This window comes from Triticum urartu, chromosome 2 (genome assembly GCF_003073215.2).
Source record: "Triticum urartu cultivar G1812 chromosome 2, Tu2.1, whole genome shotgun sequence".
Taxonomy (NCBI): domain Eukaryota; kingdom Viridiplantae; phylum Streptophyta; class Magnoliopsida; order Poales; family Poaceae; genus Triticum; species Triticum urartu.
In genome coordinates, this window is record NC_053023.1 from 45,717,317 (window position 1) to 45,786,059 (window position 68,743).

The following is a 68,743-nucleotide window of genomic DNA, read 5'->3' on the forward strand; positions in this document are numbered from 1 at the left end:
TTGAAAACTCTGAAGAAGCATCGTGCTGCTATTGGATATACTCTTGATGATCTTAAGGGCATTAGTCCCACTCTATGTCAACATAAAATAAATTTGGAAGCAGATGCCAAACCAGTTCGTGATCCTCAACGACGTCTGAATCCTAAAATGAAAGAAGTGGTAAGAAAAGAAATACTCAAGCTTCTGGAGGCAGGTATAATCTATCCCGTTGCTGATAGTTAGTGGGTAAGTCCTGTCCATTGTGTCCCTAAGAAGGGAGGTATTACTGTTGTTCCTAATGATAAAGATGAATTGATTCCACAAAGAATTATCACATGTTATAGGATGGTAATTGATTTCCGCAAATTAAATAAAGCTACTAAGAAAGATCATTACCCCTTACCCTTTATTGATCAAATGCTAGAAAGATTATGCAAACATACACACTATTGCTTTCTAGATGGTTATTCTGGTTTCTCTCAAATACCTGTGTCGGCTAGAGATCAATCAAAGACTACTTTTACATGCCCTTTTGGTACTTTTGCTTATAGACGTATGCCTTTTGGTTTATGTAATGCACCTGCTACCTTTCAAAGATGCATGATGGCTATATTCTTTGACTTTTGTGAAAAGATTTGTGAGGTTTTCATGGACGATTTTTCCGTCTATGGTTCCTCTTTTGATGATTGCTTGAGCAATCTTGATCAAGTTTTGCAGATATGTGAAGAAACTAATCTTGTCTTGAATTGGGAAGAGTGCCACTTTATGGTTAATGAAGGTATTGTCTTGGGGCACAAAGTTTCTGAAAGAGGTATTGAAGTTGATAAAGCCAAGGTTGATGCTATTGAAAAGATGCCATGTCCCAAGGACATCAAAGGTATAAGAAGTTTCCTTGGACACGCCGGATTTTATAGGAGGTTCATTAAGGACTTCTCAAAAATTTCTCGGCCTCTGACTAATTTATTGCAAAAAGATATACCATTTGTCTTTGATGATGATTGTGTAGAAGCATTTGAAATACTTAAGAAAGCATTAGTCTCTGCACCTGTTGTTCAGCCACCTGATTGGAATTTACCCTTTGAAATTATGTGTGATGCTAGTGATTATGCTCTAGGTGCTGTTCTAGGGCAAAGAGTTGATAAGAAATTAAATGTTATTCATTATGCTAGTAAGACTCTAGACAATGCTCAAAGAAATTATGCTACTACTGAAAATGAGCTTTTAGCAGTTGTATTTGCTTGTGATAAGTTCAGACCTTATATTGTTGATTCTAAAGTAACTATTCAAACTGATCATGCTGCTATTAAATACCTTATGGAAAATAAAGATGCTAAACCTAGACTTATTAGATGGGTTCTCTTGCTACAAGAATTTGATTTGCATATTGTTGATAGAAAGGGAGCTGAGAACCCCGTTGTAGACAACTTGTCTAGGTTAGAGAATGTTCTTGATGACCCACTACCTATTAATGATAGCTTTCCTGATGAACAATTAAATGTTATAAGTACTTCTCGTAGTACTCCATGGTATGCTGATTATGCGAATTATATTGTTGCTAAGTTTATACCACCTAGCTTCACATACCAGCAAAAGAAAAAGTTTTTCTATGACTTGAGACATTACTTTTGGGATGACCCACATCTTTATAAAGGAGTAGATGGTGTTATTAGACGTTGTGTACCTAAGCATGAACAGGAACAGATACTACGCAAGTGTCATTCTGAGGCTTATGGAGGACACCACGCTGGAGATAGAACTGCACATAAGGTATTGCAATCTGGTTTTTATTGGCCTACTCTCTTCAAGGATGCCCGTAAGTTTGTCTTGTCTTGTGATGAATGTCAAGAAATTGGTAATATTAGTAGACGTCAAGAAATGCCTATGAATTATTCACTTGTTATTGAACCATTTGATGTTTGGGGCTTTGATTATATGGGACCTTTTCCTGCCTCTAATGGATACACGCATATTTTAGTTGCTGTTGATTACGTTACTAAGTGGGTAGAAGCTATTCCAACTAGTAGTGCTGATCATAACACTTCTATTAAAATGCTTAAAGAAGTTATTTTTCCGAGGTTTGAGTCCCTAGATATTTAATGACTAATGGTGGTTCACACTTTATTCATGGTGCTTTCCGTAAAATGCTTGCTAAATATGATGTTAATCATAGAATTACATCTCCTTATCACCCACAGTCTAGTGGTCAAGTAGAGTTGAGCAATAGAGAGCTCAAATTAATTTTGCAAAAGACTGTTAATAGGTCTAGAAAGAATTGGTCCAAGAAACTTGATGATGCATTATGGGCTTATAGAACTGCATTAAAATCCTATGGGTATGTCTCCGTATAAAATGGTTTATGGAAAAGCATGTCACTTACCTCTCGAACTAGAACATAAGGCATATTGGGCTATTAAAGAGCTCAACTATGATTTCAAACTTGCCGGTGAAAAGAGGTTATTTGATATTAGCTCACTTGATGAATGGAGAACCCAAGCTTATGAAAATGCCAAGTTGTTTAAAGAAAAAGTTAAAAGATGGCATGACAAAAGGATACAAAAGCGTGAGTTTAATGTAGGTGATTATGTATTGCTATACAACTCTAGTTTAAGATTTTTTGCAGGAAAACCTCTCTCTAAATGGGAAGGCCCCTATGTTATCGAAGAGGTCTATCGTTCCGGTGCCATAAAAATCAACAACTTCGAGGGCACAAATCCGAAGGTGGTAAACGGTCAAAGAATCAAACATTATATCTCAGGTAATCCCATAAATATTGAAACCAATATTATTGAAACCGTAACCCTGGAGGAATACATAAGGGACACTTTCCGGAATGTTTCAGACTCTGAAAAGGAATAGGTATGTGGTACGGTAAGTAAACCGACTCCAAAACAATTTTTAAGGCAATATTTCTCCGTTTTGGAATATTTAGAAAAATAGAAAAATAAGTAGCAGTTCGGGAAGGACACGAGGGCCCCACGAGGGTGGTGGGCGCGCCCCCTACCTCGTGAGCACCTCGTGTGCCTTCCGGACTCCGTTTTCTTGCACGTTACGTATTTTGGTTGGTAAAAATTCATTATATAACCTCCCGAAGGTTTTGACTCCCGTATCACGCAAACCTCCTTTGTTCTTGTTTCGAGCTGTTTTTCTGACAGATCTAGGTTATCATGACGGCCCCAAGCGCCTCCAAGGACAAGTTCTTCGAGAAGGTCATCAACCCTTACCTCGTGGAGGTGCTGCGACACCCTCAAACCATTGAGTTGCGTGATGGGTTGCTGCACATCCGCGATGAAGAGGGACCAAAGGGGACCGGAAGCATGGAGACGAGGCTCGAAGCAGTGGAGCAACAAGTTTTCAAGTGCCAAGGGATGGTAGAACGTGGACTCAACTCTAACCACATGATGATCGCGGAGTTCACTAGCAACCACAAGTTGGACGCTGACAACATCGGGGAGACTATCTTCAAGCTTCATGAGAAGATCGAGCACCTCCAAGCCCAAATCTATGACCTGCAAAACCAAAACTATGAGTATGAATATAGATTCAAAAGGATGAGTTTGGCTGCAGATTCAAGGATCCCGGAGACTCGATCATCTTTCTATGATGGAGAACCTATGCCTTGGAAGATGGACGCAAGGCCCGCATCATCTACAACACCTCCACCTTCTTCACCGACAAAGGAGATATAATCACATGGGTATGGGCACTCCCCTTGGCAACTGCCAAGCTTGGGGGAGGTGCCCCGGTATCGTATCACCATCACAACTCCTATCATTACCATTTTTCTTAGTTCGATCCTATTAGTAGTATCTTGATCTAGTAGAATAAAGTTTATGGCATGATCTAGTTTTGAGTTTGCTTTATGATCTCTCTTTGTAATCGAGTCCGTGAGCTATATATAATAAAGATTAGTGTTGAGTCAAGGGCTTGATTATTTTGCCATGATCTTGGGTGAATAAAAGAAAAGAGAAAAAGAATAAAAAGAAACAAAAAGTTCATATTGATCTTATTGAGAGTAATGACTTCACATAGAAAGAGTATGATGATTAAAAGTTGTTGGGAGTTGGCAGACATAGCTTTGGTCATTGTTGTAATTAATAGGAAGTAATAAGGAAAGAGAGGTTTTCACATATAGATATATTATCATTGACATCTTTTATGATTGGGAGCATTCATTAAAATATGACATGCTAAAGGGTTGGTGTTGGACAAGGAAGACAACGCAATGAGTTATGTCTTTCTTATATCTGAGATAAAGTATGTTGGCATGGATCCTCTAACTTGTTGAGCTTGCCTTTCCCCCTCATGCTAGCCAAATTCTCAGCACCAAGTAGAAATACTACTTGTGCTTCCAAATACCCTTAAACCAGTTTTGCCATGAGAGTCCACCATATCTACCTATGGATTGAGTAAGATCCTTCAAGTAAGTTGTCATCGGTGCAAAGCAATAAAAATTGCTCTAAATATGTGTAGGATCGAAAGTATTTCTAGAGGGGGGTGATTAGACTACTTGACCAAATAAAAACTTAACCTTTTCCCAATTTTAGTTCTTGGCAAATTTTAGCTAATTTAGGACAAGTCAAGCAATCATCACATAATTCAAGCAAGCATGCAAAGAGTATATAGGCAGCGGAAAGTAAAGCATGCAACTTGCAAGAATGTAAAGGGAAGGGTTTGGAGAATTCAAACGCAATTGGAGACACGGATGTTTTTCCCGTGGTTCGGATAGGTGGTGCTATCCTACATCCACGTAGATGGAGACTTCAACCCACGAAGGGTAACGGTTGCGCGAGTCCACACAGGGCTCCACCCAAGGGTAACGGTTGCGTGAGTCCACACAGGGCTCCACCCACGAAGAGTCCACGAAGAAGCAACCACCCACAAAGGGTCCACGAAGAAGCAACCTTGTCTATCCCACCATGGCCATCGCCCACACAGGACTAGCCTCACTAGCGGTAGATCTTCACGAAGTAGGCAATCTCCTTGCCCTTACAAACTCCTTGGTTCAACTCCACAATCTTGTCAGAGGCTCCCAAGTGACACCTAGCCAATCTAGGAGACACCACTCTCCAAGAAGTAACAAATGGTGTGTAGGTAATGAACTCCTTGCTCTTGTGCTTCAAATGATAGTCTCCCCAACACTCAACTCTCTCTCATAGGATTTGGATTTAGTGGAAAGAAGATTTGAGTGGAAAGCAACTTGGGAAGGCTAGAGATCAAGATTCATATGGTAGGAATGGAATGTCTTGGTCTCAACACATGAGTAGGTGGTTCTCTCTCAGAACATATGAGTTGGAATGGTGTGTGTGTTCTGATGGCTCTCTCCTCGAATGAGAAGGAGGTGGAGGGGTATATATGGCCTCCACACAAAATCCAACCGTTACACAGTTTTCCAATCTTGGTGGGACCGAATCAATAAACTCGGTCGGACCGAAAATGTAAACCTAGTGACCGTTAGAGATTTTCGGTGGGACTGACATGCAACTCGGTAGGACCGATATGGTTAGGGTTTGGGCATAACGTAATCTCGGTGAGACCGATTACACAAACTCGGTGAGACCGAATTTGGTAATTAGCTAACCAGAGAGTTGGTCAGGCAAACTCGGTGGGACCGATTTGCTCTTTCGGTGAGACCGAGTGGAACTCGGTGAGACCGAAAAGTTACAAAGGGGAAACACTGAGTTTACATTGCAATCTCGGTGGGACCGATTCGCTCTTTCGGTGAGACCGAAAAGTTACGAAAGGGAAACAGAGAGTTTGCAACCCCATCTCGGTGAGACCGAGATCCCTATCGGTAGGACCATATTGCTAGGGTTTGGCAGTGGCTAATGACAAGTGAAACTCGGTGGCGCCGGATAGGAAGAATCGGTAGGACCGAGTTTGGCTTAGGGTTTAGGTCATATGTGGATATGGGAAAGTAGTTGAGGGTTTTGGAGCATATCACTAAGCACATGAAGCAAGAGGCTCATTAAGCAACACCTCATCCCTCCTTGATAGTATTGGCTTTTCCTAAAGACTCAATGTGATCTTGTATCACTAAAATATAAAATGAAGAGTCTTGAGCTTTTGAGCTTGAGCCAATCCTTTGTCCTTAGCATTTTGAGGGTTCCATTTTCACATCCATGCCATGCCAATCATTGAGCTTTCCTGAAATAATCATCTTGGAATAGCATTAGCTCAATGAGCTATATGTTGTTATGAATTACCAAAACCACCTAGGGATAGTTGCACTTTCAATATGTATGATTGATTGGTGTGGGAGAAATAAGCTTTATATGATCTTGTGATGTGGAAGTAATAAAAGCGACGGACTGCATAATAAAGGTTCATATCACAAGGGGCAATATAAAGTGACGTTCTTTCGCATTGAGATTTTATGCATCCAACCATAAAAGCGCATGGCAACCTCTGCTTCCCTCTGCGAAGGGCCTATCCTTTATTATTATCTTCTACCTTATGCAAGAGTCATGGTGATCTTCACCTTTTCTTTTTCATTTTATCCTTTGGCAAGCTCGGCATGTTGGAAAGAACATGATATATATATATATATATAATTGGATGTAGGGGAGCACGAACCATTATTGTTGACATTACCCTTGAGGTAAAAGGTTGTGGGGCAAAACTATAAGCCCCTATCTTTCTCTGTGTCCGATTAAAACTCCGTAACCACAAGTATTGCGTGAGTGTTAGCAATTATGGAGGACTAAATGATAGTTGAGTATGTGGACTTGCTTTTTAGCTCTGACATAGACTCTTTCCGATGTTATGATAAATTGCAATTGCTTCAATGACTGAGATTATAGTTTGTCGGAGCCCAATAAGGTTTATGATTTATACTTTTGCATTGTGAATAGATCATCACTTGAACATAAGTAATCATATGACAAAATCTATATATGTTTCTATTATGAGAATAATCATGATGCCTTCATGTCCGTATTTTTTTATCGACGCTTCTACCTCTAAACATGAGGACATATTTATTGTTATCGGCTTTTCGCTTGAGGACAAGCAAGGTCTAAGCTTAGGGGAGTTGATACGTCCATTTTGCATCATGCTTTTATATCGATATTTATTGCATTATGGACTGTTATTTCACTTTATGTCACAATACTTATGGCTATTCTCTCTTATTCTACAAGGTTTACATAAGGAGGGAGAATGCCGAGAGCTGGAATTCTGGGCTGGAAAAAGAGCAAATATTAGAGACCTATTCTGCGCAACTCCAAAAGTCCTGAAACTCCACGGAACATCTTAAAATAAATAAAGAAAACTCCTCGCCAAAGATGAAGGCCAGGGGGCCCACACCCTGCTCACAAGGGTGGGGGGCGCCCCCCCTAGGGCGCGCCCCCTACCTCGTGGGCCCCCTGGTGGCTCTCCGACGTCCATCTTCTCCTATATGAAGTCTTTCGATGAGAAAAAAATCAGAAGGAACTTTTCGGGACAAGACTCCGCCGCCACGAGGCGGAACCAATCTAGAGCTCCGGCAGAGCTGTTCTGCCGGGGATACTTCCCTCCGGGAGGGGGAAATCATCACCATCGTCATCACTAACGCTCCTCTCATCGGGAGAGGGCAATCTCCATCAACATCTTCACCAACACCATCTCATCTCCAAACCCTAGTTCATCCCTTGTATCCAATTCTTGTCTCAAAGTCCGGGATTGGTATTAGTAGGCTGCTAGTAGTGTTGATTACTCCTTGTAGTTGATGCTAGTTGGTTTATTTGGTGGAAGATCATATGTTCAGATCCTATATGCATATTATTACCCCTCTGATTATGAACATGAATATGCTTTGTGAGTAATTACGTTTGTTCCTGAGGACAAGGGAGAAGTCTTACTATTGGTAGTCATGTGAATTTGGTATTCATTTGATATTTTGATAAGATGTATGTTGTCTAGCCTCTAGTGGAGTTATGTGCACGTCGACTACATAACACTTCACCATTATTTGGGCCTAGAGGAAGGCATTAGGAAGTAATAAGTAGATGATGGGTTGCTAGAGTGACAGAAGCTTAAACCCTAGTTTATGTGTTGCTTCGTAAGGGGCTGATTTGGATCCATATGTTTCATGCTATGGTTAGGTTTACCTTAATACTTTTGTTGTAGTTGCGGATGCTTGCAATAGAGGTTAATCATAAGTGGGATGCTTGTTCTAGTAAGAACAGCACCCAAGCACCGGTCCACCCACATATCAAATTATCAAACGCGAATCATATGAACGTGATGAAAACTAGCTTGACGATATTCCCATGTGTCCTTGGGAGCGCTTTTCCTATTATAAGAGTTTGTTCCAGCTTGTCCTTTGCTACAAAAAGGATTAGGCCACCTTGCTACACTTTATTTACTTTTGTTACTTGTTGCTCGTTACAATTTATCTTATCACAAAACTATCTGTTACCACTTATTTCAGTACTTGCAGAGAATACCTTGCTGAAAACCGCTTATCATTTCCTTCTGCTCCTCGTTGGGTTCGACACTCTTACTTATCGAAAGGACTACGATAGATCCCCTATACTTGTGGGTCATCACTGGCTGGCCAGGGAGAGGGGCGCACCAGCCCCCTATGGGCTGGTCTGTTCCCTCCTTGGCCCATTAAGCCCATACACCTACCGGGGGGTGTCCGGAACCCCTTCCGGTGACCCGATCACTACCCGGTGCATCCCAAAAATCTTCTGGTGTCCAAATACCATCGTCCTATATATCAATCTTTATTTCTTGACCATTTCGATGACTCATCGTCATGTCCGTGATCTCATCCGGGACTCCGAACAACATTCCGTCACCAAATCATATAACTCATATAACGCTAGCTATATCATCAACGAACGTTAAGCGTGCAGACCCTACGGGTTTGAGAACTATGTAAACATGACCGAGACACCTCTCCGGTCAATAACCAATAGCGGAACCTAGATGACAATATTGGCTCCTACATATTCTATGAAGATCTTTATCGGTCGAACCGTTATGACAACATACGTAATTCCCTTTGTCCATCGGTATGTTACTTGTCCGAGATTCGATCGTCGGTATCTTCATACCTAGTTCAATCCTCGTTACCGGCAAGTCTCTTTACTCGTTCTGTAATACATCATCTCGTAACTAACTCATTAGTCACTTTGCTTGCAAGGCTTCTTATGATGTGTATTACCGAGAGGGCCTAGAGACACTTCTCCGATACTCAGAGTGACAAAACCTAATCTTGATCTATGCCAACTCAGCAAACACCTTCGGAGATACCTGTAGAGCATCTTTATGATCACCCAGTTACGTTGTGACGTTTGATAGCATACAAGGTATTCCTCCGGCATCCGGGTGCATAATCTCATAGTCGAAGGAATATGTATTTGACATGAAGAAAGCAATAGCAATAAAATGAACAATCAATATGCTAAGCTAATGGATGGGTCTTGTCCATCACATCATTCTTCTAATGATGTGATCCCGTTATCAAATGACAACACATGTCCATGATTAGGAAACCTTAACCTAATTCCATGCCCCTAAATAACCACCCCCAAATCGATGCAAAACATTTTGCATTCATAAGAGGAAGCAAAAAATCCACAATTGAAGAAAATGATCCGCAATCTCAGGATATAAGTGACAGAGGCCCTGACTCACCCCTGGTGCTGGGCCGGGGGTGTTCGCCGGCAGGACGCATGGCCGAGCCCCACGTCGCGGAGACGGGCCGCGCGGACGTGAGGAGCGAGAGGGCGGCAGGCGACGACGACGCGGGGCTCGCGACAGCGAGGAGCGGGGCGTGGCGTGGCGCACGAGCTCGAAGAGGGAGACCGCCTAGGTGGCGGGGCAGGTGGAGGGGTAGGGGCACGGGAGGCGCGAGGCCCTGGTGGCTCTCAGACCAAGCATGGCTGGCTGGCTGGCCGGCTAACTGTCGTTGTCGTCTTCACCGCGACCGAAGAGGAAGGGGCGGGGAATATGCGGGAGCGACCAGGATAGAAAAGGGACGACTTTTTGTGGATTTTTTTTAGAAAAAACTCAACGTGGGCCCTTGGATTGGAGTTGGATGGCACAGATCTTGGTGGAGGAATCTCCCAGGGCTGCTTGGATTCAATTTTTAAATAGATGCCGGAGAACATGAGTTTTGGCGTAGAAAATAAAAATCATGTTGTTTTGCTAGTTTTGTTAGGCTCAAGTATGAACCATTGATTAATTAATGTTGTTTCGCTTGCAAAGTTCTATAGCTTTTGTTCTTTTGTTTTGTTGTCAACAGGTGAAGTATCTTGTAGTAATACTACTCACAAGCGTTTAGTTGAGAGATTGGCGCTCAAAATGTAGTTACTGAGGATCAAGAATAAAAACTCCAGATTTGAAATCACTGTGCTCTTTGGTCTAGGTATCCCCACATCATAAGGGCATGTTCTTAAAAATGACAATATCTTTTTATACCCAAATCGCCACAACTATCATCATTTCTTTGTGCCTTATTAGGTGCTAACTGCAAAGTGCCCGACCAATAAGACTCGGATACAAAATTTCCCATCAACATTCGAGCTACCTATATATCAACATAAAGTCATAGAAGATGCCTTCAAACAGGAGAAACATCGTGAGGGTGAGCAATCCTACCTTGAAATCACTCATAACAACAATTTTCCACGCATATTAACAAGTTGGGTATGCTAGAGGTGAAACCCATGAGTTCTCGTGACCAACTCATGATTTTAGCACATGGATAGCAAGCTTCCACGCAGCCCTATCCATGGTTAGTTCTTTGGTCATTTGACACCACAACCGGGTTCCGATGTGATGCGTCGCTGGGAGGGTTACACCTCAACGAAGATTTTTGGGTTTCATCTCCATAAGAGTGGCTGGGTTTTTACGTTGGCCCGACAAGCCTATCACAAGTTTCACCACCCTCCTCCTTTATCCGGGCTTGGGATCGGCTTTCCCACACATCTTATTTGATAGAAAATTTGGTCATCAGAATAACTTATGCATCACACTTCCAAGTTAACATCTAGATTCGTCATACAATCCATCACAACTATCGTTCTAGATAAAAATCTGAACAAATGGAAAAAAACATGACTACGATTGGAATCATCTTCAACTTCGTTAATGTCTGAAAATAAAATTAACAATAAACAAAACACTTACTCAAAATATTGTAAACCAAAACTGAAAGAAGCCTATAAATTGATAAACAAGATTTCAAGATGCAACAGGAATTCATCCTTCAATGGATAATGGACCAATCCAGCATTTGACTAGCGCCTCAGCGCCCTACCCCATGGCAGAAAGGCGACGAGGTCCTGGACCTCGCCCCCGTGTCGACCACACCCACAACCGGTAATCGAATCCGCAAGCTCTAATCTCCCTAGCGCGTGACAGAAAGAGAGCATTCAAAAACTAGAAAAATGAGAGTCCCAATACTGATCTGAGAGTCCCAGTATAGAACAATGCAAGCATAAAGACTGAGAAACAGAAATATTGTAGGCTTATAGAGCTAGCTCCGAGCACTGAACTGAAGAAGCAGGACATGGTTACTAAAGATCAAAAAACCACATCAGCTATGTCATCTCCACTTATACTTTCAAAAAAAGCAAAACATATAGCTTGCTCAGATTATAAATGTAACCAAGCAGATGGTCCACAAGTTGGACACCCATTCTGTTTTGCATACTTATTCTTCATATTAGCTAGATCTAACTACGGAAGGAGAAAAACTCTGCAAAACAACTAGATCTGAAAATTGAACTGAAGAAGTACAGAACATGGTGCTGAAATCAAAACCAAACAAAGGGAACTGCCTGCCAATCCATTGTGCGTCCCTCCACACAAATTTTAGCAGTGTACAATCCATAAGCATAGATGCAGGAATGCTGAAATCATTGCAGCATGCAGCGTGCAGAGCTACAGGGGTAAAAAATCCTCACTGCCCGTCGGCGACGTAACTCAGATGGCAAAAACAGGAAAACAGAAATCTGATGGACAAAAAATTCGAGTGAGCAATAAATCAAAACCAGTCGACTGAAATTTAGCAGAAATGAAGGCCAAAGACAGGGACAGATATACCAAAGAGCCAAGACTAAAACTTGACAAAAGTAGTACTGCAATCTGTTCATGTCTGAGATACACGGGCGGCCGAATTATAGCAAAACAAATTACAGCACCAAGGAGGTTATACACGGGCGGCCAACACACATGCTGACAGATGTCTTTCAGCCCCCGGAATGAACTATTCAAATATGCAGGCTTGTAATTGTATATATGTAACCGTTCAAAAAAAATTGTATATATGTATAGCTGCCAAAGCAGATCATCACTGTATAGTATACTTAAACAAGCCACATGTGCATTCTGAAAGAACAATCATGCACACTTTCATGCTTATCTATCACAAATGTCAGCACTTACCTTCTACTTCAGCAAAGAAACAATACGTTTCCTATACTTCCAACATGCAGTTGAATGAAAAAAACATGCAAACTCCCTGCTATTATTATCCAAATCCAGCAACATACAAGATTGCATGTTACAGTAGAGTACATACTGCAAGTTCATCCAAATCCCTCAACTTTTACATTTGATTTGACGCATCTTATTGTGTGGAGAAGTACATGAGAAATTATCCTCTATATTCTATACAACTCAAAAAGATCAAAGGAAAAGGAAGTGTGGCACTAGTACATGATAAATATGAGAAAATGCATAATTTGTGCAAAAATATGATCCTTGTATATTGTAATTAGGATAAATCGGAAAAAAACACTGCACTCATGTTTGGTAATATAAGTACAATCTTGTCTTTTTGTATGGTGCATGATGATATTTTTGGACAAGTCTACTTTTATTTCTCATATTTTGGCATACACATACCATAAAACTTCTTGAAAAACTTGTTCCAGTGTACGAGCAGAGTGCTAAAACACGCACAAAGAGGTGTAGATCAACACAGGACCATCGCCTACCAAACTAAATAATCATTACATATAACTATAGAAGTATAGATAAAGGAAGCTACAACCTATTCGTTGAAAGCCAAGTTCATCTTTCTAAGATTGGGTGTAATCCACACGGGAGCCGGGCAGTCGGAGCAAAGCCGGGGAGACACAAGTTCCTCCCTGCTGTTATTACCCAGGTCGAGAATCCCCATGTCACGGGGATTGTTCCTGAACCCCTTTGTCCAAAGCACATTGTCGTCGGTAAAGTAGGCATGGTTTCCCCTGAGAGCCGGATAGTCTTGAGCAGCAAGACAAAGTGTTTGATTGTGCCCGAGAAACAGCGCATGATCGCGCAAGCAACTGAGTTTCCTAATTCTCTCTCCCGACGAAGCGTCGACTTCGTATATTACAAGCTCTCCGGTGTTCCAGAACACAGACGCCCCAGGCTCGGGCTCTAAATCGCAGTGCTCGTACAGTCTCCACACCTGAAGAAGACTGCCCCATGGAGCCTGCACAATGTAGGCATTCAGAAACCGGTCCTCGAGACCGGGCTCCCATGTGATCATCCTCATCGTAGGAACAGGGCTGCTTAGATTGAAAGCGTGGATGTCTCCGAATGAGGTGACCGCATACAGCAGGCCGTTCCTGTAAACGCAGTCGTCAAAGTGGGTGTGGGGTGGCAGCCATGTCCACCCATCGTCCCCTGCCCTTGCAAACGAGAGCTGGCAAAACGGGTTGTGTATGTGCACCACGACGCATCCGTTGCACGTATCGTCGGAAAAAAACACAAAGGCTTTATGGTGAAGCTCGTTCCTCAGCTCTTCCAGAGCCGAGATCGACGGCGGACTGTAAACCCTTTCTGCGGTGTGGGATGAGAACTCGTACTTGTGAAGAGCGCCGGAGTTCACTTGCTCGATGGTGGTCACCGGAGGGAGATGGGTCTGCTCGCCGGTGATGGGGTTGACGAGGTGCATCTCGGACCCGATCACATGCGTAGTGCTGATGGGTGGCCCTGGGAGAGTCAGCTTGTACGTCCGCTTCTCCGCGAGGCTGTAGAGGCACGCGACGCTCTCGCCGGCGGTTGCGGATGTGTAGAGGAGGCACGGCGTCTGCGGGCGCGTGTAGTGCCCAGGGAGGAGCAGCCTGGAGTAGGCGGAGCGCCAGGAGGAGCAGACGGAGCCGGCACGGACGAGGTCGGGGATCTCGAGGGTGGCAAATATGTCCATCAAGATGTCCTGAGGGAGATCACGCGATGCGCCCTCCATAGTCTTGATCAGTGGAGGATGCGTGCAGAATTTCTTCAGTGAACTTGGGAGTTCTTGGGTAACTTACTTTTAGATCACAAACGTAACTTATATGTAGATCACAAACGGAGGACACACCTGATTCGAATACGCGAAGAAGTGGATTGGATTGGGCACTCGGGGACTCTTTTCTCCTGTTTTTTGGCTGATGAAGGGACGGACTTGATTCGAGGAGTCCCACTCGGTTTCCTTCGCAGAATCCTCCTAATATTTCTCTACCAACGTTTCCGTTTACAGATTTGCTATAATTCTATTTCACATCTACTTCCTCCGTTCCAAAATAGATGACTCAACTTTGTGCAAAATTAGTACAAAGTGAAATAGCTATATCACATTCACATGTAACTTGCCTGCCCTTGGATTTTCACAGGCTAAGATTCGTGTTTCTGGTCGATCGCCTGGCTTGTCGCTTGTGGCGGTGCGTTCTGGTTCGCGATGTTTATTAGTAGCGAGGCCCAGCAGGAATTGTTAGATGGGCCGGTTGTGTTTTGTTTGTCTTTTCCCTTTTGACTCATGCGACTGTTGATCCTTACAAAAAAAGACTCACAACGGCTGTACGAGGATTTGTCACGAGAGTGCCACGAATCCATGTGTCGCAATTCTTTTGTGGCTAACTCAAAACACATGAATGGATTGACTCTCTAATCTCCCATTTCTGTTACATTTTTAAGCACCATGCAGTCGCACTATCTCCTTGTACCAACATTTCATTTTATATTCAGGTTAAAAAACATTTCATTTATTTAATTTCATTTGTCTTTTTCTATCGCCCAAATAATATCCTAAGCGAGACCACGTGATCAAATTTCCGCGCATACTAGATGTTGTTTGTTGGATTTTATTGTTTTAATTTTTCCGCAAACTCTTGATCTCATGTTGGCGGCCGATGTATTCCTATGTCACCTTGTTTTGTTTGTTCACTTGTCAGGTCTTTTTTTTTTGCTTACGCCCCATTTCTTCTGACATGTGTCATAAAAATGGATGTGACATGCTCTATTGCTTGTCGCTGTGTATTTCTATTTCCTTTCAAGTTCGTTGTTGAAGAGACAAGCTCCGTGGAGAGATAGGCTTTGGCTTGCACTTGATACGTAACTTGGCTTGATCAGTTTTTGTCCTCTGTGCAAGTCTATTCTTGACACGCAATTCGTGGACCGGGTTGTTTTTTGTTTTTGTTTTCCCATTTTTCCATTTTTAAAATTCATGATTTTTGTTTTTTGTTTCACATCTATTTTAGATATCTCTATTTTTATTTTTTCGGATTAGCTAATTCTCATCTAGATGTTTTTTTAGCTATGTCACATGCTCACCACGCAATTAAACATGTATGTTTTGTGCAAAATTATATTTGTTCACATGCATGTGCCTTGTCTCGTGCTGATGTTTGCGCTGTCGGACCAGTTTTTGGCATCGCTCTGGTGGCTGTTATTCTCGTTGTCTCCCATGCTTGCGCGGGTGTTAGTATATGGGCCTCTATTATTTCACAAAAGTTGTTACTCACCGAAATGAGATTTGGCAATGTCTTATCTAATTTTCAAACGTCCGATTTCGTAGACTGTTTCATCCCAGTTGCAAGTCGACACTTGACTCGCAACTGAGCACATGATATCGTAGTTGTCCCGGTTGTAAGTCAGTCGTTGACTCGCAAGTGGGCTCATAGTTATCTGAGTTGCAAGTCCGCCATCGACTTGCAACTGGAGCCTATGTTTTTGTTTTTCATCCCAGCTGCAAGTCCATCCTCCACTCGCAACTGTGCTATGTTTTGTTTCATCCCAACTGCAAGCTCATTGTTGACTTGCAACTCCACATGTATTTTCACTTTCATCGCAGTTGCAGGTTCACCCTTAACTCGCAACTGGCCCATAGATTGTTTCATCCCAGTTGCAAGTCAACCACCGACTCGCAACTGGGTTCATAGTTTTTCGAGTTGCAAGCCCACCCTTGACTTGCAATGAAGCCTATGTTTTTATTGTCCCAGTTACAAGTCCACCCTTGACTCGCAACGGTTGTTTTATTTTTCATCCCAGTTGCAAGTCCGCGCTCGACTCGCAATTGGGCTCGTATTTTCTTGTTGTCCAGTTACGAGTCCACTCTTGACTCGCAAATAGTATCGTACTTTTTGTGTAGTTGTCCTTGTTACAAGTTTTCCCTCACAACTAAGCCTGCAACTAAACCCATAGTTTGTTTTTCATCCCCAGTTACAAGTCCACCCTTGACTTGCAACTGGTCTCGTAGTTTCATAGTTGTCCCAGCTGCAAGTTCGCCTTCGACTCGCAACTAGGCACATAGATTTGTCGTTGCCCTAGTTGCAAGTTCACCCTCGACTCGCAACTCCTAGCGTAGTTTTGTGTAGTTGTCCTAGCTGCAAGTCCACTCTTGACTCGCAACTGGGCTATAATCAATTTTTCGTCCCAGTTAAAAGTCCATCATTGACATGCAACTAGGCCATTGACCCTTTTATTTGCCCCAGTTGCAAGTCCATCCTTGACTCGCAACTGGCCCCGACATTTTCTTAACCCAATTTCAAGTCCACCATCAACTCGCAACTAGGTTCGACCATTTTTTTGTCCCAATGTACATTTTTAAAATTCATGACCTTTTTTTTCTATTCGTGAACATTTATTTTATTCATGAATATTTTTAGAAAATAAAAAAATAACAAATTCATGAACATCATTTTATATCACGAATATATTTTTCTAATTTGTGACCTTTTTTGAATTGATGAACACTTTTTGAGCTACCACTGTTTTTATTTCAAATTCTTAAAAAAAACACAAACTTTTTTCATGTTTTGCGGATGGGGTAAATTGACCTAAAAGACGTCAACCTAGGGACAAGCTGGAGGGCACTTTGCAAAAAAAACCTAAAGGATACGGGCGTTATCAACAATAGGGCTGCTTCTCATTGCATGCAGACTTGTACAGTATCAATCAAGTCAAGGCCAGCGAGGGGAGCCGAGCTAGCTAGCGCTGGCCAGGCAGCCCGTATGTGTTCAACCTGACAGCAAATAAAAGCGGAAAAGGCTCAAAAACAAGGGAAACGTCTTCAGTAATTGACACGCGTCACGTGGGCCTTTACTCCACCGATATCCTTATCACGAGCGAAACACCTCCACGTTTTTCTCGCCCATAGCCAAAACTCAATGTGAGTTAACAACTTGGCCAGCGTCGTTCGCCCGCGCGCGCTTCGCCGGCGAGCCGCACCCCTTATCGCTGCTCGGCGTCCCTCCGCATGCGGCTAACCCATGCGTCGTGGTTGCCGCTAGAGGAGCACATCAAGAAAAGCAGCAGCTCGTTCAGGCTTGTCTGCGACGAGGACTGTTCGGCGGCGGCGTTGAGGAAGATGGCCAAGGAGCAGTCCCTGGTGACGCAGCTGCTTGTTGTCTTGCTTCCGGCGATCCAGCTAGCCGGTGGCGAGCTCGCCGAGGTCGTCGCCAAGATGTTTGAGAGCATACTGGACTGCTCGTCCAAGGCCAAACCGTGCAGAAGCTTTTCGGCTCAATCTGCTGACACAAAGCTTCTTCCACAACATCATCTTGGCTGCATTTTTTTTTGGCAACAAAGATCTTGTTGCAGGAATACAGAGAAAAGGACGGAGATGTTGTTGAAATTTTTGCAACAAGGGTCTTGTTGTAGGAATACAAAGAAGAGGTCGGAGATGGTCTTGCAACAAAGGTTATCTTGAAATGCAAGTTTTGCAACATGGGTCTTGTTGCAGGAATACAGAGAAGAGGCCGGAGATGTTGAAATTTTTGCAACAAGGGTCTTGTTGTAGGAATACAAAGAAGAGGTCGGAGATGGTCTTGCAACAAAGGTTATCTTGAAATGCAAGTTTTGCAACATGGGTCTTGTTGCAGGAACATGGGCGGGTTGGGGTGGCACCCGTGCTAGGCGCAGCTCTATCAAGGCTGGGGCAAGGTTGTTTGTTTCTGCAACAACACACTTGTTGCGAGAATTAATGAGGGGGCATGCGAGGTGCGGGCACTACATCGAACGGCTAACAGCGCGGGGATCCAACGGCCATCGATGCGGCGGATATTTTAGAATCATCGGCCGGCGGACATGTAGCAACGCCCAAAAAACAAACGAACAACAAAAAAGTCAAGCAGGAAGGATTACAAAACACATGACATCATACTTAGATGTAAGATATTATGTCACATCTAGATTTAAGACGGACTTCCGTTTATCGTCTCGTCTAAATGAGTGAGGCACTCTAACCAGTAAACCACGAGGTTAAGCTCAACTTTTACGTTAATTAATCCTAAAGATACGTGCACCATCAGCCCCATGATCAGTCGCACCATACTCTACATACATACTCTTGTCTGGTCTGAAGGCAAGGCAGCAGGACGTGGCCAAGAGCGAGCGACGCTACCAGCTAATACGGGCTACCAGGGCACCGAGGAGGCCCTCCACGGACCCCCGGGAGCCCCTCGCCGCCACGATCACGGCCCCCGCCGGCGTCGTGCCCCGGCCGGGCACCGACGCACCGGGGCAAGAACCTGGGCTGCTCGTGGAACCGGTGCTGCCGCGCCTCCCGCTGCAGCCAGTGCGGCTTCCGCTTCCGCTTCTTGTGCTGCTTCTGCCCGGCCTCCTCCTCTTCCGGCGGCAGCTCCTGACGCCGCCGCTGCGGGCTCCAGGCAGGCGGGGAGGAGGAGGAGGAAGAGCCGACCGGCACCGACAGGCTCTGCCGCTTGCGCGCGTACCCGTGCAGCAGCTGGGTGATCTCCGCCTTGATGCCGGTGCGGTGCGCGACGTCGACGTGCTCGTCCACCGCCCTCCACGACAGTATCAGGGCGTTCACCTGCCTCGCCATGGCCTGGTTCTGCCCATCCAAGGCAAAACCCCAAGGAGCCAAATCAGTTGAAAGCTTATAGCGAAATGATATGATGTACTATTAGTATTTGCAGCATATATGTAAATCAAAAAAAAAGCTGTGCAATTGTTTTTCTAATCCTGTGAAAGTAGATATATCCAGATTTTGATTCAAAATTCACGATCTAACTCTACTCACATTCATATGAGCTTGACTAGTATAAAGATGTTCAGTTTGGAAAAATCACTCTCATGCAAGACAAGATATTCTTATTGAGGAAGATATGCGAAGGACAAACCAGAGAGTCCCGTGAATCGCCTTCCCTGCTCAATATCTCCTGAGCAGTCTTCTTAGCTTTGCCAACATAATCATTCATGAGGGAAAGTGGAGGATATTTGTCGGTCAGATTCAAATCACACGCCAGTTTTATAGCATCAAGTGGCTTCCCATTCTCAATCAGATGGCTGATAGCATCAACTGGCTGCCCATTCTCAATCAGATGGTCGGCCGAGTCTGCAGAAGAATGAATCAGCAACTCAACATAGCGCGTGCAACAGGCAAAGTGGAAGTGTTAATTTTTTTCGAAAAGAAGATAACATGGCCCAACTTTTTTTCTGTGGCCGTGCATCACATGATGCAGAGGCCGGGGTTATCTCCTTTTTGAAAAAAAAATTGTAATAACATTTTCTTGATACAGGTATTAACTGCAAAAGATATGTATAAATGAGACACTGGGAGAACATCAAGCAGTAAAAGACTGTCATCGCCCGCTGCTACAATTTGCATGCATGCATGATGACAACAGTATATATATTTCAGCTTGAAATTAGCAAAGTAGCCGCTTGTCCACTTGCCATAAGTTATGCATCAGCAGCTGGCGATATTGTATAATAGTATTCCGTATGACTCGGAACCAGTACCAAACAAATGCATGAGCATGAATAACTGTCAGTTTCGCCACTGCATCAACAAAATAACATGGAGAAATATGTATATTCCTCACCTAACAAAAGACATTATTACTTGTTTGGAATATGAGTATACAAGAGAATGGTTGGAAAATCTGCAAAGAACTTGTTTGGAATGCAATTTTGTTTTCCAATTCTTGCAGGGTTTGCAAGGTCCAAACATGCCTGCAGTAAGATTTTAACATGTACAGCTACAGGTTGGGAATATCTGAACAATAGTACTCCCTCTGTAAACAAATGCAAGACATTTACATTTGTTTACAGAGGGAGTATATTATATATTGTACAGCTACAGAGAGAGTGCATGGAACACTAAGGTGCAATATTATAGGACCATGACTTAGCACTTAAATGTTGAGCTAAATGTGAAGAGCAAACAATATCATCCGTGGCAACCCCTGTGCAAGCATGTTGAGCTGTTGACTCTATTCATATCCGAAGAACAAGCAACATCGAGCACCACTTCAGGGGCATACCACTGAAAGTATCTCAATAGGCCACATGATAATGATGATCCATGTAAGCGAGAAACCAAAAGTACTGTATATGCTAAGTGGATTGGAGAACACACTGACTATCTGCATTCGGCCACAGCAGTTCATGAAACTATGATTCAGCAGTGAGAGGCGTCCTAGCATACCAGCCATGGCGTGGATCAGCCCGAGACCATTGCGGAGCTCGATGCAGCTCTGCTTTTTGTTGCGCGGGACGTCGGCGAGGAGATGGTTTATCCCATCGGCGTCCAGCTCCAAGGTGATTTTGTACGAGGCAAGAAACTGCAGAAGGCCCCATACGGCGAGCCGGCCGAGGTCCCTGCAAGTTTCAGGCCTGCCGATGACCATCTCCCTCCAGTCCTCGGCCAGCCGTCTGGCCCGCTCCAGCGTGGCCGCCGACGGCTCGGCCCTGAGGCTGGGGACGCAGCAGAGGAGCGAGGCGCAGTTCTCCCAGTTCTTGTCGCTCTTGGGCTCGGCCCTGGCCAGGAAGTCCCTGACGGCGCCGACGACCAGCGCGTGGGGCTCCGCGGCGCACAGCAGCGCCGGGAGGAACTGCCGCCGGGCGCGCAGGCTCCTCTTGTTGCCCCAGTACAGCATGTCCGCCAGCAGCGAGGCGTCCCTGTCGGCGCGCGCCGCCGCGAGGTTCCACCTCACGGCCTCCCCCGCGCCGCCTGCGTGGTCCGGCGTCCGCCAGCTGCTCGGCGCCTTCCCCGTCGTCTCCCCGTGGCGATGGCTTGGGTACGCCCCTTGGATGGTCTCCTCCTCCCGCTCCTCTTCCTCTTCCTCCTCTGGTTCAAGGCCAGGAGACGCCTCCCAGTCTTCAACGGCGTCGTCTTGGCCGGGAGACCCCTCGATTGCCATCTCCGCCCTCCCCTGCTCCCCCTCCTCCTCGTCAGTGAGGTCCGAAGGTGCCCGCTTGGCCCGCCCCCCATCTTCTTCGTCCTCCTCCTCTGGTTCAAGGTCAGGAGACGCCTCCCCCTCCTCGACGGCGTCGTACTGGCCGGCAGACCCCTCGATTGCCACCTCCACCCTCCCCTGCTCCCCCTCCTCTCCGGCATTGAGGTCCGAAGGCGCCCGCTTGGCCCGCCCCCTATCCTCCTCCTCCTCCTCCTCCTCTGGTTCAAGGCCAAGAAACGCCTCCCCCTCCTCCGGTTCAAGGCCAGGAGACGCCTCCCCTTCCTCAACGGCGTCGTACTGGCCGGGAGACGCCTCGATTGCCATCTCCGCACCCCCCTGCGACCCCTCCTCCCCGGCATTGAGGTCCGAAGGCGCGCGATTGGGCCGCGCCCAATCCTCCTCCTCCTCGCTGCTGTCTTGGCCCTTGCCCCTCAGCTGGTGCTGGACGGGGTCGGCGGTGGACCGGAGCGCGGCGGCCTGGTGCGCCTGGAGCTGGCGGAAGCGTCGGGCGATGGAGGCCTGGAGGGAGGAGATGTGGGCGTCGACGTCGGCCCAGGTGAAGGGGACGGGGATGGGGGAGGCGGCGAGGAGGCGGTCGAAGGACTCCCGCAGGCGCTGCTTCTTGGCGGGGAGGGCGGCGATGGCGGCCTCCAGCTCCGCCGTCGAAGTCGCCGACGCCATCGGAGGCCGGCCGGCCGGCCGGTCGGTCGGGCTCGCCGGAGTGGGGATTCCGGGAAGGGGCTGGGGTTTTCTTGCCGGCGAGCGGAGGGGCTGGTTGGTTGGGGTTTAGAGAGGGAGAGAGATGGTGGGTGCGTGTCAGTCGGGCATTCTTCGCCCCCTGTTCAGTTCCGTCGCGGGGCCCACCTGCCAGTCCCTGGCTTGTCTTTTACCGCTTGGTTTGGGGGCAGTTGGGAAGAGGGGGTCGTATTCATTTTACTTTCACCGTGTGAGCTATTTACTGGGTTGGTGGAATTTATGAGACTGGGATTTTAGGTCTTTGAGGAGTGTGCAACTTCTTTTTCAAGTTTTACTGTAAAAAAAGGAAAAAAAAGACTAACAAAAATGCTTGCATAAACCTTCGCGTAAAATCAATGACACACGACTTAGATGTGCTTTGGTAGAAATGCAAATTTCCGTTTGCTAAAAAAATACAAAATCCCGGGACTGGAAATAAATATCACATGAGTGAGGCTTTCTGCGTAGGACAACTTGCATTCGGATTCTTCTGAAGCTATGTCCAGTTTGTCCAATGATGCTCCGGTTCGCTCGGCGTATGGCCGGTTAGTTTTGAAGACTAAGGAACTGATGAGTGAGAGGGAGCTTTTACCTCGGAAAATTAGCCCCTAGTCAAAATAGAGTTGCCGATTGGTTGGCCACCTATATAGCCGGTCCAAACGAGCTACGGCTGTGTGGTTGGGCTCGATTCCACCTTGTATCGAGGACTTGTGGCCTCTTGACTGTAACTTTATGAACTTGCAATAAAACTCCCTTTTGCCTCGCAAAAAAAAAAGAAATAGATATCACATGAGTGGGGCTTTCTGCATATAGGACAACCAAAGGAAAGGCTTACTCGAGGAAATCTTAACCTGTTGTAGTGGCGTGTAGTGGGGGGGTTTTGCCCATGGAATAGTTTGAGATCCTAGTAGATGAAAAGAGAATACTCAGAGGGATGCTCTGCTAGAAAATTGATAAACTGTGAATATGGGAGGTAGAACTATGTTAACTAGAAGATAACCCGTGCGTTGCTGCGGTAATAGGTTGCTGAAAATTTGGGCTGATAACGTTATCATATGATTTGTTATATTTGATTTTATGTGGAGTTGCAAAATATATATTGAATATAAGTAGAATAACCGGATGGGAAACGTTTTTATTGCATGGTTGAATGTTGTGGTGGGGCTTTCTTCATGCATGGTCACATGTTGGGGTTGGCCTTATTTCATGCATAATTGTATGATGGGGTTAGCATGCTTGCATGTTGAGATAAATAAAGTAATGGGATCACTCTCTTATGTATACTATATGATTAACGGTTTTGCTAAGGGTGGTCATAGTGGGGAGTAATTTAGGCTAGTGTCATATACTAGTGTCATGTATATGACACTAGTCTAAATTACTACTTTCATAATGCGAAGTAACATAATAGTAGTATCTTAGATGACTTCATTTATTAGCTTGTAGACTCATCTTGTCTTAAAAAGCGCTATGCTACAGTAACATATTATGTTACCACCTCTCATTAATTACTTGCCATATAAGCAACAATTTCTTGAAGTACGCTATGTTACTAGCTAAGTTACTCCCACTATGACTAGCCTAAAACACATCTAGATGTACCCTAAACATATCCATTAATTAACTCATCTCTTTCAAGCTTATCCTTATGCATGTCATCAGTGGCGGAGCCAGAACTTTTGTGAAGCCTGGGCGAATTTGAGACTGAGTGTCGAACCTAGAAACCAAAATCGGGTGTTCGGATACACAATATATAAAACGACATCAAACTTTTAAACCACAAATCCACATTAATGATGTGGTGAAAATATAACCATAGAAATCATATAAATGTAATTTATAGTGAAATAAGTGTCACTGATTTTGTACCAAATTAGTGTACAAATTTTAAACTAAAGCATTGACACTTATTTTGGGGCGGAGGGAGTATTTATTTAGTTTCATAGGCCAAAATAAAGTTGAGACTTGAAAATATTAAGTTATAAAACCAGGCTTGCGACCAAACTCGTCATATTGCCGGCGGAAATATAACTATCCAAATTACCATTCAAATGTCCTAGAAGACACTATAAGATAAAAATGGATTTGTAATTCACATAAATTAAGTATTGTGATTTGTGAATATATTCAAATTAGAGAGCTTGCAACCGTCTCACGAGGCAATATGAGATGGTGGTTTGGCGTACTTTCAGTGCCAAGAACCTCCTTGTCTCTCAGAGTTAATAATTTGAAGTTTGAAATTAACATCAACTATCTAAAACATACCCCTAAACGAAGGATTAAGCTCATAAAAGTGGTGATCATCTCCAATGATCAATTCCCCTCGTCGTGACCTCAAAATAAGTCTATTAATCTATTCACAAAGAAAACTATTAATCTCACCTAATTACAAAGACGGGGACAAGCGGCCGTTGATGCAAACCGTTCCTTGGGGTCTTGGGTGGATACTTTCTGGCTCCGCCCCCGCGGCCGGCCGCGCGCCCAGGCCAACCTCCGCTCACTGAAGGTCTGTCTCTGTCTCTAATCGATGAAGGATGCCGCCATTTTTCAAATAGAAGCTAAACAAACGGGGAGTCCCAGGGAGGTTGCCTTCTCGTCTCGAGTAAAAGAAAGAACAATCGAACCGAACAAGTAGGCTCGTCTCACGTGGGTACTCGTAGCCCATCCGTCAATGCTTAATTGAATAATTGATTAGTACGGTTGACTAGAGAGGAAATTAATGGAAGCCCATTGGCCCAGCTGCCCGTTGCCCGGGTAAACCGCTGTGCGAGTAGTATTTTCCCTGTTTTGATACCACCATCGTAGCATGCAGCGCAGCTAGCGAGCCCGGGCAACTGCCCAGGCTAGCCGGGCGGTGGCTCCGCCACTGCATGTCATCCTTCTACGATCTATAGAGGAGGGGAGTGATTCGTCGCACATATGACACGGTTGGTTATGGCAGTAAAGACATGTAGTTTCTTTAAATGGAATTAGGGAAGAAATCTCTTTTTAGAATAAAAAACTAACACAAAAGTAAAACTGTGACGTGAAAGCACAATTAAAGAAGGAAAATGAGATTGTATCTTTTTGTATAATGTGACTCTTGTCATCGTAGTTGAAGCGAGTTAATTGACATTGCGATGTTGTGCGCGTCCCCATCCCCACTCCTGCTCGTGTGTTTCTTCCAACTCTCTTCTCCCCCACGCGCTTCGTCGTGAACAAATACCCGAAGAACTTCGTTATCAACACGAAATGCAAGGGCAAGGCGATCTTAGAGCAACTCTAACAGAATCGCCATATTCGCCAAAATTGCATAATAACTGTCATATGTAGCACAAACCACAAAAAACAAACTCTAGAAGAGTTGTCATACCTTTCAAAATCACCATATGTTTTGTAATGGGAGCTCCATATTTGGTCTCCAGCCTCCATATTTGGAGTACAGGAGGGATACCATGGGTTGCACTCCATAATTTCACCCACGTGATGAGAAAGTGGCGGGACGGAAATTTCATGGTAGGTGGGAATTGGTCCCCACCTACCAAGAAATAGGTGTCCAATGACAAACAGAATCCCACATGAAAAGTGAAATATGAAGGTTGTATTTTTTAGCGATTGTGACTTTCGCTCCACTAGCTCTTGAGTCTCCATGTTCTTTGACGATTGTCTTCATCGTATTTTTGTCAATGACGATTCTACTAGAGTTGCTCTTAGAGTTTGTGTCGTTGGTTTCCTTGCTCTCCTTATAGGGAATCACGAACCGGAGCAAAACAAGTAACTTCACTACTCATTGAGTTACACATTTACAAGTGGGATTTGAAAAGAGCAACAAAAGTGTTCCTCTAGAACAAACATGGAGACAACGCACGGCATCACGATGCCAATTAATTAACACGCTTTAAACTTACTTTCGATCTCCCGTTGCCGCTCATGATTGTATATGTGATTTGTACATGGGGAGAAGCATCTGTAGGGGCTGGCTTTGGCCTACCCATTGGCTGACACTGACTCAGGAGAGGAGAGGTGATGCTGCTGCTTGGCTGTGGCTTCGCTGACAGGTGAATGCAATCTTTTTTAGGGTTCAGAAGTTTGAAGACACGTCTATGTAGGTTGCCCCCAAAATTACCAGAGGAAACTTACGCCATCATCACGTCGACGGCAGTTTATATATTTTCTTTCTTGTACTCTCTTTGACAGTCCAAGCCGTGCACGTGTAATTACTAATTTATCAAGACAACAAAAACAGAGGGGTAAAAACAAGCATCATCCCATTTGTTGCATCTGTCTTCATCATTAAACCTAACGGCGTACAAAAACTCCTGCCAACTGTTGGCAGCCCACATCATACAGTTGTAATACAACCTACTAATTCGCACCCCCAAAACCTGCGGTTCTTATCTCACGACGCATCATCAACTCGTCATAGGCTCGCACTCCGCAGCAGGGGCGTCTTTCTTGTCGTCTTCACCCTTGGGTTCTTCGCCCTCGGCTTTGCTGCCATCGCCATCTTCGTCGTCCGCGGGGGAGGCATCCTTCATCTGGTAATCCACCTTGAAGTCGTAGTCCGCGTCCATGTCGTTCAGCACGCTGAACTTGTTCCCCTTGCGCCGCTTCTTCTCCGCTTTCTTCTTGCGGGGGTCGAGGATGCCCTCGGCGGTGTACAGCTTGTCGTGCTGCGTGCCACCACTCGCCGCCGCCTTGCTTCCTTCACGGTCGTTCGCGTCGGACATCGATTCGTCCTTCACAGGCGCACTCTGCGTCAGGGGATCCTGTTCAATGCAAGACAAATATCATCTAGCTGTACTAGTAATATGCAACTTGAAAGTTAACTTAGACGTCTCCAACACAAGAGATACCCAAAGCCTGCTTCTTTTCTGTCTACCAAAGCCTTTGACAGGTCTACAGTTTATAACTTGCTTAGTTAGAATTAGAACATGGCCAAACAAGCATATGTAGGAACTAAAGTGTAGGATACTGTCAAGAAAGGGGTAGCTGACTGCAAAAATCTACAATAATAACATTGCTGTTTTAATTAAAGGAAGACCACTGTAGCTGTAAGAAATACCTCGAGCATCGCTTCATCAATCTCTGGTGGGGCATTAGATGGAATTTCAATATGACTGAACTCCTCCATAGATTTTAGACCACTAATATATGAAGACTCAGCTTTGTAAATTTCATCAACATTGAATTCACTTCCATCTTCTGTGATAATTACCGCATTGGCGTCCTCCACAACATCCCTTTTAGGTGGCAGTGTAAAGTAGGGTACCTTGCCTAATAACAAGAGGGTTAGATGGCTTGGAAACAAAATAATAATTAACAATTACAGGATAACTTGTCAATTGTACCTTCATTCCAGTCATGAATCACTATTTTTGCAGCAGCTTCCACATCCACTATACCACCTTTTTTCAATTTCCCCCTGAGTGTAGCAAGTTCTTGAAGGAAATCATCAACTGAAGTAAAGCTTGGCACCTTGTACAGAGACAGCAATTTCTCGTGTGGGCAAAGACTGATGATTTCTTTAACTGCAAGAATGCAATAAATATGGAGTAAGTCATTGGATAATGCATTTCCAGGTATACTACCGTACTAGCTTGTTGTCAGATTAGTATCAGCAAAGTAAACTACAAGTACAGTAACTGGGATGAATATAAATTATCTAAAAGCTGGCTTGAGTGATGATAACGCACGATAACACCTACCAGGAGTGATTACATCGTCCATCTTCTCAACTCTTTTGCAATTACGAAGAGCTACAGACACACCACTGCTGGTAGATCTGAGCATCACAACACCAGGACAATCCAACAACTTCACCTTCTTGTCTAACTGAACCTCCTGCATTGATCTAGTAACCCCTGGAGTAGAACCGACATTAACCACACGGGACCTCTTCAAACTGTTGATTAGACTGCTCTTGCCAACATTAGGAAGGCCAACAATACCCACAGTAATTGCCAACTTGAGCTGCAAGCACACCCCAATAGTTAAATTTAGGCACAGGACCACTGTAAAATCAGGAGTAGTTATCAAAATGTCACGACGAGATTAAACAGTCCACACAGAAAATTTAGGTGCGTGCATGAAAATAAATCTGTCTGTCAATGTTGATATGGCTTCCATGGAACAGGACAACAAGACAAAAGGACAAAATCCAATAGCATGAAGTCAGGCAAATCATATTTGGTCTTAATAAAGGATGGAATTTTCAATGTAAATAAGATAAGAAAACTATAAATCCTAAGAACACAGGTGAAACTCCTAAATGAAGCTAGATAAATACACACAAACAAAGACAGTCTCCGGTCATCTCTAAAAACATCAAGATAGGATACCTCATGACTCCTGGAATAATTTTTTAGCAGTTTAATCAGGTTCTCAGCACCAAGACAATCACTGCTTTGTGGGATATTGCTTGTTTTATCAAGCTTTGACGATTTCCATCCCAGCTTGGTCCTCTGCTCTTGAGTGTTGCACTTGAATGCAACAGTTGGCAATTCCTCCCTTAGATATGAAAGCCACTTCTCTACCGACTCCTTGGGGACAAGATCTACAATCGACAAAAAGGATAACCATAAGATGCAGAAAGATAGGAAAGATCACACTGATGATAAAGTCATCAAAAGTTACACTATACCTATCTTGTTGAGAAGCAGCACAATCCGTTTAGTTGGATCAGCCTTCCTGACCATCTTCTCCATGTCAACGCAGCGAGTGCCCAGTGGGTCCCTTGCATCAAGAACCTCGAGAATCACATCGGAAGCTTCGATGACTTTAACCAGCTCCTTGTAGAAGGCTCTCTCTGAATGGTCTGGAGACACATTCAGCAGCTTTAGTAAATAATGTTCATGCAAGCAGTAGGCCGAAAAACACCGGCAATGGGGGAAAAGAAGCTAACCATTGGTCTTAGGCACCGCTAAAGCAGCAGTCACCTCTGCTGCGTCATTGTCATTAGCCATGTCTTCATCGTCGGGTATTCCGAGCTTTCTCTTCCTAGCCTGAAAGAGGAGGCCACAATATTTGAGATCATTGTTCAACTTCTGTGAACATTAATAACAGACTTCTGAAGGTAGACATCGCGAAGGAAATCAACTCTCAACATCTAGCCAACCAATCTATCTAAGCAAGCATCTAATGACACCTAGGGAATTGACACTAAAAAATAACTAGATCATCAAGGACGACTACAAATTTGCTCTCATGACACCGACCGAACACTGAGGAATTGGTAGCGGCACGCCAGGGAAGTTAACGGCAGAGGCGGGTGGTTGCTTACCCTCTCCCTGCGGGCCTCCTTCTTGTCCTCCTGCTCCTTGATGGCCATGGCGCGGCGCACCTCCAGGTTCTTGAGCTCCTGCTCCTTGAAGGGCCACTCGTTGGGGATCCCGGGGTCCTTCTCGACCTTGCTCCGGCCGGTCTTGCCCTCCTTCCTCGCCTCCTTGCGCTTCTTGCGGTGGTGCTCCTTGACCTTGCGCAGCACCTTGTGCTTCGCCTTGAGCGTGACCCGCTTGCTCTTGCTCTTCTTGCTCTTCTTCGGCATCTTGCCGCCGACGACGACGCCTCTGCGGGGTGGGGTGGCGAGGAGGAGGGGAGAGCCGCCGCCGGTGGAGGGAAGGAGAGAGGAGGAGGAGGAAGGGAGAGCCGGTGGCGACGAGGAGGTATGGATGGCTCTGGCGGCTGGTAAGCAGGGGAGAGGTGCTAGGGTTTAGGAAGACGGCAGATGGGCCTTGAGGTACGCTGCGTGTGCGGCCCGCGCTAGGGCGGCACCGCCCACCTTGGCCCAAACAGAAAAGCACCCGTTTCCCCCTCCCGCAGAGTGGGCTGGCCCCGTAGCGTTAATTTGTTAGCATGCGTTCTTTGTTTCGTCCTGTTCTTCTTTTTTCTTTTATTTTACATTTGTCTTTTTTAATATGCTAGTAAATACTTATAATTCAAAAATTAATTGAGTTCAATCTCTAAAAGGGATATAATAGTGTAAAATATTGATAGCATTAAAAAAATTATGGCATTAAGAAAATATTCACATGTTTCAAAAATATGTTTGTGACATTTAAAAAAAGTTCACATACATTTTAAAAATTGATATTTAAAAATTTTCACGCATTTTTCAAAAGAAATGTTCATGAATATTTATTAAAATGTTTATACAATGCAAAAAAATGTTCCCATTAATATTTTTTAACGTTACATGACATTCATAAAAAATGGTCAATGTGTATTTGAAACAATGTTTAACATGTATTGAAAATATATTCATCATGTGTTTGAAAAATATTCAAGTGTATCGTGTATTGGAAAAAATATATGAAAAAACTAAAGAAAATCTCTCCTGCTCCCTGACTCCTCTCCTTGGTCTTATCGACTGTATGGACATACAGGAGAATTGGAGTGGGACTTTTTAAACTTTGGAACTTTTCTCAAATTTGCTAGAATTGCAACGGTACCTATCAAATTAACTCAGAAAAACAAACTCAACTTAGAGCAACCCTATACGTTCATGCCTCCCATTGTACACACCAATTTGTTTTTTTCTTTTAATAATAGGAAATTTATGTCAATACCATTAGTCCCTCCTCAAATTTTACCATCACATTGTTTCTTGGTAATAATAGAAACTTGCACGCTTCTAGCACATCCAAGCATCTTAGATGCCTAAAAACTTCAGATTTTTCTTTTGCTATTTTTTCGAATTTACTGTTCATCGAGAGGAGCCTGGGCTCATCTGTGGATTACCATTGCAATTTACCTTGTCAAACAATTAAATACACATCGCTCCCCTCAACAGATTCTGCGAACCAAATGGCAGGCATTCTATGTACCTTATTATGGCAGCTACATCTACATCTACCATGAACAAACGTGTTCAGTAACCGTGGTTGCAAGAACCCTTCCTATGCATCGCCCTGTGATTCCATCTGCACCATAAACCTTTCCACATCCGTCCACCAGTCAGCATCATCACAGCCGCCATCCTCCTGCGCATACACACACATATCAGGGATCATGACTTCCACCGACCAACTTGGGGCAGCAAAAGCGAGAAGCGACACAAACTACTAACCAAGTTACAAGATGCAGGAGGAGCATGATCGACATTCTCGACACTGTCAGCAAACTTCACCGCTTCTTCCCACCAATCAGGATCCTCCTCCTCCTCCCCGCTCCCCATAACAGAGTTAGCATCGTTTCCGCCGCCTTCCATATTGAATTCTACAACATTCCCTTGATAATCTCTCCGGGCTGATCCGGCTATGGAGGTGGTGAGCTCAGGAATCACATCTAAGGGTACGGCACGCAGTGGAGAACGGTACCCTGTTCATTCCAAAGCACTCGTGTTAAGAGGAAATGATTATAGTGAAAAAGGAGAGTTACTGGAACAATCGATGTTCCTTTCTTACCTCGACAATCAGGGTCATAACACTTCTGGTAATACGCAGCTCTTTGGAAATCCACAATGTACATAACTGGTGCACCGTCAGTCAGGATTAGTGATTAGCTAATATGCTAACATGAAGTAGTGACAAACTTCAGAAAACACACCTACATGTGCAGGCAATGTTGCTTGCAAGTATTCATCTAAACTGAAAACATGTCACCGACACGCAGTTAACGTTTCCTACTTTGATCAACTCTGTAGGGTTTGTGAATACTTTTTTGCAAAAAAATTCATTGCAGCTATTATAGGCTAACTACTTCAAGCATCCTCATTAACAGAAAATTATGATAATATGTACTTACGATGATTTTGCAGCAGAGTGAACTAGCAGATGAACACAACATGAGATGATTGTAATGCTTAACAAACATGTCAAGTATTATTTGGTTAAATATTGTATACTAAAGGCAAAGAACATAACACAAAAGATTTGTTGCAGCAGCACATGGCCATTATACATTTGTTCTTGCAAAAATGCTAACAGTAAATTAAGGGTGAACACATGATGGTACAAATCCAAACAACACTGTAGTAGCATACATAAAGTACAGTATAAACTTATGGTATTTTCTCAACTAACTGATTATGGTACATTTGCAAGCAGCATCAACAAAGTAATGCACTGCTGTGCAAGAAAGTCATATACAGAGAACGGTAAAATGTTACCATGATTGCTTTTATGCTCTCTTCCAATATGCTCACAGTATCTACTCCTTGACATGCTATAAATCATTAAACCATCTTGGGAAAACCAGTACCAGCATCGAATTTTCCCTGCAATAATAAATAAATGTTTAAGTAGTGATGAAAGAGTAAGACTTGCATTTCCCAAAATGCAGCATTTATTTGCTTTCAGCATAAAATTAATTAAATAAGAGTACTATAAGAAATAATCTCCTAAAAATATATTACAACATTATCTGCGGAAACACCAATACTGTGAAGCCTTCAGCAAATGAAACAGCGCAGCAAAAGTTCAGGATTAATGACCAGAAACCATTCTTTTTTATTTTACTGTAGAGGGGCTTAGTTAGACACATTTCCAACTGAAGGTAGTGTCACTTGCATGGCCAGCATGCTAGTGTAACAATGTGCCGTATTCATACAGCACCAAGGCAGCAGCAGCACACAACTAGACAGCATACACTCAGGTTATATTGCCATTGAATGGTTTTTATTCTGAAGAACAGGGTACTATAGGCATATTGTGGAACCATGTTCTTTGACAGGACTGCCCACAAACACACATTTCAGAATTTCAAATAGACTGCCGGAGGCAGACAAACCTGTTGAAACTGAGTCTTGTATAACACATAAATGTATGCTAGAAAAATAACCACTGTCTCAAACAAAAATAGTCCATCCAGAAATAGAAGGTGCAACGCTTCTCAAGATTTATTTCTGGCTAAGAATTTGTTCAGTAGCATGTGGATTGCGTGATACAAGATCAACATCAATGGTTCGTAGTATAAAAGCACTTCTCACCGATATCGATTTTGTATCAGATAATCTACATATAGTTGGACTAATTGCTGGTCAAAATCATGTGCCTCATATTTCTGGATGAAGGGAGTAGAAGGATATCTGTGAGGAAGAACCAAAAACCTGAGACACTTCCAAAGGAAGCTATAGATTCAATAAAACCGTCCAGAGCTGGAAAAGGAGATCTCCCGTAAGTATATGCTTGAGGAAAATCACTTCGGTAAGTATCAATGGCAACCCGGCAGTTTTTTACTTGAATCTAAGAATGGCACATTAGAGAAAAAATCATATATAAACTCAACATAGTAAAAATACATCAGTAATGAAACCACAAATACTCACTCGTGTAACGCTGGCTTCAGTGTCAAAATGTAATGCTTTCTTGCATTCCAAATCAAGTTTGCAGATCAAAAGCTTATCGCAGTCATCATCTAGTCTGCAAATAAGTGACTCCATAAATAGTTCCTTGTCATTCTGTAAACGAGTAGAACATCATATCAGCCTATCAGATGCAATATTGAGATAAACCTCGCAAGTTTGCATGTGGTCAACAGTGGGTAACACTAGGGGTAAAAGATAATGACGCTATGACAGGAAAAGGGAACCAGAGACTGTATAGCATCACCATCACATGAAAACCTGCACCTGTCAAGTTGATTTGTCTGCAAGACTGCAAGCACATAGGGACTGCAGTGCAGACAAAAATCTAATCGCCGACTGCATTTCAGCATTCATTTAAATTCCTCATGCCAAAAGATATTAAAAACTGTTGACACAAAACACATTTCGAAGGTTGCATGAGTTGATACTCGATTTTGATTTCAAAAAAGAGCTGCCTGCACCAGCCTATTTTTAAAAAGCTGGTTTGGGATGAATTCCCAGGTCATTTATGGAACCTCATTAAGTTACATCATATTTGGAAATAGTGCTTCAAAATTCAGATATAATATTAAATTCTTTATTTTACCATCTGCAATGCATTGCCATTTTATATTTTTAACTGACAATGCGATAATAGTTTTCTCATGGAATTTCCAGATTTGTTACATGTACACAAGAGAACCGAGTGTCACTCATTTTGGCTAGGTGCATGTCCACACCTACCCACGCGCCTTCGGGTCCTGGACTCCGCGGGCATCTCACAGTTTTCTCCCATTTCTAAATAAGAAATCTGCAGGGTACTAGCCCCTGTAGGTCTAGTTTTTCTCTTCTGTTACATGTACAGAATGCATCTCTTTTATTAAAAGAAAAGTCACAAGGCCTAGTACCTGTAAACCTAGTCTTTTACACATAATTTGTACATGTAAACACATAGTTCAGAGCTTCTCTAAAAATATTATTGTTTATATCCCGATCAGGGTGCTCCATCCCGATCGCGCCGGTCCAGAATAGGGAGATGATTGGGATGGAGCACCCTGCAGCCGGCACACCACCTTCCCCTTCGCTTCCAGCATGACAAACTGCTGTTGCGAGATCTCCGACGGCAGAGCCGCGCCCTCTGGCCAGCAGGACACCGTCCTGTTTCCCCGCAGCACGCTATTTCTACACTCCATTGGGCAGCAGGAGACGGGCGGCGAGCAACATTACACACACCAGCTCGCCCCAAGCCACACCGCAGCGTGTGCTCCATGCATCTCCCGCAACGGTGGCTGGCAGTGCGTGGCTGCGTGCAGAGGTGCTAGACGAAATGCAAAGGGGGAGGGGGGGGGGTATAGGTGCTGAAGGGTGGACCCTACGTCAACCTAACGGTGTGAGTTTTGGTTGCCACATCATCACTTATAGCGGGACCCACCCACCGGTCAGATTCAGCGTCAATCGATGCTTAATCGTGTGATTCGTGTTTTCTCTAAACAGACTTTTGGATGCTGGTTGATTTTTGAAAAAAAAAAGTGGTGGTTTTTTTACTCAGTAGACACAATTATGGTGTTTTTTTGCAATTAAGTCATCCATTAAAACCATATCTTTTGTCTAGCATAAAACGAGCCTGTGGTCAAGAGCTGCTTACCATGTTCTTACATTTGAAACGTCCAGTAGCCACAAGAAATGATTTTTTCCCAGACTTTGACGAGAAGGCTAAACGGAAGCAACGATTACGAGAGTATACAGCAGTATCCACAAAGAGCTGATCAGCAGGTTCTGCGCCACTGCTATCTTTTGTAATATACAGTTTATCAAGGTTGGGATTGGCTGCACGTTGAGCGGCAATCCGAGAGCAGATCTGTGGAGAAGAATAATATTTCATTCTGGAAGCCACAGGAAGCAATACAGTTTATCAAGGTTATAGAACATGCAACACAATCAAACTCTACCCTTGAACCTCAAAGGATGCAAAAAAATCTATTTCTCAGAACATAAACCCATTGCCTAGAAAACATCTTAAGCATGTATTGGAAAGCATATAATCTCCATTTAAATTCGAAGTTTTCCTTTTGTTTTTCTAACATCAGTGCTATATTTTCATTACAAAAGAAAACAGAAAATGAATTTATTAGCTGCCAGTCCTGAAATGTGGCGAATGAGCTCTTTGCTTCGGTCTTAATCTTCGATTTGTTCTTTTTGTCCCTCTTCCTTTGACTTGTTGACCATGATGGCCTGCTTAGGCCCATGATAGCTTGCTCGGACTTTTGTTGACTGTTTTGACTCGTGTTGACCACCTATGCACATGCCACAACAAAAATATTCTAGAATCCACCCCCCCCCCCCAAAAAAAAGGAAACAGAAACCACACTATCCAACTATTTAATTATCTTGTTGAACAGTGACAGCCATGTTTTCTAGAAGATAACATGGAACCCGTTTATCAAGGGGCTTTCAATCCCTTACTGAAAGAATGAAAGGATTGTAATTTTTCCTCGATACAGAAGAGGTTTTGATTAAATAAGTTATCAAGTATAGTTTGAGTACTATGTTCTATGTTATGCTTGCTCTATTGGTGGCTCACTGCTAATACAATACACATTAAACAGACGTTTCGCATATGTACTTCTACCATGTACTGTTTAGAACATTGCTAAAATGTATAAATTTAGAATTGTTGCTTGCTTGAATATTAACCAGTACAGCAAGCTGTGTAGCAATTGACAAAAATAAATATAACCAGCATAACAAGGTATTCAGCAACTGAAATTTATAAATTTACAGAAAACAGCAAAACTAAAGATTGAGATTGAATAATACCTCAGAGATAAATGCACCAACATGGGAGTTATCCTTGAATGCAGTCTTTGGTATACGAATGATCAAATGGCGCGAAAACTTTTCTAAGCAAACAACAATAGTTGTCATGTGAGTACCATTAAGCAGCATACAAGTTCACCATGACAAGAGTTTAGTTATAACAAAGAAAACTAAAAAATACATGGAAATCTTTGGTGCAAACAAATTTGAATAATAATCAATAAGGGGCAACTTCAATCTGCTTTCACATTGTTCTACTTCTCGCAACTCCTTGCTTGTAGAATAACTTGTTTGTGGTGGAAAAGGCCAAGGTTTTTGAGTCGCCGACTAATCGCCAAGTCGTTGGAGCGAGGTTGGCTTGCGCAGGCGACTTGGCTTGAGGAGCGAGTCGCGCGGCTGGTAGGCTAGTCGACGATTAGTCGACGACTAGTCGGGCGACTAGGACCTCAGAGCAGGGCGGCTTGCTTCAGCAAGGCCAAGGGAGGGAAGACTGGGGAGGTGAGCAGGCCAGAGTTCGAGGGAGGGGAGGAGGAGACGAAGCTGGAGAGTGCGCCGCCTGTACGAGGAGAAGCACGGAAGAGACGAAGGAGAAAGGCACATGGGAGAGCAGATGCACGGTCCAGATTAGAGCATATGGACGGTTGGGATTTTATTTGGAAGCTAGGGTTGCATAATGGGCCTATTGGGCCAGCTCTCTAGCACGAAACAGAGGAGGAGCAAGACGCGTGCTCCCATCCCACATCAGAATCGCCGCCTCCATTGCTCCTACGAGCTGCTGCTGCCTTCTCCGAGCTGAAGTATCCTCCAAGCAGCTGCCTTCCCTCTCCTCCGCCTGCAACAGCACCTCTTCCCCCTCCTCCTCCTCCTCTTCCCCCTCCTCCTCCTCTTAACACCTGGGGCGACTTGGGGCGATTAATCACGACGAGTCGCAGACTAATCGCAGCGAGCCACTAGTCGGAGGCATGGCGACTCGACTTGGCTAGGCGACTCAAAAACCTTGGAAAAGGCATACATTAAGTGCATGAAAACAAACTAATGCTTTAACCATATCCACTCAGATAATATATAAATCTGCAACTTATTTTACTACAGCTGTTCTAGAACCGTGATTATAACTTGTGCTTGCCCTGTCCTAGACAAATTACTTAGTAATAGTACTGTCTTCTTCTTTCTTGTACTCTCAATGTTAAATTTTCAAATTTCTCTGTGGAGAAGCCCTGCACCTTGAGAGAAGAATACAGGTGCATCACAACATGATTAGGCTGAGAGCCATGATGCCTCTGTTCAGCATTACTAAGAAGTGGTTGCATACAATTTAGTTATGTGATTTCCGAACATGCCTAGTGTACACATCTACTCAATAATTATGCGAGAATAATCCTCACATTAAGTTAAAAGTTACAACCAATTTTCCAGGGTTAAAACAGATGCAAAGGGGAACAAACTGGGGCACCTTCATTAGATGAGTCTAATTCTATGATCCATTCTTCTTGTCCTTCGATGGAATATTTGTCCTGCAAGGCACTGAATGTGACAGCAACCAATGTATCAACCATTTCATCTGCATCTCTCTTCTGGTTCAGTTTTGCATTAAACTCAAGATCAAAGTAAATGTGGCAAGGTGAACCCTGTAGCATCAGTAGAGATGTTATAGTCGATATCTAGGTTGTGACAATTTGTGGTAAAATTCAAGCATTAATGTATGTAAACTGATTCTTTAAACCATAATAGTATATTTTTTTCTCTATGGAGAGTATTAATCCCTGGCAAGACAGCTTGCAAACAATGCACAAAAAACACACAGTTTGAATAAAGTTAAGGCAAGCATAACCTGCTTTTCTTTACCAAGTTTATGAGTTAGGAATTATAAAAGCCAGAGATAATTATGTCCTTACGGACTCTTTCCGCGCATCCTCCCCATCATAACTGGGAACTAGAACATGAAATTAAGGTGATATACAGAATTTTCTGTGTGGCTACCATGCAACATATAATTTATGACCATTTTTAGGACAAAGATATGGAGACTTGCCTCCTGGATAACTTCATAGTGATGGCGAATCTGTGGATCCATATTATTGTACCTGGAAGAGATGTTACCACGGAGCAGAATGGATGGGTATTATCGATATGATTGGCCATTTAAGGAAAACAAGACGAATATTCAAATATGGCACAAAGTAACAGAGGATGCAATTTTATTCAGAGAGCCCAACTTGTTTTGCCCTCTAGTAACAGGAGGTTGCAATGAAACAACCGAGCAGAATGAGACAGACAGATATAAGCTATAAGGTATCTATGAAATAGAAAGGGCAACAATGTAACAAGGTCTCAACCTTCTCCAGAACTCGTCATATGTAGACACAAGGAATCTTCTTTGCCCGCTCAAGTGATCTTGATAGATGAAGACTTTGGTGTGTGCATGTTCCTTTGAGAACCTTATTGCCTCATCTTGCCTAGGGAATGTAGCCCAAACAACATCCCTACATACCCACAAAAAGAACAGCATTCAGAACAAAACGAGCTCATTTGCCACACGCGAATTTAACATCGACTGAACTAGACACCTGGAGACCAAATCAGTTTGCTTCTTGAGGTCAATGTGGATTTCACGAAGCAGCCTCAAGAGGCTTATTGGCTTTTTTACTGGAACACCTTGCGGAGAACCGTAGAACACAACTGGAGACATCTGCTTTCGATTTCTGAATTTGATCGCGGCTGATGATGGCTCCCTATGCTGGAATGAACAAGGTGTCACATGAATTCCCTTTCTCTTTCATGTTTCTTGTAGTTAAACCACAAGATCGAACTGAAAAAAGGTCACCTCGCTCGCATTTCCCCCAGCTTTCCGTGTGGATGCAGAAGTGGAACTGCTTCCACCACCGTCGCCCTCCGCCGCAGGCGTGACCCGCAACTTCTTGCCCTGCTGACGCGGTCTCACCCTGAACGCCGACTCTGAATCCCAATCGAGTCGAATCGACCAAGTAAGTCGAGATACATTCGAGGGAAACCACCATTTTATTTAGAAAAAGGAGCTTACGGGGAGGGGAGATGCCGCATTTAAAGCAGGTGAAGAGGCGATCCACATCGTCCTTCGAAGAACCCATCGGATTCGAATCGATTCAAATTCTGTGTGACGATGTTCTTGACCCCCTTGGTAACTAAGGTTTGTGGTTCTGGGGTAGAAAACTAGAAATGCTCGTGAGCAGGAAATTGACTTTTCGTTGGCGCGAAAGGGCTGCTTGGGCGGCGGTCGAATCCAACCACCGCTCCCTTTTTACTTTTCTTCTGGGCCGAACAAAAGGAGAAGTAACTTCTTTTGCTTGTTGTCCATCTACAATGCAAAATTGAACAAAAACAAACAAGATACCATGCTCAGGGTCTATACAGTACATATATATAACTTGAAATAGCACACTCAAATATATGCTCACTGTCCATAAACAGAAACAAATGCATGCCCACTGCCCATACGCAATCAAATGTATGCTCTCTTATGCACGCAATGAAACCATAGAAAAGCACAACAAAACCCGGTTGTTATCTGCAGCAGGGTTATACCTTTGATTTTTGAGGGAGAAATGGGCTGCCTGCCTTGCTGCTTCTATGCGTCGGCTCGGTGCTCCTATTCGCTAACTGCAGATAAATGGAGAGATACATCAGATCTGGCACAAAGAGGAACAGCAATGAACACAGAACATATAGATATGTCGGATCTTGCAGAGAAACGAGAGCGCCCAGCGCGGGGGGGGGGGGGGGGGGGAGGGGGGGGGGGGGGGGGGGGGGGGGGCGGGGGGGGAGCAGCGCCTCCCTTTCCACTGCCACAGCCCCCCGCGCCGGCGTGACGTCCACAGCAGCCATCGTAACCAGAGTGTAGGCAGAGGGGCAGAGGGCCTAGAGAGAGAGGAGAGAGACGGAAGGGGCGGGGGGGGAGGGAATGCACCTGCAGGCTGCAGCGCTGCCTCTTTTGCTCAGCCGCGCCGCCGCTCCGATCAGGAACCGCCGCCGCCGCCGCTGCCTTTCGCCTCCGCGGGAGCGGCGAGATGGAGGAGGATTTGGCGGGCGCTAGGCGTCGTCCGGCGGATGCGAGCCCAAAATCAACCACCTCGCGGGCCGTTGGATCGGGGCGTTCAATGAGCGCAAGCTGGACCCACGCTGCAGTACTATAGAGTGCTTTGAAAAAACCAAGTAAAAACCCAACCAAACACTCTTTTGGTGTCTTGCTTCGACCATCACACCCTCCCTCCCAAGCTGCGAAACATCTGCGAGCGAGAGCCGTGGATGGTTACTTTTCGTCCATCGCTGTCAGCCACCACCACCCCGATCGCAATGTCCATAGCCCTGCCCCGCAAACACCACCACCCAGTACCCCTCCCCCCCCCCCCCTCCCCCAATCATGGTTCGATGGCACACCATATCATCGTGGCATGCTCTTCTTCGCCATGACTCGAAACTCCAGGGGTTCAATTGTCCCCAATGGACGATTTTTGCTCCGGTGCACATGTGGATCCTATGTTGCAAACAGGTACCGTGCCGCTCATGGTGTGTTTGTTGAGGGTGCTTCGCCCAGATCTGGTGCAGATTTGTTTCTTTCAAATAAAAATAACATATAAACTTTAAAGTTTGCATGACAACAAAACATTATAGTGCAACATAAATACCAAATAACATTCTTTATTAAAAAATAACATTCTATGTATTATGCTATCCCAAAAATCCCCACACATTATAGCTCTAAAGTTCATTGATTCACGAAGTTTGAGGTCCATATATTGTTTTATTTGAGAGAAAGAAAATAAAATCATGTAGTTAATTAGCTAGCAGAAATCTTAAAGCAATGTTGGAGGATGAGGACAAGGGGTAGTGTGCTTGGGCTTGGAAAACCCATTCTCAATGTGGGCGCTAAGCGTCGTCCGGCTGACGCAGGCCCAGTGAGATGGACACGTGCAGGTGTCCATCGCCTGATCGTTGCAATTAGTGTCCTGCTTCAACGCAACACCCCCTCCCCTTCCCTACCGTGAACCACCCGTGAGCAGTTGCCTTTCGCCCTCGGTGAGATTGCGGCCACCACCACCCCAACATAGGCCCCGGCCTGCAAACAACACCCCCTCCCATCCCCTCAAACGTGGCCCTATCGCGCACCATATCATCCGCGACACGCTATTCCTTCGCCATGACTTGAAGCTCCGGGATTTTGACTGTTCCCCCTGTTCATCGATGGACGATTTCAGCTTTGGCGAGCGGCGCAGATCACATGTTGCAAGAAGGTACCGTGATATACTAGTCGTGTTTGGTGAGGTTGCTTTGCCCAGATCAATTGTACATCTGATGAGGATGCTTCCGAAACCCTAGCTACCTAATTCTCTCATACGAGCATATGTTGCTCGCGGGAAAAGGTTGCAACATCTTATTGCTTCTGTAGCAGGTAAACCCCAAAAAAATTATCTAAACATTGTATATTTGCCAATTGAAAATTTTCATTAGCAAAAAAGACAGCAAAACACTTGTGCATCAACTTTGGTCTCTCTGATTTGCATCATTTCCCACGGGACGATTGCTTATGCACGATTGCCCTCTTTTTTCCCCTGTGAAAGATATTGCGTACTGTTTTTTTTTTGAGACAGCCTCCTGTTTTTTTTGTGAGCATCGACAGCCTATTTTGAGAATTACTGTTTTTTTAGTGGCGAGAATTACTGTTGTTGATGGAGCACGGGAAACTAATGGGCCCTGGCTGGCACGGGTGTGGGCAACAGGGCCGTGGGCCTGGGCTCGTGCGTTCCCCGGGCAAACAAACCCAGTCGCAGCACCGCACCGCGCCGCGCCGGACCGGGTCGGCAGTTCCGCCTCGATCGCCCTCCTCTCTCTCTGCCGCGATCGCACGCACGGCGGCACGGCGGAGAGACGGCACACCGCCACGCCCCGACCGGCCTGGCCTCCGATCTTTCTCTCCTCCTCTGCCCCGCGCGCGCTGGGGCCGGAGGGTCGGTCGATGGGCAACGCGAGCGGCAGGCTGGAGGACATCGCGGACGCCGAGATGGACGAGGGCCGCGGCCACGTGCGGCGCGCTTCGTCTACGGGATACGCCGGGGGCGTGAGGGGAGGCGGCGGCGGTGGCGGCGCCGGAGGAGGGGGTGGGGGAGGGTCGTCCTCGCCCGGAAGCCCCCCGCGGCCGCACTCGCCGCGCATGTTCGTGCCCCAGGTCAGTCAGATCGATCACGCACGCATACGTACGTAATTCAATCAAATCCATCCCTGAATCCCGCGCCCGGTTTCGAATCACGGCGAGCTTCTTGCCTCCAAATCCCCAGTGCGATGCAACGGCGTGGCTCTCGCCTTATGCCGCACTGCGCTTCTCGCTCGATCCGATGAGATCACGCCATGAACCCGAAGGTATTGATCGATTAGAGCGGCTACGGTTAAGTGATAATTACGACTACGGTTGATTTAAGCCCCTAGCTATCTGTCTATCGTCACCGTGAGCCTCCATTGTTATCTGAAGACGTGCCGTCTGAAACTTCATATTTGTGACAGTCTATCTGAAGACGTGCTGTCTGAAACTTCATATTTGTGACAGTCTGACAGATGAATGATTGGTTCAGGTCAGAGTTGAGGGGTAAAAAAAATACTTATTGAACATTTTCCTTGGTGAGATTCAGATATTGAACAGCTTGATTTCACTTTCCCCGACGAGTGACTTTCAACTAGAAATCTCCAGCCAGCCACACCTGACAAGTTTTGGTGTTTGCACGATAGCTGATACTGTAAAAGAAAAACCACTGGCTGTTTGTGTCTTTCATTAATGTGTTTAATTATCGAACTACTATTAGTAATTTGTTGCATCCGAATGCTCAAAAAATAATACGGTTGTATATCTGTCAGTAGCATCTGTTCTGAAAATTTCGTGGCATATTTGGTACCCAAAAGTCTGAATGCCTACTATCTTGTCATTCGATTTTACCCCCTCGGTCTCATATTTGCCACAAGAGACTGCATATACAGCTCTTCTTACACATGATCCTTATGAATTCTTTGATATATCTTGTATTGCAGAGCCCTGTAACTCCACTGCAAAGAGCTTCAGATGTGCCACCTCCGGTGTTCAACCAGATACTGATGCGTGATCAGGATGATTCCGACGGCCCCCCTCCAAAGAGGATCCCTACTTTGCTTGTGTGGCCTCATGGAGGCAAGTGTATCTTCGTGGAAGGATCATGGGATCACTGGACATCAAAGTACATTCTCATCAACCAGCAGTGACCTTTTCTCCCCAAAACTGAAACTTGATGAAATGACATGCTTGAAATACTGACAGAGCCAAACCTATATGGCAGGAAAACCGTTCAGAAATCTGGGAAAGACCACACCATCTTATTAGAGCTTCCATCAGGAGTTTACCGGTACAGATTCATCGTCGACGGGGAAAGAAGATACCTCCCCGATCTTCCCTGTGAGACCGACAACGTGGGCAACATCGTGAACCTTCTTGACGTCAATGTGAGTATTCATTTATTCCTGATCTTACTTACCATTACCAACCATATATAGCACCATTCCTGACACTGATCAAGGTGTATATATATGTTCACGGTATTCATTTGATCATCGGTGATGCAATCGCAATTGATGCAGGACTTTGTGCCGGAAAGCGTGGAGAGCGTGTCGGAGCTGATGGCGCCCCCCTCCCCGGACTCGAGCTACGGGTTCCAGATCCCCGAGGACAAGGAGTTCGCCAAGGAGCCCCCCACCCTGCCGGCGCAGCTCTACCTCGGCGTGCTCAACTCGCGGAGCGCGGAGCAGCGGGAGTGCGCGCGGCCAAGGCATGTGGTGCTGAACCACCTCTACATCGAGAAGGGGTGGGGCGCGCAGCCGCTGGTGGCGCTCGGCCACACCCACCGGTTCCGGTCCAAGTATGTCACCACCGTCCTCTACAAGGCCATCGAGCGATAGCGCTTACCGTAGCGCATGAAGCCAGTGCCGCCGAACAGGAGCGAGAGGATTTTCACCCTTCATGTCTGCGCCGATCGGATCGTGCATAATTTGCATAAAAAAGCTGTAATTCATATAGAGATCATGTTCATTTTTTTGTCGAGATGACTGGTTTCGCTTGTCAAGAATAAAATCAGAGTAACACAAGATTATGGAGCGTGTCAGTGTGCATATGCCTGTTTTAACGGTGCTCAACTTGCTCCCAACAAAATCGTTGCTGTTTATAATTGCTAGGAATTTTTTTTTGAGCGAATGCTAGAAAAACTTAAATAAAGGGGATCGACTTCCAGGGCCTAATGGAAAGATTGTAGCCTGAAGGCCCAACAGCGAGCGGCCGTGGTGCCAAATGGCCCACGGTCCTGGCGAGCCCGATAAGCGGAAACCTGAAAAGCTGGAGGACCGACTGGCGAAACTGTGCACTCCGCGTCCCAACCGCGTGGAGGGCATTCCCGTCATTTCCCCCCTGTTTGAAAGATGCCAGCGGACAGTGCATTATCGAGAAATTCCTTCCTTGTGCGGCCCCACGTGTCGGCGCCGTCCACAGAGATGCACGGGCCTTTGGCCCTAACGGAGCGCCCGGTGTTACCAAATTGCCCCTGGTAGAGCATGATCCGTATATCTGCAAATTTACATGGTTTTATCATTTTCTTTTCGCATTTTTTCTCTTTTTATCTTCTATACATCCTCGTTTTGTGGGGATTGATCCGCTATGTTGTTCACTATTCACACTTTTCATAAGGTATACCATGGAGTTGCACATATATTTGTCCTCTTATCCTTTGCTAAGAAAAGGACACCTTTGAATACATTTCTAAGCGGAATTTTTGAAGACTTTTAGACGCGTGAAAGCAACCTGGAAGGATTCCATAGACCGTCAAGAGAAATACTGTATAGAAACCGCGTATTTGTTTCCACAAAAAAATACTATGCTATTACGTCAATCATTGTCCTCGTGTCATGAACATGCAACTGAATTTTAATATCGGCTTAAGCACAAATAGATGAATGTTCGTGGGGAGAAAAAATAGAGGGGAGCTCATAAGGATATAAAAAAAAAATATTTTCGACCCCCTTGCACATCCACGCGTCTTATGCTGAGCAACAGACCACATAACACACGCGCGACACACTCATGAACTAATCCATTAAATCGAGTCTTCATCTACCCTACCAGTCCATGACCTATCTCATGTCACTCTTTTTATGACCTGTAGTGCCTGACAACATAGCATACTACATCATTAATGCTGTCCTAGGCAAGTAGAGATAAATATTTCCCGGAAAAAAGATAAATATCGACATGTTTCATGTACTTTTGACATTGGTACACTACTACTGTACGTGTTAGAGCATGATATAAGATGAAGAAGGCCCAATTGCACATACATAAAACCATCAGACAACCGTGTTGATGTACAGATGACCCGACTCCAGAGCCCAGCCACAAAACAAGTTGCATTATTTTCTCAAGTTAGGTAACGCATGACTATTCCATGAATTCGTGCCCTGCACCTACCAAAGCACTCCAAAATGTGCATTAGAAACCACAAGTGGCATACCATCTACTAGCAAATTATTGGAGCTGGCCATCTTATTTTCTCTGGAGCTAGCAGTGATAAACAACAAGAGCGTCACGGGACGGGAGGGCGGCAGAGGGGCAGTATGGGGAATCCGGCGCGCGGACGCTAACGGCCGCGTTTAGCGGAGCTGACGGTGGGGCGTTGTATAAATCCGGCCGGGAAAATTCCACCGGACGCCACGCCACAGAACGCTCCCGGCCTCTCTCTGTTTGCTCTCGCGTCCGCCGCGCCCGCCCCGTCCCGTCCGTGCCCGCGCGCGTGCTCGCTCGCTCGCCGCCTCCGATCCACCGGCCCACCACCGCGCCGGCGGCATGGCGGATCAGCTCACCGACGACCAGATCGCCGAGTTCAAGGAGGCCTTCAGCCTCTTCGACAAGGACGGAGATGGTGAGAGCGTCCCTCCCCCTCCCTTCCGCCTCCCGTCCCCCGGATCTCTCCTTCGCGCGACGCTCGCCGCCGCGCGCGCGGTGCGCATTGCCCCCGCCCCTGCTGCGCGTCGAATTCGCGCCGTCGGGAGGTAGATCCGGCCCGGATCTGGGCCTGGCCGCTGGCGGAACCGCGTCGCTGTCGTGCGCGCGCCTAGTGGCGAGTTGATGATGATGTGCACGCGACGCTTATCTTCCCGGTTGACCATTTCGTGACGGCGACGTCTCGTCGCCGTCTAGGTTTTATTTATTTTCCGGATCGCGTCGCGATCGCGCCCACTGTTGCTTCCAGAACAGCTAAGCCTGAACGAGTCGTGGTTGTTGACCGTGGACTGTCGCTGTAGCTTGATCTTTACTGCACTTCGTTCGGTTTAGGTGGTTAAATTCATGTAGAGATCCTTGTACAGAGAAATCCCGCCATCTAGTTTTACAGGGAAATTCTATGAACGTTTGATGATGCTATGTAGGAAATTTAAGTAATTTTGCGATTTTGCTTTGGATGATGTGCCATGTGGTGGTCAAGTTTGTCTGAATACCGATGATCCTACTGTAGTTGAAAATCCTTGTGCTGGACTAGTTGCAAGCCGATAACATTTTAGTAGTTCCCTGATTTGTTGAGGTTTCACAGTACTCATGTAATGTAGAAGTTGGTTAGTAACCGCGTAGAAGTATCTCGTCTCGAACGCTTCACAGCGAAGTTATTGTTGCGGTAATTTGTTTTGATGTTATTCTGTGGGCTTGTAATCACCTGGGATAAATCTAGATACGCACCTTCCAGCTGAATTAATGCAAGATATTCTCAATACTGTACTTATGCAAGATATTCTCAGTATTGTACAAATATGTTTCGATTTAGCGTCTTAGTACCCTGCTTGGAGATCTTCTTTACTGCTTTCAAGCTCATTAATGGCAATAAGAACATTGTTTTTCCTTTTTTTTTCAGAAGTTGATCTGTCCTGATTTGATGTGTAGTGAACAATAATCTTTTCCATTTGTTAAAGAAGATTTAATTTGTTTTATGCATGGCCAACACGCTGTGTTTGATCCTGGAGTTGATTGTATCTATCTCTTACAGGTTGCATCACCACCAAGGAGCTGGGAACAGTCATGCGTTCGCTGGGGCAGAACCCAACGGAGGCTGAGCTCCAGGACATGATCAATGAAGTCGACGCTGATGGCAACGGCACCATTGACTTCCCAGAGTTCCTCAACCTGATGGCCCGCAAGATGAAGGACACCGACTCAGAGGAGGAGCTCAAGGAGGCCTTCAGGGTGTTCGACAAGGACCAAAACGGCTTCATCTCTGCTGCTGAGCTCCGCCACGTCATGACGAACCTCGGCGAGAAGCTCACCGACGAGGAGGTGGACGAGATGATCCGTGAAGCCGACGTCGACGGTGATGGCCAGATCAACTATGAGGAGTTTGTCAAGGTCATGATGGCCAAATGAGCACCCAACCGTGCTCCCAAGACAGGAGGAGAATTGTGCATTGCATATTAGTTTAAGATGCAACTCTTATTTGATCGATTTCCAGTTAAGCATCCTACCTAGCTGTAGCTGCTAAAACGGATTGGACGACGCAATTCCTGCTATGTTCTCCAGTGTGTTTCCAGACCTCTTGTGTTTTATGTGAACTTGTGTCCTCCCTGGTGTATCCTGATTGCTGTTGCGCCCGTTTGTAGTATATTTTTTCATCAACTTCTGCTTGACTCTTCTAGTATCAATGGAAAGCCGGTGTTTCGTAATTCTTCAACTCTTTATTAATTTTACAGGTGTTATCCTGTGCTTTGGTGCCTGTTTTCGCTTGTGAATGGCAGATGAAGATACAATTGATGTATGTGATGCTGGATGAAATTTGAAATGTAAATTTAGCCTTCACAGAAAAGTATCAGGCTTAAATGTGCTGCTGGGTAGGTTGCAACCAACAATCGCTGGATGATAGCAACGTTGCAGCCTGTGCCTGTGAGGAGTAGTTGGTAGCAACTACCACCGTGCTCATGGTCCTCTTAAGGCCTGGAATTCTCTGTGCTTGTGCAAGAGTGGAACACACGCACACACACATGGAGCAGGAGAAGAAGCTCAAGGTGCTCTGCCTCCACGGCTTTCGGACAAGTGGGGGTTTCCTGAAGAAGCAGATCAGCAAATGGCACCCTTCCATCCTCCAGCAGTTCGACACGGTTTCTTCCCTTGACTCGATGATAGATCCTGTTTAAGCGCTTTTTGCCTTTTGCTCTGGTTTAATCCCAAGTTCAATTCTGCTGGGTTTTTCAGGTCTTCCCTGATGGCCAGTTCCCAGCTGGGGGGAAGTCGGACATCGAGGGCATATTCCCCCCACCATACTTTGAGTGGTTTCAGTTCGACAAGGTATCTTTTTCAGTAGAAACCAGGACTGAAATCAGCACTTCTTCCAGGCTTCAGTTTGGTTTCCAGCTAGCATCATTCATGTGTTCCTACTGCAGGATTTCACCGAATACACAAATTTAGACGAGTGCATTGCCTATCTGTGTGATTACATGGTGAAAAACGGGCCTTTCGACGGTCTGCTTGGATTCTCCCAGGTAAAGGAAACCTTCAAAATAACTACTGTTTGGGGGTGCTTATGATATTAATTCCTGAGCAACACAAGATTTTCTGTGTTGAAAACCTACTTGTAGTATGTTTTGCTTCATCTATTAACTTCTCTTTCCTTCCAGGGCGCAACACTTTCAGCCCTTTTGATAGGCTACCAAGCACAGGTACTCCTTTTGAACTCTCAGATTCTGCAAACTTTGAGTCCTCGAGTTAAGTTCCAGAGATATACAAAGGAGCCAAAAACAATGGATTGGATCTGCAAGTAAATATTGATAAATGAACTGTGAGATCCAACTACCATTATTAAACAACAGAGTCCCCGCGATCTAGCAATTCGGTTAGTGGTTGAGAGTTCTTTGGCCCCTTTAGCAATAGGAAACTCCTGTCCATCCTGACAGAATAGTAAATTTTGATAAATTTAGCAGCGTCACATGCCACACTCTAGGAAAGAGGAAGTTATTCTTCAAGAGCATATGCCAAAGATATCATAATCTTATGCAGAACATGTTGATACAGGCTTAGATCTGTCTCTAAATTAACAATTCTAATAAGTATTTACTAGGACATGGAAATTTAGGCAGGAAATATGGTTCTCAGAGGAAGATGTCCTCCAAACCATGTGTCTGCTTCTGGTTCCATGTGGATTCTGACTAGGTTGAATGATGTAGGGCAAGGTGCTGAATGATCACCCACCAATTAAGTTCATGGTGTCAGTATCCGGGAGCAAATTCAGGGACCCAAGCATCTGCGATGTGGCCTACAAGGACCCGATCAAGGCGAAATCTGTACATTTCATTGGAGAGAAAGACTGGCTCAAAGTACCTTCCGAGGAGCTGGCTTCTGCCTTTGCTGACCCTCTCATCATAAGGCACCCCCAGGGTCACACTGTCCCCAGGCTTGGTTTGCACTCTTCCCTGTCTTTCTTCTATGTAAATAACTGTCGAAATTTCTTGTGAATAGATTGAGAGGCAGATTGTTTGTCTTTTACAGATGAGGCATCTGTGAAGCAGCTTTCTGAATGGAGCGCAAGCATCCTGGAGGATCTCAAGAACGCAGACGCTCCCAAGGCCTCAAATTCAGAGAGTTCAGGAGATAAGGACAGTGTCGGCGTGGAGTCAGCAGAAAACCTGATGGAACAAGTTGCAGCTTGAGGCAGTAGCTGAACTTTGCTTGTTGGGTTGGTGTCTGAAACCTGTTGCTTGCTTGCTGTATCCAGATGGTAGACCTTGTTCACCGTATTAGCCTCATTGAGATATGAGAATAAATCAGTCCCGATTTGCCTGTTCTTTTCCTCGCATGTTCATCCTCTTTATCTTGATATCAGTATGCTCCGATACTACACAAACAAAATTTTAACCTTTCCTTCTTCAAGGGAAAAAAGAGAGGCACTTGAACCTACTGGTATATATTTCATCTGCTTCTAGACCATGAAGTCATGAACCAGCCTAAAGCTCTATATACATCGAGCACCGGACGAATCTACAAGGAACAAAGGACAACTATATACATGAGAACCTAAAATACTACGTCCTGAGAAAGACACTCTGCAGCTGCCTTATGTGGAGCCTCTTTCTTCAACCTCACTCTCGCAAACCCAAACAACATCCTTTATTTGCGCAGAGAGTGTTTTATAGAACTGCAAACAATTAATGCCGAGTCAGTTAGGTTTACCCATTGGATATAAACTGATTTGCAGCTACAAGAATAAACTCAATGTTAAAAAAAGACATTCTTCTTTGTTGGGTACTCCCTCCGTCCCAAAATAAGTGACTCAACTTTGTACTAACTTTGTACCGTCCCAAAATAAGTGACTCAACTTTGTACTAACTTTACAAAGTTAGTACAAAGTTGAGTCACTTATTTTGGGACGGAGGGAGTACTTGATTGTGTTCTTAGTCGCTTGCTTAAATTACGTGTGCATAGTCCTTCATGGGCACTTGTATAGAATAGAAAAGCTTCAGGAAAGAAGCTACCGTACATCTTAATTTCCTAGAGAACCACGATATCCAAGAGCAGTACCTTTTGAAATTCCAGAGTATCTCCTTTTGCCTTTTTCAGCTCAACAACAAACAAAGATGGAGCCACTTGGAAGACCTAGAAATGTCAGCCTTGATCAATAATTGCATTACGTTATGAAAGACATTTCTCAAACTGCTGTGTTTTATTCTAACCTCAGTTGCAACATTTAGGTTTCCTTTTCTTCCTGCTTCTAGGTTCTTCATTTGCATCTAGAAAGAACAAGATATAAAATGAAAGGTTAAGTCATGGGATGACAAGGACAGTCTCAGTTACTCATATTTAGATACTTCAAATTTCACACAACCTATGTTAAAAGTCGTATCCATGGGAGGATGCTTGGCATTACCTTGTAGTTCTTCTTTTGGATGTCAAAGCCAAGTGGCTTAGCAGCTTCTTCTATTCGACTGATGATTTCTTCAGGAGGACATTGTGATGTAAATCTTGTTTCTCTTCTGTACTTCTGTCATTGGTTAACAAATTTTAGCTAACTACAATTGCATGGCTTCTTGTGACAAGTTGCCATAAATATACAGATGTTGTAAAGATATTCATGGGACACAATGCTGGAACATTTCCTAACCTTATCAGCTTCAAAAAAATTGCGTAGGTTCAGTCCTTTATTCAGTGATATCAACTCGAATGCGTTCATCGAAGCTGGCTGCCCTTCCATTTCCTCCTTAACTTGTTTTTCCTGGTAACCATAGTAACCATCCATATTAGTAATATTAACTCAGCCATAAAGGCTAATGGCTTTTCCAGTGAAAACACGGTCGGTTAACTTACTTCTGAATCTCCAAAAGCAGCATCAACATCATCCAAACTAGTTTGATATTTATCATAAAAAACAGGTGGCTTGTATCCTTTTTTGAACCATGGGTCTTTCAATAGTTGTGGGATAGTTATCCGCTGGTCAACGACAATGAAGAACCGAGTAAGAAAGAACTCCATAAGTAATGTAGTCATAGACCAAAAAAGTGCAGAGCCACCACTTGTGTTGCATGGGAGCAGTTCTGTTGACCTTTTGGCTAGCTAATTTCAAATTTCAGAAATGGAATGTGAAGTAAAAAGGCTTACAGTAGAAGGATTGGGATCCAGAATCCTGGGAATCAGCTTTTTAGCTCCATCAGAAAACCATGAGGGACAAGTAAACTGAGCTCCAGAGATCTGTCAAGAGAAAGAGGGTAAATGCAAATATACATCCATTAATATTGGCATTTATGTATTTTCTTATTCCTTCTGTCTTACCTTTTTATAAAGGGCTGAGACATTGTCATCCTCAAAAGGCAGATATCCAGCAAGCATCACAAAAAGAATTACCCCACAAGACCAAAGGTCTGCAAGCGCACCATTATAGCCCTTATCTTCAATAACCTGGATATTGGGTAGCATTATATTATAGGCATGTTCATTCCTGGTTAAAACAAAATCAATGCAAATGTAGAAGAAGCTGTTACCTCGGGAGCAACATAGTTTGGTGTCCCACATGTAGTATGTAGTAACCCATCAGCCTGTTAAGTTGAAGTAATCGGAGGTTACAGTTTAATAAGTTAAATGACATGAACAAAAACTACAGAAATGCAATGACTCGTGTGATCTTTATGATTGTAAAATGCGTTATTACCTTCGCCTGCTCAGATATCGCACTTAAGCCAAAGTCTGAGACTTTGAGGTTCCCAGCGGTATCAAGCAACAAATTCTCTAGCTGGCACACATAAAACATCCATTTGTCAGTTTCATGTTTTGCTAAACCAGATACATAAATTGGAACCGAGGGGTTGAGTGGTTGGCGATGTACCTTCAGATCTCGGTGGTATACACCCCTGCTATGGCAATAATCAACAGCGTTGATCAATTGCTGAAAGTATCTGCGTGCTTCATCCTCCTTCAAGCTCCCACGGGCGGCCTGATTATGAAGTTAGTAGAAATCAATAAAGGCGAATGTAAAAAAAAGCCATAGTGTACTAATATAAGATTACAAGTTTTCAAGCAACTGGTGTGCTGCTAAGCTCCCATCACAGAGAAATATGAAACAAGAGATGCAGTAGCAGTACTAACGATGATATCATGGAGCTCTCCACCCGTGACATATTCCAGAACAATGAAAATTCTTGCCTTGCTTCCCATCACCTGTTACAGTGGAGTCAAAATAGTTAGTTATCAACTGTAGACTTGGATGTAAATATTTCTAATGTAGGTAGGGATATCATACTTAAAACAAAATGCCAAAGGTCAGTGTTCAGTCTTTACCTCATGCAGGCGGACAACATTGGGGTGCTGTATGAGCTTCATCGTACAGATTTCTCGTCTAATCTGCCAAAAGAGTTCAGAGCGGCGTCAACATCAAGGTAGAGCATAAGCCCGTAAGCTAGCCCCCTTTCTTGACTATATTTAGAATGAAATACGGGAGCAGTTATTTCTGCGCATAACAGCTCAGTTCTAGAAAGCATGAGGCAGGGAACTTTCTCTATGCTGTGAAATATCTAGGAAACAGAGCAGTCACGCAAAGGAAATTTATCAGAAAATGATCTGACCTGCTCGACCAACCCGTGCTTCTGAACCTTGGCCTTGTCAAGGATCTTGATGGCAACAGGATCCCCGGACTCGGTGTCCTTGGCGAACCGGACCTTGGCGAACGTCCCTTCCCCGATCGTCCGCCCGAGCTCATACTTGCCGACTCGTCGCCGCACTTTGAGTGAGGCTTGCCTCCTTGCCTTGTACATCCTCCAGGCCAGTCTCTCCTAGGCGCCCTCAAGCCAGTCTCCAAAGACCTGCCATTTTTGAACAATTTAAGATGTGGTGGAACCGGACAATTCAGCACCCAACACAGGTAGCATGAGACAGGTCAGGCAAGGGTGGAGGAGGAGCAGGACAAATGCTGCTGGATTAATTTGACCATATATATAATAACACTTCTCATTCACGGCTTGGAAACTGAAATCAAATCGGGAACGTGCAAGCTTCATCGACTGCAGCTTCCTGGAAGCTGCCTGCCGAAACCTTTATGCATTTATGGCGGGTAATTAATTTCAGTGGTTACTGCTTCGGGGCGAAACGTCAGCAATCGGATCTCGCCGTTAAACGTCTCCGGATACTGGCGTGGTTCACGAAGCATGCCGCGCGCTAGGACGCTTGAAACCTCAGGCGGATATTTTGCGCCCGGCGCTATGATGTAAGCCTTGGGAAGAATTTAGAGAATTTTGATGTCAGAAGTGCTGAAAAAACACAGGCCACGGAGATTAACCAAGAAATGATGAAGATTTCGTGCAGCATCTGCGGAGGCACTGGGAAGGGAACAGGGGCAAAACGAATGGCGCGCGAGAGAGAAACCTCAGCCCCCAACCTTGGAAAGCTCCATGGCGTCATTTCGTTCCCTTTCCTCAGGCGGAACTGGGCGAGACGAGGATGCAAGACTCTGCTGATGGAATGTTGCACGTGCAGCGAGATCAACACGCAAGCCGGCCGGCCGGGCAGGAGCCGGAATCCCGTCACCGGCCGGAGAGAGGGCTCCCTGCCCATTCTTGTCCCGGGCGGACGAGAGGCGAGAATCCCGGTGCTAGCTAACAAACCAATGTGGTGGGAGGGGGCGTACCTTGTTGGGGGAGTCGCCGCCGGGGAGAGGAGCGGAGAGGAGGGGGGCCACGGGCACGGCTCGGCTCGGCACACGGGGAGGGAGAAACAGCGGATAGGCAGCCAGCAGCCAGCAGCCAGCGCGTGCGGGATGGAGATGGGGGATGATGAGGGAGGGAGGGAGGGAGGGAGCTCGCAGTTGCGGGGGCGGGGGTGGGGACTGGGTCGCCTGCTGGCCTTTCCTTTTTGTAAGGCGCGTGGCGGCGGACCGGACAAACGGCCCCCACCGTTTGCCCCTCGTACCTGCACCGCTGATGGGAATGGGATGCCATAATAATTAATAAATCTAAACCACTTCTATAAGAAAATAGGGAATTTGGGTTTCTGGCTTTTCTACCTTTCCAAGCAGTGGCGCCTGTTCATGTTGGCCCTTTGCGCGACGTCTCGTGCGCCGCGTATTATGAGATGGATGGAGTATGCCGAGTTTTTTGCTTGATGGTTTGTGAACCGTGGCGAGAGGGGTGTCGGCGTGCTTTGGATGACGGCTTGCAAGTTGTGTTATCGCTAGATCTTTTTGGCGAGCGAAGAGGTAAAGTTCCTTAATTGCTTGGCGGTCATGGCTCGATTTCGGTTTTGGAGTAAGATAGGGGGGGGGGGGGGGGTTTGCGTAGGCTCGATTACATTTTGTCATGACAATGTTACTACTATCGACATACTTTCAACCTCAGTGTGCCGCTTCGGCCAATGGCTTTCCAAGACCTCCTCCCACCTTCGACGGCTGGATCTACATGGCGGAGACGTGATCCACGATCCATGTGGAACACCACCACCGCAACCCCTCCCCCAGGCCCTATTGGCGTGCCAAGGGTACGGTCTATGATTGGTGGGAGAAGCGCCGATAGCGTGCACGAAGTAGCATCGTCACCTTTTAGTGCGATTCCGAGGATACACGACATCGAATGCTTGGAAACGATATAACCAAGATGGATCTTAGAAACGAGATCTTCCCACGTCAGATGTCGCCTACATTTTCCCCATAATGGTGTATATTTTTATGATGGTGGCAATGGCCCTTCCACTGCCAGTGGCATTTTCCTTAGCAAGTAATTCCTTGCCTCGTAGAATGTTTTTTTCATCACTATTGACCCACAAGGACGACGTTTTTCCTTTATCATGTCCACGTGGTCACGACGACCAGACTTCGGCATTGCACTATCGATTGTAGTCTTTTCCTGTGAACGTGAAGTGGTCATGCACTCATGGTGGATTTAAGTTTTGTTTGTGGATCTATGCATGTTAACGATCGAATTGTATCTGCTCCCTCCGTCACGCAATATATGATCGTTTCTCAAGCTAAAACATAGCTTGAAAAACGATCATATATTGTGGGACGGAGGGAGTTTTAGTTGCTTCTTTTTGTGTCATGGCTGGCTGATCATACGTAGTTGGGTTTCTAAGCTTTTTCTAAGGGGGAGTTGGTCCATTTTCAAGGGAAAGAGAGAGATAAAGAAAAGAAGAGCCTGTTGAGGCTCGATCACGTCGCGCTGTGGTTCTCGGTTACCAGCTGCGGCGACCCCGTTTACTCAATTGTTTATCTGAACTATACTACGACGATCGTGATTAGCATGTAGAGACTTAAAAAAAACGCTTACCAAAGCATTGACATTCTTTGGCGAATGGCGCGTCGTCGATCCAGTGGATCGCCAATCGGATATTCTTTAATTAGGGTTTAATCTCTCTCGGCTAGGCTAGCTAGCAGCTGGTCAGATCAGATCGACGCCGAAATCCACTCCATAGCCTACACCTATGTATCCAAGACATGGTTTATTCCCTCCATCCACCCGAAAAAAGAAAGACATGCTTTTATTCTTTCCTCTCTGCGAATATTGTAGTGAGCACATTTTTATTGAGATTACGACCAGTGTTTAGGAAATGATTGGGACCAGGATTGCTTGGAAAATTGATTTGGACTAGGAGTGTTTAGAAAAGGATCGATGCTTGGAAATCAGATCAAATATAAGTATATCCCTGCTGCGTGCAACATGCTCGGCAGAATATATTTCATGGCAAAATAAAAGGGGGAGAAGCTAGCAGACATGCTTGGCAGAACGAAAGTACGTATGATCTTATCTTGGGGTGAAATTTCTTGTGGTCACATTGTGTTTGAACCCGCAACGTCTGCAGCCGGCACATGCACGCATGCATGCCGTGCCACCAGGGGTGAACAGTTAGATAGATATTTGTTCTGTTTGTCTCAGCTGTTACTCTTACTCCATCCCAAAGATCCAGTCAAGCCTGGCTAACTGACCGGCCACATATTTGGTCTGTTTGTCTCAACTATTGCAGTACAAAATTTGTCACTAATTGGTCTCTCTCTCTCTCATGACAAATAGTGAAGGACCAACTCAGAAAACAAAAAAGTTAGGGCATCTCCAGCGTGGACCGTCCGCATCCGTTCGGACATGTGTTGTCATCCAACGTAGACCAGTCCAGACGTCCTTTTTTCTCGTAAACAGGAAACAAACCGCCGGAGAGGGGGAGCTTTGCGGGAGTCCGGACTGCTGCCACGTAAGCGCCCGTCAACCCTGGCACACCAAAAAAAAAACCTCCGGCTGCGAGTGCCGCCTGCTGCATGCGCCTTCTCCTTGCATGAAACGACATCCGTCTGCCTGCCTACCTCCATTAAATCAACGTGTGTGCCGAGGAACCTACTCTGGCGCCCCGAGCGCTACATTTCCGTCCCTGTGCCGGCCGACATAAAACACCTCCCCGGTTGGCGCCTCGCATCCACATGTGGCCAGGCGTCAGGCAACCACACCACACCTTCGCTCCCCATCTCCTCCTTGCACCTCACCCGCCATGGCATCCGGCTCGAGAGCCCTGTGGGCCGGCCTCTCCGGTGAGCAGAATAAGAAGATCTCTGGCATTGCAGCCGGCTAGGTGGCCCGACGAGCCAGCCGGATACAGTCTGGCTTGCCGACAAGCTCTCCAGACCGACGCCACCGCCATTGCCAGGACGTCATTGCCCCTCCAGGCCGGGCAATGCCATCTCCCGGCAATCTTTCGCGAGCGATGGCGGCAATGCGTCTGATCGGCGAAGAAAGAAGCCATGTTGCAGAGATTGACGCGGTGGCGGAGGAAGTTGACTGGGGCACCGACAAGGACCTCGCCAACTCTGCGTCGGCCACGCCTGCCGCCGCCGCCGATAGCAAGGAATAGTATGCCACGGGAGGCCGCCGCTTGGGTCTCATGAAGGCCACCGCCATCGTCTTGTCGGCCTATCATAGGCGATGACTTTGCCTGCTTCGCGGGGGCGTAGGCCACAATAAGCATGTTCCAACCGCCCCCAAAACCAATCTTGATCCGTGCTTTACGGCTCCCCTTCCAATGAAGCATATCCCTTCGAGGCGCATGGCGATCCGGCGAGCTTGCTGCCGGACATGGGAAAGACATGCCATGGGAATGGGGCTTCGCCGCGGCCGCGATAGACTAGGTTAGATAGCCTGGCATAGTCCGATATAGTCTAGTTGAAATATGTCCGAATGTAAATATTTTCGCTCGGATTAGATGAAAATGCCGGGTTTGCATGTGATTCACCCGGTCAGTTCAAATTCGGTTTGGATTGTATGTGGCTACAGTTGGATGGCCGGCTACCGTATCAGTATCATAGACTGGTCCCTTGTCTGCGGGCGAATGTGGTGTCTGATTTATGGGTCAACATCGGAGATGCCCTTAATCAACGAGAAACTCGTCCGTCAAGGAGCTTACTTAATTACGGGCAGTTGCATGCACGCACGGTGCTACGGTGAAAACAGGTCGCCCACCGAGGCAGAGAAAACATTTTCCTTAACCCACCCACACACACGCACCCTGGCTAGCTGGCGAATCGACCACGCATTGATCCTACCAGATACGTACACATTTGCCACGGAAGTAATTAGCAATCCAGGTCCAGCCAGCCAGACAAGTATGCACTTTTTCGGATTGTTTGTTCGTGCGTAATACTCCCTGTGGGTACGAATTTAGTTAGTAGGAAGCTTCGTGGAAGGTGCGCGCGCAGGAGGCGACGACCGCCCGGAGGTGAAGCCATGCATGGCCTCATCGATCACTCGCCTCACTGGCCGTATCTGGAGCTGGGACGCACTGCGCTTTGGAGCTTGCCGCATGCAGGCGGTGGGCGGGAGCGGCGCGGCGCGGGCGGGTGCGCGCGTGGAGAGGTAGCGGCGAGGGGCGCGCGCCTGCCGGGCGAGTTCGTTGGGAGAGTCTCAATCTTGTGTGCGTCCACGCCCGCCGGGTAGGCGAAACCACGTGCGGCGGCGAGGATTAGCCTTGGCTCACCCGGGGTGGAAACAGACGCCCCTGAGAAAGAGCTCCAGCCGTTACTAGAGCAACCCAACATGCTGACCCAAAGGAACGTTCGTTTTATTCGGTTTTTTTTTTCGTTTGGGTCGGCCGTTCGTCTTTTTTTATTTGAGTCGTTAGCGCAGTCAACGCGCAGGCCCATTTCTGCTCTCGCGGTCGGCTTGCTGTGGTTTTTTAATCATAATTCAAGCAAAACACAAACATTTTACATAGTTTTACAAGCAAACAAATACAGCATAGTCCGTAAGCTAAACATAAATATATCATTATTTACAATTCAAATAAAAATTAAATTGTCCCAAATTATATTTAAAAAAGATACATCTATTGGTTGTCAACATGAGCCCATATATGCTCAACCAAATCATCTTATAGAAGTGCATGCTCTAGCCAATGCAACCAAAAGACCGGTCTGAGAGAGAGGGCCGGACATTATACTCCAACACTCCCCCTCACGTCTATGCTCATTTGGAGCTATATGACGTGGACAGCGGAAGCGGGGGCAGGCCGCAATTATTTATTGCGTTTACTGGGTTTTGAACCCTGAACCTATTGGTTGTAAGTTTATACACCTAACCAGTTCATCCATCAGACCGATCTTAGGGAGGGGGCCGGACATATACTCCAACACTCCCGCTCACGTCTATGCTCCTTTGGAGCTATATCCAAAAGTCCGAACTGATGGAGGGAGGTGGGCAATATATTTCAACACATCTTGCAGCCGAACGCGAGTTTTCCAATCACGGATTTGATGATGAAATTGGGTGAGCTGTGCAAACGTTGCCGCTCCTCCATGCTCACGCACAACATTGTCATCCTGAAACTGAAACCCTTGGTCGTAAATACGTTCCGGGTGCTCATCCTCTATGATCATATTGCGCATGATCACACAAGAAGTTATCACCTCCCACAACTTCTTGGTGCTCCAAGTTCTAGCAGGATATCGAACGATGCCCCATCGAGATTGCAGAACACCAAAGGCACGCTCCACATCCTTCCTAGCACTCTCTTACTCTTGTGCAAATCTCCTCCTCTTCTCTCCTACGGGGTTGAAGATTGTCTTCACAGTACTAGTCCACTGAGGATAGGTACCGTCAGCTAGGTAGTATCCTTTGTTGTAGTTGTGGCCGTTGATGTTAACATTCACCGGCGGGCAGTTGCCTTCGGCAAGCGTTACAAACACCGAAGAGCGTTGAAGCACGTTGATATCATTGTGCGATCCGGCCATGACAAAAAAAGAGTGTCAGATCCAAAGATCTTGTGAGGCCACGGCCCCAAGTATGACAGTGCAAGCCTTGACATGGCCGCTATACTGCCCCAGCCAAGCAGAAGGACAATTCTTCCACTCCTAGTGCATACAGTCTATACTACCAAGCATCCCCGAGAAGCCCCTGGTGGCATTCATCGTCAACAAGTGGGTTGTATCTTCAGCATTTGGCCCTCTCAAGTACTCAGGGCCAAACATTGCAATCATAGCCTTGCAGAACTTTACATGGAGTCTAGGCAGATAGACTTGCTCATACGAACATACTCATTAATGAGATCATCGGGAACTCCGCATGATCCGGATAGCTGCAGTGCATTTCTGATAAGAGGGGAAACTAATCTTTCCAAGGGCATCCTCCTTGCACTTGAAATACTTATCGTATCCGACCATCCCTTCCGAATATGGTTGAAAACATGCCTAGCCATATGGAAACGACGTCGAAATTGGTGACGTTTGAAGAGCGGGCTGGGTATCTCAAAGTAGTCCTTCCATCACAGACCTCACGTCCATCGGCGACGGGCAGGTCACAGACTCCGATGAGGATGAGTAGGGCATGGAAGGCGGCGGGGCCTCGAGTGCCAAGTGGGCCAGTCTGTCTCCCATGTTATACTCTTCCTGGCTGGCGACCACACCTTCATTTTCCGGGTCCTATCACCGCCGCTCATGGAGACGGCCGATGGAGGACGTGGTCGCCGAAAGGAAACAACAAGGACTTGGACGACTGACGCAGTCGTATGCTAGGTTTAAGTCTGGTCCCCTTTTTCACTGAAAAGTGTCCGATATGTAATGAATGTGCTCCGGTTTAGATGAAAATCATCCGGTTTACATGTAATTCATCTATTTATTGAAATCCGGTTTGAAATGTATGCAGCTACGGTTGGATGGCTAGCTCCCGCATCAGTGTCCGCGGGCTGCCCCCCGGTCTGCGACGGATGCGGGGTTTGACTTGGGGGTCAGCGTTGGAGATGCCCTTATATCGTGCAAACATCAACTGCATAATATTTGCCCTTCGTGGACATGAATAATATTGGTGCCATTGCAAAGTGGGGTTAGGGCATATCCAACATGGAACCCTAAAACAGACACAATATCCGTCTGTGAATAGTGATGCGGGAGCCAACCATCCAATCCTATCCATCAAGGGTCCGAACACATTTCAAATAGAATTTACACAAATCGGGCAAATTTCATGCAAACTGGACGATTTTCATTTAAACCAGACCAAATTCATTAAATTTCTGACATATGTGAACTAATCAAAAGGGTACGATACTTTTTTAACCTAGTCCAAATCATCGCTGGCCATGGAGGCGTCTGTGTTCCACATCTTATCTTTCGCATGTCCGACAAGCTCAACGATCATGAGCTCCAGGAAGTGAAGTTGCGGGAGGGGAAGAATATGATATGTGACACGACCCATATGGGACACGAGATGTTCCCACGTCCGTGTGCGACCTCCTAATATTCCTCGCCGGAGTCTGTCATGTGGACAATGCCAGACATGGACGGGCCGATCTGGTGGTCGTTGCGGCCGACTACGAACCAAGTGGGCGGCATGACAGACGCGGTGTTGGGGAACATAGTAATTTCAAAAAAATTCCTACACACAAGCAAGATCATGGTGGTGCAAAGCAACGAGAGGGGAGAGTGTCGTCTACGTACCCTCGTAGACCGTAAGCGGAAGCGTTATGACAACGCGGTTGATGTAGTCGTACGTCTTCACGATCGACCGATTCTCAGTACCGAACGTACGGCACCTCCGCGTTCAGCACACATTCAGCTCGGTGACGTCTCGCGAACTCACGATCCAGTAGAGATTCCGGGAAGAGCCTCGTCAGCATGACGGCGTGGTGACGGTGTTGATGAAGCTACCGACGCAGGGCTTCGCTTAAGCACTGCTACGATATGACCGAGGTGGATTATGGTGGAGGGGGGCACCGCACACGGCTAAGAGATCAATGATCAATTGTTGTGTCTCCAAGGGGTGCCCCCCTCCCTGTATATAAAGGAGTGGAGGAGGGGGAGGGGGCCAGCCTCCTATGCCCTTCCAAGTAGGAGTAGGAGAGGAGAAGGAAGGGAGAGAAGAAGAGAAGGAAAGGGGGGCGCCGCCCCCTCCTTGTCCAATTCGGACTAGAGGGGGAGGGGGCGTGCGGCTGCCCTAGCCGACCCTCCTCTTCTCCCACTAGGGCCCATTAGGCCCAATATGCTCCCCGGGGGGTTTCCGTAACCCCCAGTACTCCGGTATATGTCTGAAACCTCCTGAAACACTTCCGGTGTCCGAACATAGTCGTCCAATATATCAATCTTTACGTCTCGACCATTTCGAGACTCCTCGTCATGTCCATGATCATATCTGGGACTCCGTGTTGGGGAATGTAACAATTTTTCAAAAAATTTCCTACTCACACGCAAGATCATGGTGATGCACAGCAACGAGAGGGGAGAGTGTTGTCCACGTACCCTCATAGACCGAAAGCGGAAGCGTTAGCACAACGCGGTTGATGTAGTCGTACGTCTTCATGATCCGACCGATCAAGTACCGAATGCACGACACCTCCGAGTTCTGCACACGTTCAACTCGATGACGTCCCTCGAACTCCGATCCAGCCGAGTGTTGAGGGAGAGTTTCGTCAGCACGACGGCGTAGTGATGATGATGATGTTCTACCGACGCAGGGCTTCGCCTAAGCACCGCTATGATATGATCGAGGTGGATTATGGTGGAGGGGGGCACCGCACACGGTTAAGAGATCAAGAGATCAATTGTTGTGTCTTTGGGGTGCCCCCTGCCCTCGTATATAAAGGAGTGGAGGAGGGGAAGGGCCGGCCCTCTCTATGGCGCGCCCTAGGGGAGTCCTACTCCCACCGGGAGTAGGATTCCCCCTTTCCTAGTAGAACTAGGAGCCCTTCCAAGTATTAGGAGTAGGAGGGAAGGAAAGGGAAGGGAAAAGGAGAAGGAAGGAAGGGGGCGCACCCCTCCCTAGTCCAATTCGGACCAGCCCATGGAGAGGGGTGCGGCCACCCTTTGAGGCCTTTCTCTCCTTTCCCGTATGGCCCATTAATGCCCAATACGAATTCCCGTAACTCCCCGGTACTCCCGAAAATACCCGAATCACTCGGAACCTTTCCGATGTCCGAATATAGTCGTCCAATATATCGATCTTTACGTCTCGACCATTTCGAGACTCCTAGTCATGTCCCCGATCTCATCCGGGACTCCGAACTCCTTCGGTACATCAAAACACATAAACTCATAATATAACCGTCATCGAACTTTAAGCGTGCGGACCCTACGGGTTCGAGAACTATGTAGACATGACCGAGACACGTCTCCGGTCAATAACCAATAGCGGAACCTGGATGCTCATATTGGCTCCTACATATTCTACGAAGATCTTTATCGGTCAAACCGCATAACAACATACGTTGTTCCCTTTGTCATTGGTATGTTACTTACCCGAGATTCGATCGTCGGTATCTCAATACCTAGTTCAATCTCATTACCGGCAAGTCTCTTTACTCGTTCTGTAATACATTATCCCGCAACTAACTCATTAGTTGCAATGCTTGCAAGGCTTATAGTGATGTGCATTACCAAGTGGGCCCAGAGATACCTCTCCGACAATCGGAGTGATAAATCCTAATCTCGAAATACGCCAACCCAACAAGTACCTTCGGAGACACCTGTAGAGCACCTTTATAATCACCCAGTTACGTTGTGACGTTTGGTAGCACACAAAGTGTTCCTCTGGTAAATGGGAGTTGCATAATCTCATAGTCATAGGAACATGTATAAGTCATGAAGAAAGCAATAGCAACAAACTAAACGATCAAGTGCTAAGCTAACGAAAAGGGTCAAGTCAATCACATCATTCTCCTAATGATGTGATCCCGTTATTCAAATGACAACCCATGTCAATGGTTAGGAAACTTAACCATCTTTGATCAACGAGCTAGTCAAGTAGAGACATACTAGTGACACTATGTTTGTCTATGTATTTACACATGTATTATGTTTCCAGTTAATACAGTTCTAGCATGAATAATAAACATTTATCATGATATAAGGAAATAAATAATAATTTTATTATTGCTTCTAGGGCATATTTCCTTCACTCCGAACTACCTTCGATACATCAAAACACAAAAACTCATAATACCGATCGTCACAGAACTTTAAGCGTGCGGACCCTACGGGTTCAAGAACTATGTAGACATGACCGAGACACGTCTCCGGTCAATAACCAATTGCGGAACCTGGATGCTCATATTGGTTCCTACATATTCTACGAAGATCTTTATCGGTCAAACCGCATAACAACATACGTTATTCCCTTTGTCATCGGTATGTTACTTGCCCGAGATTCGATCGTCGGTATCTCAATACCTAGTTCAAACTCGTTACCGGCAAGTCTCTTTACTCGTTCCGCAATGCATCATCCCGTAACTAACTCATTAGTCACATTGCTTGCAAGGCTTGTAGTGATGTGCATTACCGAGAGGGCCCACAGATACCTCTTCGACAATCGGAGTGACAAATCCTATTCTCGATCAATGCCAAGTCAACGAACACCATCAGAGACACTTGTAGAGCACCTTTATAATCACCCAGTTATGTTGTGATGTTTGGTAGCACACAAAGTGTTCTTCCGGTAACCGGGAGTTGCATAATCTCATAGTCATAGGAACATGTATAAGTCATGAAGAAAGCAATAACAGTAAACTAAACGATCAAGTGCTAAGCTAACGGAATGGGTCATGTCAATCACATCATTCTCTTAATGATGTGATCTCGTTAATCAAATGACAACTCACTTCTATGGCTAGGAAACTCAACCATCTTTGATCAACGAGCTAGTTAAGTAGGGGCATACCAGTGACACTATGTTTGTCAATGTATTCACACATGTATTATGTTTCTGGTTAATACAATGCTAGAATGAATAATAAATATTTATCATGATATGAGGAAATAAATAATAACTTTATTATTGCCTCTAGGGCATATTTCCTTCACGTGGAGCTGAGAGGTCCTCCGCCCGCGCCTCTTTTTCATCTGCCTCCGTGTCCATCTTTGTGAACTGCGCGTTCCTCTTTGCCCACAGGACGCACAGCCATCATCTCTTGCGGCGGATATCGCGACGTTGTGCATGGACTGGTACAATGCAGGCTGCTCATCCTAGAAGCCAAGATCATCCATGAACATTGCGCGACAACATTTATTGTTCGTCTGTTGATGGAGCTAAATTTGTCAGATCTCGGATAGGGGGTCCCGAACTAAGTGTCTAGAGACGATGATAATGAGGACACGAGTTTTTGTTGGGGAACATTGCAGAAAACAAAAATTTTCCTACGGTTTCACCAAGATCCATCTAGGAGTTCATCTAGCAACGAGTGATCGGATTGCATCTACATACCTTTGTAGATCACGCGCGGAAGCGTTCAAATAACGGGGATGAGGAAATCGTACTCGACGTGATCCAAATCACCGGAGATCCTAGCGCCGAACGGACGGCACCTCCGCGTTCAACACACGTACGGTCAGCGTGACGTCTCCTCCTTCTTGATCCAGCAAGGGGAAGGAGAGGTTGAGGAAGATGGCTCCAGCAGCAGCACAACGGCGTGGTGGTGGTGGAGCTGCAGTACTCCGGCAGGGCTTCGCCAAGCTCTATGGAGGAGGAGGAGGTGTTGGAGAGGGAGAGGGAGGCACCAAAGGCGTAGGTGAGAGGCCCTCCCTCCCCCCACTATATATAGGGGGCCTAGGGGGGCCGGCGGCCAAGGGGTAGGGGGCTTGCCCCCCAAGCAAGGGGCGCCCCCCCTTTAGGGTTTCCCCACCCTAAGCGCATGGGCCCTAGGGGAAGTGGCGCCCCAGCCTACTTTGGGCTGGATCCCTTCCCACTTCAGCCCATGGGGCCCTCCGGGATAGGTGGCCCCACCCGGTGGACCCCCGGGACCCTTCCGATGGTCCCGGTACAATACCGGTGACCCCGAAACTGGTCCCGATAGCCGAAATAGCACTTCCTATATATAATTCTTTACCTCTGGACCATTCTGGAACTCCTCGTGACGTCCGGGATCTCATCCGGGACTCCTAACAACATTCGAGTTACTGCATATACATATCCCTACAACCCTAGCATCACCGAACCTTAAGTGTGTAGACCCTACGGGTTCGGGAGACATGTAGACATGACCGAGACGGCTCTCCGGTCAATAACCAACAGCGGGATCTAGATACCCATGTTGGCTCCCACATGCTCCTCGATGATCTCATCGGATGAACCACGATGTCGAGGATTCAAGCAACCCCGTATACAATTCCCTTTGTCAATCGGTATTTTACTTGCCCGAGATTCGATCGTCGGTATCCCAATACCTCGTTCAATCTTGTTACCGGCAAGTCACTTTACTCGTACCATAATGCATGATCCCGTGACTAGACACTTGGTCACTTTGAGCTCATAATGATGATGCATTACCGAGTGGGCCCAAGAGATACCTCTCCGTCATACGGAGTGACAAATCCCAGTCTTGATCCGTGTCAACCCAACAGACACTTTTGGAGATACCCGTAGTATACCTTTATAGTCACCCAGTTACGTTGTGACGTTTGGTACACCCAAAGCACTCCTACGGTATCCGGGAGTTACACGATCTCATGGTCTAAGGAAAAGATACTTGACATTGGAAAACTCTAGCAAACGAACTATACGATCTTGTGCTATGTTTAGGATTGGGTCTTGTCCATCACATCATTCTCCTAATGATGTGATCTCGTTATCAATGACATCCAATGTCCATAGTCAGGAAACCATGACTATCTGTTGATCAACGAGCTAGTCAACTAGAGGCTTACTAGGGACATCTTGGTGTCTAAGTATTCACACATGTATTACGATTTCCGGATAACACAATTATAGCATGAATAAAAGACAATTATCATGAACAAGGAAATATAATAATAAACCTTTTATTATTGCCTCTAGGGCATATTTCCAACAGTCTCCCACTTGCACTAGAGTCAATAATCTAGTTACATTGTGATGAATCGAACACCCATGGAATTCTGGTGTTGATCATGTTTTGCTCTAGGGAGAGGTTTAGTCAACGGATCTGCTACATTCAGGTCCGTATGTACTTTACAAATTTCTATGTCTCCATCTTGAACATTTTAACGAATGGAGTTGAAGCGACGCTTGATGTGCCTTGTCTTCTTGTGAAACCTGGGCTCCTTGGCAAGTGCAATAGCTCCAGTGTTGTCACAGAAGAGTTTGATCGGCCCCGACGCATTGGGTATGACTCCTAGGTCGGTGATGAACTCCTTCACCCAAATCGCTTCATGCGCTGCCTCCGAGGCTGCCATGTACTCCGCTTCACATGTAGATCCCGCCACGACGCTCTGCTTGCAACTGCACCAGCTTACTGCCCCACCATTCAAAATATACACGTATCCGGTTTGTGACTTAGAGTCATCCAGATCTGTGTCGAAGCTAGCGTCGACGTAACCCTTTACGACGAGCTCTTCGTCACCTCCATAAACGAGAAACATTTCCTTAGTCCTTTTCAGGTACTTCAGGATATTCTTGACCGCTGTCCAGTGTTCCTTGCCGGGATTACTTTGGTACCTACCTACCAAACTTACGGCAAGGTTTACATCAGGTCTGGTACATAGCATGACATACATAATAGAACCTATGGCTGAGGCATAGGGGATGACACTCATCTCTTCTATATCTTCTGCCGTGGTCGGACATTGAGCTGAGCTCAATTTCACACCTTGCAACACAGGCAAGAACCCCTTCTTAGACTGATCCATATTGAACTTCTTCAATATCTTATCAAGGTATGTGCTTTGTGAAAGACCTATGAGGCGTCTTGATCTATCTCTATAGATCTTGATGCCCAATATATAAGCAGCTTCTCCAAGGTCCTTCATTGAAAAACTCTTATTCAAGTAGGCCTTAATGCTGTCCCGAAGCTCTATATCATTTCCCATCAAAAGTATGTCATCTACATATAATATGAGAAATGCTACAGAGCTCCCACTCACTTTCTTGTAAACGCAGGCTTCTCCATAAGTCTGCATAAACCCAAACGCTTTGATCATCTCATCAAAGCGAATGTTCCAACTCCGAGATGCTTGCACCAGCCCATAAATCGAGCGTTGGAGCTTGCACACCTTGTCAGCATTCTTAGGATCAACAAAACCTTCCGGCTGCATCATATACAATTCTTCCTTAAGGAAACCATTAAGGAATGCCGTTTTGACGTCCATTTGCCATATCTCATAATCATAGTATGCGGCAAATGCTAACATAATTCGGACGGACTTCAGCTTCGCTACCGGTGAGAAAGTCTCATCGTAGTCAACCCCTTGAACTTGTCGATAACCCTTAGCGACAAGCCGAGCTTTATAGATGGTCACATTACCATCCGCGTCTGTCTTCTTCTTAAAGATCCATTTATTTTCTATGGCTCGCCGCTCTACGGGCAAGTCAGTCAAAGTCCATACTTCGTTTTCATACATGGATCCTATCTCGGATTTCATGGCTTCCAGCCATTTGTCGGAATTCGGGCCCGCCATCGCTTCTTCATAGTTCGAAGGTTCACTGTTGTCTAACAACATGATTTCCAAGACAGGGTTGCCGTACCAATCTGGTGCGGAACGTGTCCTTGTGGACCTTCGAATTTCAGTAGGAGCTTGATCAGAAGTATCTTGATCATCATCATTAAATTCCTCTCTAGTCGGTGCAGGCACCTCAGGAACATTTTCTTGAGTTGCGC

At 45.7% G+C, this 68,743-nt stretch overlaps 8 protein-coding genes across 10 annotated transcripts; 3 read left to right on the top strand and 5 right to left on the bottom strand.

Annotated features, from left to right (window-relative positions):
- Window positions 1-12,947: 12,947 nt before the first annotated feature.
- LOC125534945 (probable F-box protein At4g22165) lies at window positions 12,948-14,152 on the bottom strand. The gene has a single exon (XM_048698002.1). The coding sequence runs from the start codon at window positions 14,150-14,152 to the stop codon at window positions 12,971-12,973; it is 1,182 nt and encodes a 393-aa protein (XP_048553959.1). The 3' UTR covers window positions 12,948-12,970.
- A 4,153-nt stretch (window positions 14,153-18,305) lies between these two features.
- Window positions 18,306-22,187, bottom strand: LOC125535576. Its single transcript, XM_048698642.1, has 3 exons — window positions 20,618-22,187; window positions 19,308-19,522; window positions 18,306-19,018 (listed from the first exon to the last, which is right to left on the bottom strand). Exons 1-3 carry the CDS (start codon window positions 22,047-22,049, stop codon window positions 18,572-18,574), a joined length of 2,094 nt encoding a protein of 697 aa, XP_048554599.1. The 5' UTR covers window positions 22,050-22,187; the 3' UTR covers window positions 18,306-18,571.
- Window positions 22,188-26,333: 4,146 nt separating this feature from the next.
- Window positions 26,334-29,779, bottom strand: LOC125535577 (guanine nucleotide-binding protein-like NSN1). The gene is made up of 8 exons (XM_048698643.1): window positions 29,365-29,779; window positions 28,987-29,086; window positions 28,726-28,899; window positions 28,424-28,638; window positions 27,791-28,055; window positions 27,434-27,613; window positions 27,148-27,359; window positions 26,334-26,851 (listed from the first exon to the last, which is right to left on the bottom strand). Exons 1-8 carry the CDS (start codon window positions 29,626-29,628, stop codon window positions 26,495-26,497), a joined length of 1,767 nt encoding a protein of 588 aa, XP_048554600.1. The 5' UTR covers window positions 29,629-29,779; the 3' UTR covers window positions 26,334-26,494.
- A 933-nt stretch (window positions 29,780-30,712) lies between these two features.
- Window positions 30,713-40,328, bottom strand: LOC125535578 (DNA-directed primase/polymerase protein). 2 transcript variants are annotated; one of them, XM_048698645.1, is made up of 16 exons: window positions 40,127-40,328; window positions 39,745-39,819; window positions 39,224-39,517; window positions 39,008-39,138; window positions 38,751-38,920; window positions 38,520-38,666; window positions 38,216-38,267; window positions 37,637-37,811; window positions 36,184-36,266; window positions 35,012-35,224; window positions 33,349-33,480; window positions 33,130-33,265; window positions 32,191-32,298; window positions 31,487-31,552; window positions 31,150-31,400; window positions 30,713-31,063 (listed from the first exon to the last, which is right to left on the bottom strand). In XM_048698645.1, the coding sequence occupies exons 3-16, from the start codon at window positions 39,288-39,290 to the stop codon at window positions 30,980-30,982; spliced, it is 1,815 nt and encodes a 604-aa protein (XP_048554602.1). In that variant the 5' UTR covers window positions 39,291-39,517; window positions 39,745-39,819; window positions 40,127-40,328; the 3' UTR covers window positions 30,713-30,979. The 2 variants fall into 2 exon arrangements, with proteins under 2 accessions (XP_048554602.1, XP_048554603.1); XM_048698646.1 differs by lacking the exon at window positions 35,012-35,224.
- A 1,645-nt stretch (window positions 40,329-41,973) lies between these two features.
- On the top strand, window positions 41,974-44,340 carry LOC125540951 (SNF1-related protein kinase regulatory subunit beta-1-like). Its single transcript, XM_048704467.1, has 4 exons — window positions 41,974-42,382; window positions 43,234-43,415; window positions 43,515-43,677; window positions 43,813-44,340. The coding sequence occupies exons 1-4, from the start codon at window positions 42,173-42,175 to the stop codon at window positions 44,128-44,130; spliced, it is 873 nt and encodes a 290-aa protein (XP_048560424.1). The 5' UTR covers window positions 41,974-42,172; the 3' UTR covers window positions 44,131-44,340.
- A 1,566-nt stretch (window positions 44,341-45,906) lies between these two features.
- LOC125535581 (calmodulin-1) lies at window positions 45,907-47,919 on the top strand. Its single transcript, XM_048698650.1, has 2 exons — window positions 45,907-46,136; window positions 47,250-47,919. Exons 1-2 carry the CDS (start codon window positions 46,061-46,063, stop codon window positions 47,621-47,623), a joined length of 450 nt encoding a protein of 149 aa, XP_048554607.1. The 5' UTR covers window positions 45,907-46,060; the 3' UTR covers window positions 47,624-47,919.
- A 260-nt stretch (window positions 47,920-48,179) lies between these two features.
- Window positions 48,180-50,032, top strand: LOC125535580 (dihydrofolate reductase-like). The gene is made up of 6 exons (XM_048698649.1): window positions 48,180-48,351; window positions 48,446-48,538; window positions 48,634-48,732; window positions 48,868-48,909; window positions 49,414-49,645; window positions 49,736-50,032. Exons 1-6 carry the CDS (start codon window positions 48,235-48,237, stop codon window positions 49,894-49,896), a joined length of 744 nt encoding a protein of 247 aa, XP_048554606.1. The 5' UTR covers window positions 48,180-48,234; the 3' UTR covers window positions 49,897-50,032.
- Window positions 50,033-50,082: 50 nt separating this feature from the next.
- On the bottom strand, window positions 50,083-54,549 carry LOC125535579 (CBL-interacting protein kinase 31-like). Of its 2 annotated transcripts, XM_048698647.1 has the most exons (15): window positions 54,354-54,549; window positions 53,296-53,532; window positions 53,012-53,074; window positions 52,820-52,891; window positions 52,560-52,667; window positions 52,386-52,466; window positions 52,219-52,272; window positions 52,010-52,135; window positions 51,839-51,928; window positions 51,548-51,670; window positions 51,345-51,455; window positions 51,111-51,224; window positions 50,917-50,973; window positions 50,765-50,839; window positions 50,083-50,381 (listed from the first exon to the last, which is right to left on the bottom strand). In XM_048698647.1, the coding sequence occupies exons 2-15, from the start codon at window positions 53,482-53,484 to the stop codon at window positions 50,301-50,303; spliced, it is 1,344 nt and encodes a 447-aa protein (XP_048554604.1). In that variant the 5' UTR covers window positions 53,485-53,532; window positions 54,354-54,549; the 3' UTR covers window positions 50,083-50,300. The 2 variants fall into 2 exon arrangements, with proteins under 2 accessions (XP_048554604.1, XP_048554605.1); XM_048698648.1 differs by lacking the exon at window positions 54,354-54,549 and having other exon boundaries at window positions 52,386-52,667.
- Between the last annotated feature and the right edge of the window lie 14,194 nt (window positions 54,550-68,743).

Coding starts and splice junctions, on each gene's coding strand:
- LOC125534945 (XM_048698002.1), bottom strand. CDS start 14,152: ATGGAGGGCGCATCGCGTGATCTCCCTCAGGACATCTTGATGGACATA.
- LOC125535578 (XM_048698645.1), bottom strand. CDS start 39,290: ATGGGTTCTTCGAAGGACGATGTGGATCGCCTCTTCACCTGCTTTAAA. Junction 37,812..38,215: donor ACTATGAAGTTATCCAGGAG/GCAAGTCTCCAT, acceptor CTGATGCTACAG/GGTTCACCTTGCCACATTTA. Junction 31,553..32,190: donor AGAGCATAAAAGCAATCATG/GTAACATTTTAC, acceptor ACGGTGCACCAG/TTATGTACATTGTGGATTTC.
- LOC125535580 (XM_048698649.1), top strand. CDS start 48,235: ATGGAGCAGGAGAAGAAGCTCAAGGTGCTCTGCCTCCACGGCTTTCGG. Junction 48,733..48,867: donor GTCTGCTTGGATTCTCCCAG/GTAAAGGAAACC, acceptor CTTTCCTTCCAG/GGCGCAACACTTTCAGCCCT. Junction 48,910..49,413: donor TGATAGGCTACCAAGCACAG/GTACTCCTTTTG, acceptor TGAATGATGTAG/GGCAAGGTGCTGAATGATCA.
- LOC125535581 (XM_048698650.1), top strand. CDS start 46,061: ATGGCGGATCAGCTCACCGACGACCAGATCGCCGAGTTCAAGGAGGCC. Junction 46,137..47,249: donor CTTCGACAAGGACGGAGATG/GTGAGAGCGTCC, acceptor TATCTCTTACAG/GTTGCATCACCACCAAGGAG.
- LOC125535577 (XM_048698643.1), bottom strand. CDS start 29,628: ATGCCGAAGAAGAGCAAGAAGAGCAAGAGCAAGCGGGTCACGCTCAAG. Junction 28,639..28,725: donor GCTGCTTCTCAACAAGATAG/GTATAGTGTAAC, acceptor TGTCGATTGTAG/ATCTTGTCCCCAAGGAGTCG. Junction 26,852..27,147: donor TTGATGAAGCGATGCTCGAG/GTATTTCTTACA, acceptor TGCATTGAACAG/GATCCCCTGACGCAGAGTGC.
- LOC125535576 (XM_048698642.1), bottom strand. CDS start 22,049: ATGGCGTCGGCGACTTCGACGGCGGAGCTGGAGGCCGCCATCGCCGCC. Junction 19,523..20,617: donor GCTGATCCACGCCATGGCTG/GTATGCTAGGAC, acceptor ATTCTTCTGCAG/ACTCGGCCGACCATCTGATT. Junction 19,019..19,307: donor GCGATTCACGGGACTCTCTG/GTTTGTCCTTCG, acceptor TTGGATGGGCAG/AACCAGGCCATGGCGAGGCA.
- LOC125535579 (XM_048698648.1), bottom strand. CDS start 53,484: ATGTACAAGGCAAGGAGGCAAGCCTCACTCAAAGTGCGGCGACGAGTC. Junction 52,892..53,011: donor ATGTTGTCCGCCTGCATGAG/GTAAAGACTGAA, acceptor CCACTGTAACAG/GTGATGGGAAGCAAGGCAAG. Junction 50,974..51,110: donor TCCAAAAGAAGAACTACAAG/GTAATGCCAAGC, acceptor TGTTCTTTCTAG/ATGCAAATGAAGAACCTAGA.
- LOC125540951 (XM_048704467.1), top strand. CDS start 42,173: ATGGGCAACGCGAGCGGCAGGCTGGAGGACATCGCGGACGCCGAGATG. Junction 42,383..43,233: donor CGCGCATGTTCGTGCCCCAG/GTCAGTCAGATC, acceptor CTTGTATTGCAG/AGCCCTGTAACTCCACTGCA. Junction 43,678..43,812: donor TGAACCTTCTTGACGTCAAT/GTGAGTATTCAT, acceptor CAATTGATGCAG/GACTTTGTGCCGGAAAGCGT.